The 71,677-nt window shown below is 45.2% G+C and overlaps 4 protein-coding genes across 11 annotated transcripts in view; 3 read left to right on the forward strand and 1 right to left on the reverse strand.

Moving 5' to 3' along the window:
- LOC133118524 (zinc transporter 6-like) overlaps positions 1–14,638 on the reverse strand; it is a 38,281-nt gene extending 23,643 nt beyond the window's left edge. Inside the window, exons 1-4 of the mRNA XM_061228598.1 lie at positions 14,454–14,638; positions 13,217–13,263; positions 9,187–9,273; positions 5,247–5,331 (exon numbers count right to left, since the gene is read on the reverse strand). Coding sequence (XP_061084582.1) covers positions 5,247–5,331; positions 9,187–9,273; positions 13,217–13,263; positions 14,454–14,637 — 403 coding nt within the window. The 5' untranslated portion in view covers position 14,638. The remainder of the gene's footprint in view (positions 1–5,246; positions 5,332–9,186; positions 9,274–13,216; positions 13,264–14,453) is intronic.
- A 2,894-nt stretch (positions 14,639–17,532) lies between these two features.
- LOC133118525 (sulfotransferase 6B1-like) lies at positions 17,533–25,265 on the forward strand. The gene is made up of 7 exons (XM_061228601.1): positions 17,533–17,747; positions 20,682–20,791; positions 21,270–21,359; positions 21,756–21,882; positions 22,251–22,345; positions 22,798–22,954; positions 24,153–25,265. Exons 1-7 carry the CDS (start codon positions 17,552–17,554, stop codon positions 24,278–24,280), a joined length of 903 nt encoding a protein of 300 aa, XP_061084585.1. The 5' UTR covers positions 17,533–17,551; the 3' UTR covers positions 24,281–25,265.
- A 929-nt stretch (positions 25,266–26,194) lies between these two features.
- On the forward strand, positions 26,195–36,005 carry LOC133118417 (sulfotransferase 6B1-like). 8 transcript variants are annotated; one of them, XR_009706398.1, is made up of 10 exons: positions 26,197–26,221; positions 26,405–26,449; positions 27,724–27,979; positions 29,799–29,908; positions 30,495–30,584; positions 31,687–31,813; positions 32,920–33,014; positions 34,759–34,918; positions 35,639–35,851; positions 35,882–36,005. XR_009706398.1 is itself a non-coding variant. In XM_061228422.1 (9 exons), exons 3-9 carry the CDS (start codon positions 27,784–27,786, stop codon positions 35,764–35,766), a joined length of 906 nt encoding a protein of 301 aa, XP_061084406.1. In that variant the 5' UTR covers positions 26,197–26,221; positions 26,405–26,449; positions 27,724–27,783; the 3' UTR covers positions 35,767–36,005. The 8 variants fall into 8 exon arrangements, 6 of the variants coding, with proteins under 6 accessions (XP_061084408.1, XP_061084407.1, XP_061084406.1 ...); XR_009706399.1 differs by having other exon boundaries at positions 35,639–35,821; XM_061228422.1 differs by having other exon boundaries at positions 35,639–36,005.
- Positions 36,006–40,796: 4,791 nt separating this feature from the next.
- On the forward strand, positions 40,797–52,356 carry LOC133118513 (sulfotransferase 6B1-like). Its single transcript, XM_061228586.1, has 7 exons — positions 40,797–41,227; positions 42,999–43,108; positions 43,388–43,477; positions 43,838–43,964; positions 45,916–46,010; positions 49,361–49,517; positions 50,669–52,356. Exons 1-7 carry the CDS (start codon positions 41,032–41,034, stop codon positions 50,794–50,796), a joined length of 903 nt encoding a protein of 300 aa, XP_061084570.1. The 5' UTR covers positions 40,797–41,031; the 3' UTR covers positions 50,797–52,356.
- The last annotated feature ends 19,321 nt before the right edge of the window (positions 52,357–71,677 follow it).

Here is a 71,677-nt window from a genome sequence, read left to right on the forward strand (position 1 = left end):
TCCTGCGGCAGGGACATTTCCAGGAATTCCTCTGGGATACGAAAGGGGCTTAAGAAAAGCCCTTTATAGTTATGACAGGAATATAATCTGTACACGCCTCAATATCTCTGATATGGTAAACAAACTGTTAGGGGCGGCCTGTAGCGTGGTGGTTAAGGTGCATGACTGGGATCCGCAGGGTTGGTGGTTCCACTATAGCCACTATAAGATCTGCACAGCCGTTGGGCCCTTGAGCAAGGCCCTTAACCCTGCATTGCTCCAGGGGAGGACTGTCTCCTGCTTTGTCTAATCAACTGTACGTCACTCTGGATAAGAGCGTCAGCCAAATGCCATTAATGTAATGTAAGGTAATGTAAAACGTGGAGGCATAGCTCTTGGAAGACGGACATCGAACAAAGAAGTCCAGGAAACGGCCCACAGTTTCAGCAGCAGGTGTAAAGACATGGCCGTGTCTCTGTGTTTTAATATCCAGTGTGCCAACGCTGTGTTCTTCTGAATGGGCGGTGTGATTGGGTGAGAGCAGGGCGACGTATCGATTCTGCGAGAGGAAGTGTTGATGAGAGAGAAATGCGCATATCGAGTTAAAGCTCCTACATCTGCACCGGCGGGCAACGCAATACCATCGCCCGCTGCAAAATTTGATCTCGCCGCGCTGACAGCACCAAACCCAATCCTGTGGACTCATCCATTTTAGATTTTCACCGGCCACAGAACACCGGCAGGAGGCCCGGCCCGGCCCGGCCCGGTCCGAGATCCAGCGCTCGCTTTCTGCTGAATGTTTTATCTCTTCAGCCGCCCGCATTGATACGCTTCGCTAAAATGACACGCTACAAAAAAAACAAACGATCGGGTTATCCGACACAAACCCGGAGGACGGGAGGAGCGGCCATTTTGTGCAGCGTCACTCAGACGGAAAGCCCCTCGATAACGCTCTTAAGGGGGCGGGGAGCGTGCGCAGATCGGCCCTGATAACGGCTGCACCGCACAATGGGCCCTCTTCATGGTTCAGCGCAAGGTCACCTGCTTCTGTTCGCCCGCTGTGTCAACAGCAACGCCCAGGAGCAGGCTCACACACTCAGGTTCAACACACACTCAGGTTCAACACACACTCAGGTTCAACACACACTCAGGTTTAACACACACTCAGGTTTAACACACACTCAGGTTTAACACACACTCAGGTTCAACACACACTCAGGTTCAACACACACTCAGGTTTAACACACACTCACACTCAGGTTTATCTCACACACACACACACACACACACACACACACACACTCAGGTTCAACACACACTCAGGTTCAACACACACTCAGGTTCAACACACACTCAGGTTCAACACACACACAGGTTTAACACACACACAGGTTTAACACACTCAGGTTTAACACACACACAGGTTTATCACACACACACACACACACACACACACACTCAGGTTTAACACACACTCAGGTTCAACACACACTCAGGTTCAACACACACTCAGGTTTAACACACACTCAGGTTCAACACACACTCAGGTTTAACACACACACAGGTTTAACACACACACAGGTTTATCACACACTCACACTCAGGTTTATCACACACACACACACACACACACACACACACTCAGGTTCAACACACACACACTCAGGTTCAACACACACTCAGGTTTAACACACACTCAGGTTTAACACACACACACACACACAGGTTTATCACAGACACAGGTTTAACACACACTCAGGTTTAACACACACTCACACTCAGGTTTATCTCACACACACACACACACACACACACACACTCAGGTTCAACACACACTCAGGTTTATCACACACACAGGTTTAAGACACACACAGGTTTAACACACACACTCAGGTTCAACACACACACACACACACAGGTTTATCACAGACACAGGTTTAACACACACTCACACTCAGGTTTATCTCACACACACACACACACACACACACACACACACTCAGGTTCAACACACACTCAGGTTCAACACACACTCAGGTTTATCACACACTCAGGTTTATCACACACTCAGGTTTATCTCACACAAGAGTTCACTGATTGGATATTCCAACTGTAGCGGCCTGTGGTGTAGTGGTTAAGGTAAATGCCTGGGACCCACAAGGTCGGTGGTTCTAATCCCGGTGTTGCCACAATAAGATCCGCACAGCCGCTGGGCCCTTGAGCAAGGTCCTTAACCCTGCAGTCCTCCTGCTTAGTCTAATCAACTGCAAGTCATTTTGGATGAAAATGTCAGATAAATTATTATCATTATTATTATTATTACCACCAGCTCCTCCCCCTTGCAGGCTCAAATGCACAAGGCGAGATTATTAGAGACAGTGAGGTATGATGTAAATGTAGAAGCTGGGGCTTAATACACACACGAATGTTTGTTATGTACACCAAGGATTATTCTCATGTGTAATGGGCAGAGTATGGCTGTGCTTGGGTAATTCATAATCATCGTGTTTCTGGCTAGCCTCAGTGGAGGGACAGCAGAAACGGTGTTGTTTCTGCACCAATGAGAAACGCTGCACAGCGTCATGTTCCAGTAACACAGCACAGCGTCATGTTCCAGTAACGCAGCACAGGGTCATGTTCCAGTAACGCAGCACAGGGTCAGGTTCCAGTAACGCTGCACAGCGTCATGCTCCAGTAACGCAGCACAGCGTCATGTTCCAGTAACGCAGCACAGCGTCATGTTCCAGTAACGCAGCACAGCGTCATGTTCCAGTAACGCAGCACAGGGTCATGTTCCAGTAACGCAGCACAGGGTCATGTTCCAGCAACGCTGCACAGCGTCATGTTCCAGTAACACAGCACAGCGTCATGTTCCAGTAACACAGCACAGGGTCATGTTCCAGTAACGCAGCACAGCGTCATGTTCCAGTAAGGCAGCACAGCATCATGTTCCAGTAAGGCAGCACAGCATCATGTTCCAGTAAGGCAGCACAGCATCATGTTCCAGTAAGGCAGCACAGGGTCATGTTCCAGTAACACAGCACAGGGTCATGTTCCAGTAAGGCAGCACAGCGTCATGTTCCAGTAACGCAGCACAGCATCATGTTCCAGTAAGGCAGCACAGCATCATGTTCCAGTAACGCAGCACAGCTTCATGTTCCAGTAACACAGCACAGCGTCATGTTCCAGTAACACAGCACAGCTTCATGTTCCAGTAACACAGCACAGCGTCATGTTCCAGTAACACAGCACAGCTTCATGTTCCAGTAACACAGCACAGCTTCATGTTCCAGTAACACAGCACAGCTTCATGTTCCAGTAAGGCAGCACAGCATCATGTTCCAGTAACGCAGCACAGCATCATGTTCCAGTAACACAGCACAGCGTCATGTTCCAGTAACACAGCACAGCTTCATGTTCCAGTAACACAGCACAGCTTCATGTTCCAGTAACACAGCACAGCGTCATGTTCCAGTAACACAGCACAGCTTCATGTTCCAGTAACACAGCACAGCGTCATGTTCCAGTAACACAGCACAGCGTCATGTTCCAGTAAGGCAGCACAGCATCATGTTCCAGTAAGGCAGCACAGCATCATGTTCCAGTAACGCAGCACAGCATCATGTTCCAGTAAGGCAGCACAGCATCATGTTCCAGTAACGCAGCACAGCATCATGTTCCAGTAACACAGCACAGCGTCATGTTCCAGTAACACAGCACAGCTTCATGTTCCAGTAACACAGCACAGCTTCATGTTCCAGTAACACAGCACAGCGTCATGTTCCAGTAACACAGCACAGCGTCATGTTCCAGTAACACAGCACAGCTTCATGTTCCAGTAACACAGCACAGCGTCATGTTCCAGTAACGCAGCACAGCATCATGTTCCAGTAACACAGCACAGCTTCATGTTCCAGTAACACAGCACAGCGTCATGTTCCAGTAACACAGCACAGCGTCATGTTCCAGTAAGGCAGCACAGCGTCATGTTCCAGTAACACAGCACAGCGTCATGTTCCAGTAAGGCAGCACAGCATCATGTTCCAGTAAGGCAGCACAGCATCATGTTCCAGTAACGCAGCACAGCATCATGTTCCAGTAAGGCAGCACAGCATCATGTTCCAGTAACGCAGCACAGCATCATGTTCCAGTAACACAGCACAGCGTCATGTTCCAGTAACACAGCACAGCTTCATGTTCCAGTAACACAGCACAGCTTCATGTTCCAGTAACACAGCACAGCGTCATGTTCCAGTAACACAGCACAGCGTCATGTTCCAGTAACGCAGCACAGCATCATGTTCCAGTAACACAGCACAGCTTCATGTTCCAGTAACACAGCACAGCGTCATGTTCCAGTAACACAGCACAGCGTCATGTTCCAGTAAGGCAGCACAGCTTCATGTTCCAGTAACACAGCACAGCGTCATGTTCCAGTAACACAGCACAGCGTCATGTTCCAGTAAGGCAGCACAGGGTCATGTTCCAGTAACACAGCACAGCATCATGTTCCAGTAAGGCAGCACAGGGTCCAGTAACGGTGGCAGCGTCCCGGCGGATTGGCTGACGGGAGGAGCTCAGGGGGTGTGGCCTTCAGCTGAGGGCGAGAGACCCAGAGGGGGGGGGGGTTGGGGGGGAGTATCCTCTTTCCCTCCCCATCGGTGTGTTGCTAAACAGCGGGCGGGGGGGGTCTGCGGGGGCGCTCGTATCGACCCCCGCGTCCGCCCTGCATCCGTGCGGTGGATTCTCTTTCCTGCCCGGACAGACCCGCGAACAGCGGATTCCCGCGGTGAGCTGATTTTCACAGGATTAGCGGTAAAAGGATTTAACGTGGCGGTCGGGCGTTCGGTCATTAGACTAAACAATCAACCTGTGCTTAACCTGCGCTTGATGCCGCTGTGAGAGGAGGGTCAGCCGTATACTCTGCATGTCTGATGACCAGCTGCCCTACACACACAGAGCAGCACACTGCAGTTAACTTCATAAAGTCAAACTATGATTTTACCAGAGAAATGTCCGGTCAGAGAGGAAATGTGTGGAAGTGTGTTTACAGAACAGTTTAGCCCCCTGTGCATCCCCACTGCTGCCCAATGGAGCACGTCTTCATACGGTGTAAGAATTAATCCCCACTCACTCAGCCCGGGGTTGATCACCACAGAGACAGGCACTAACCCCAGAGACAGGCACTAACCCCAGAGACAGGCACTAACCCCAGAGACGGACACTCACCACAGAGACAGGCACTCACCCCGGGGATCGATACTCACCCATGCTGTTGGTGGCCTTGCCCCACATTACGAGGCAGCCGATGCAGATGATGTTGAGGCCTCCAAAGAGCAGGATCTTCCAGGACTGGAACCCCCCACACACACACACAGACACACAAAGCCATGTTTAAATCAGGGCTGTTACTGACATTCATTAGGGGAGCTGACACCCTTTAGCCTAGCATTTTCTTCAATGCTTGTGAAATTCCAAGTGAAAATAATTTCTTGAAATGGCCAAATGGCAGGTGACCTACTGAGGGTCTGACGACATTAACCCATAAAGAGACACAGCTAGCCTCGCCTAGCCTAGCCTAGCCTAGAACACCTCCACTGTGGCCCCACAGTGCTCAGAGTAAGTAAAGAACCAGACCTGGCCAAACGCATAACTGTTTTGGATTCAAATACTTTTCTGTGCTCGAGTGAACTTGCCTGGTACAACTAAGCCACCTTTTCAGAGAATTTCACAGGTTCCAATACACCAGACCAGCTCAGTAAAGTGCAAAAAAGGACCTGAATCCAAAGCAATGACGTATGAGACACAAACGCCTGCCCTGAACTGCACAGGCTTTTCCGGTCTTTCCTGTCGAAGCGCCCGGAAGCGGTGGAGTCTGGCTGAGGTTCACGTGATGGTGTACATGCGTGTGGCCCCCCCCTCCCGTGATGGTGTACATGCGTGTGGCCCCCCCCCCAGCTGAGGTCATGCCCCGTTCCACACTGATGCCCCCGGGCCATTATCGACTGCGCCTGGGGGGGGGGGGCTGTTCTCACTGCCTGTGTGAGCACGGCCTTGGACCGCCGTTTCCCCTGACTGGCTCTGCTCTGAGGCAGCCCCGCGGGGGGGCGGGGGGGCGGGGGGGTATCAGAGCGAGTCCAGTGGGGGAGGTCCCGGCACCCTGAGGCGAGGGCAGCGGGGGATTGTGGGATACGGCGGCCGACTTTCGGCCTTCCCGCCGGCTCCTCCCGCCGGGAGCTGGCGCACGGGCGGACGGGAGGTTCCGGAAGCGCACAGCGCCACACGAGCACCAATAACAACGCGCGCCCTTTCCAAAGAGCTCTCACCAGGGCCCGTTTGTGGCCCACGTTTGGTGGTGTGCCAGTTTTCATTACATCATCTCACTGCAGGTGAGGACGTACAGGCTTACCACACGGGCTCACAGCCATTTAGCACGTTAGCCTCCATCGGTTGACACTGACAGTTTTCTGGCACACAAACGCAAGGACTTCGAGGCTTCTTGAGATTTCATATTTTTTATGGCAGGTTTTCCACATGGGCTCTCAGTCAGATATTTGGCACGTTAGCCCCCATTAGTGAACAGCCCCCATTAGTGAACAGCCCCCATTAGTGAACAGCCCCCATTAGTGAACAATAACCAGAGTGGGATTTCTGTGCGGTGGTGTTTGACGCTGATTTAGCGGACGGTCTGGCGGTCTCAGCCCACTGCTCCCCCTCCTCTGCGCTGACCCCGGCAGTGTCACGCCACGCCCTGGCGGCCAGCGGATGCTTCCGGAAGCCTGCGGGCTGCGGAGCGAATCCACAAACAGGCCTGAAGACAGGCACTCTGCTCAGCGCTCAGGGTCTCATTCGCTACACTTGTGATGATGACCTGTGTGTGCGGCCTGTAGCGTAGTGGTTAAGGTAAATGACTGGGACACGCAAGGTCGGTGGTTCTAATCCCGGTGTATCCACAATAAGATCCGCACAGCTGTTGGGCCCTTGAGCAAGGCCCTTAACCCTGCATTGCTCCAGGGGAGGATTGTCTCCTGCTTAGTCTAATCAACTGTCCGTCGCTCTGGATAAGAGCGTCTGCCAAATGCCAATAATGTAATGTGTGCAACTGGAACCAAACAGCATTTCTTTCACGGATGAAGGTGATATGGTGATAACCCCTTAGCTTATTCCTTACTAAAAAACAAGAGCTTGTTTTACTAACACACCACAGAACACAGGAATGAAAACTGAAATGCAGGAGACTGGAAAACACTGGGTACAGAAGTGACTCAGTCCTGTGTGATGTTCATAACCCACAATAAAAAAACACACCCATTCTTAGAATCTGAACCTTTATTGATTGGACTTGTATGCATACATTATAAATGACCTTATTTCTGAAACAGGATCTTCTCATTTTGTAGCAATTATCCTCAAGTTACCATGTTTAAGTGTACGCCAATAACAAATAATCAAACCCAAGGCAATCAAAACCTCAATAGAACACGCCCCCCATATCAGCTTCCTAAATGATTTCCTTTAGAGTGACTCGCTATCTTTCAAACACTTTAAAATCAAAGCTGTTTACTGTCCCACTTTTTATCCTTAGCAACAGTCATCCCCCGTCACTGAAATTCCATAATAAAGTATCGTGTTTTTATTTATCAATGAGAACTGGGACTCCAGCTCATGTTTTTGCAGGTGAAACGGAACAGAACTTAATGTCTAAATTCTATAAAAACACACAAAAAAAACAACAACAAAGCAGGGTTATTTTTCCTGTTCTGCTGGTGTACGTTGGGAGCAAATGCATTTTCTTTTTCAATCAGCGTGTGCCCTTGAGTTTCCCCTGCTCTTTAATCTCGCGCTGTAATCCCATCCTGGGCTGTGTGTCCGAGCAGGACCCTGGTGTGGGCCCAAAGTGGATTACACACCACCCTACATGCATGTGTGACTCCGTAATCCCCCACACCCACGTCTCAGACCACACCCTGCCCCAACTCCACTACAACACCAACCTGCATCTCAGACCACACCCTGCCCCAACTCCACTACAACACCAACCAGACCACACCCTGCCCCAACTCCACTACAACACCAACCAGACCACACCCTGCACCAAATCCACTACAACACCAACCAGACCACACCCTGCACCAACTCCACTACAACACCAACCAGACCACACCCTGCCCCAAATCCACTACAACACCAACCAGACCACACCCTGCCCCAAATCCACTACAACACCAACCTGCATCTCAGACCACACCCTGCCCCAACTCCACTACAACACCAACCAGACCACACCCTGCACCAACTCCACTACAACACCAACCAGACCACACCCTGCCCCAAATCCACTACAACACCAACCTGCATCTCAGACCACACCCTGCCCCAACTCCACTACAACACCAACCAGACCACACCCTGCCCCAACTCCACTACAACACCTGCATCTCAGACTACACCCTGCACCAACTCCACTACAACACCAACCAGACCACACCCTGCCCCAACTCCACTACAACACCAACCCGCATCTCAGACCACACCCTGCACCAACTCCACTACAACACCTGCATCTCAGACTACACCCTGCACCAACTCCACTACAACACCAACCTGCATCTCAGACCACACCCTGCACCAACTCCACTACAACACCAACCAGACCACACCCTGCACCAACTCCACTACAACACCTGCATCTCAGACCACACCCTGCACCAACTCCACTACAACACCAACCTGCATCTCAGACCACACCCTGCACCAACTCCACTACAACACCAACCTGCATCTCAGACCACACCCTGCACCAACTCCACTACAACACCCACATCTCAGACCACACCGTGTGCCAACTCCATTTATTTACCAACATGACCAGAGAGCCTTCTAGGAACCTGGCCTGAGATGAAAGATTAAACGGGACGCTGTGTTTTGCTGCTCTACGGCAGGAGATGAGTAGACCGTTTAATCTTTAAACCAATTAATAAATGTCATTATGAGAATGTCCCCAAAACATGAAAGCCGTCTGACTTTAAAGCGGTCGGTAATCCCCCATCAGACCGACCTGCAACGGGCAGAGAGCCTTCTCAGACGGGACGGGTGGGGGTGGGGGTGGGGGTTGGGGGTGGGGGGATTATGGTGTTAGGTGCCATGGCAACGCACGCCGTATCCCTTTGTCAATTTCGAGCTTTGGATTTTCCGAGGTGGACTTACCCGTCTGTCCGAGGCCACCAGGAGGAATTCCTGAGCAAATTTCCCAAAGACCGACCGCTGGGTTTTCCGGAACGGCCGAATGGTACCCTGAAAAAATAAACATGGTGATAAACGCACCGGCCAGTGGAGTGAAATAAAAGTCTTAGGCGACGTAACAGGACAATAGTAAAATGATAAACAAACCCTAACCCTCCTCAAATTCTAAAGAGAGAGGGCTCTCACCAGCCCTGCTCGCTGTCCAGGCCCTACAGTAATGGTTTATTTTATAATGGCGATGGTGAAGTGACAACTGCATCCATACAGTCATACGATAACCCAGTTTTTCTCTGCTGTTTGCTGGTGGAAAACAATATCTGTATGAAAATCGCCATGTTGATGCAAGGTTACCAAATTCTAACAGGAGCTCATGCCAGCACTATAACTGAACTATTAAAGGGTTTATTGCGCGGGGTCTTCTGTGATCTGACTCTGCCCCGCCCTCTCTCCGCTCACTCCCCGCTCTCTTTCTGCTCTCCACCCGCTCTCTCCCCGCTCTCTTTCTGCTCTCCACCCGCTCTCTCCCCGCTCTCTTTCTGCTCTCCACCCGCTCTCTCTCCGCTCTCTCTCCGCTCTCTCCCCGCTCTCTCCCCGCTCTTTCCCCGCTCTCTCTCTCCGCTCTCTCCCCGCTCTCTCCCCGCTCTCTCTCCGCTCTCTCCCCGCTCTCTCTCCCCGCTCTCTCTCCGCTCTCTCTCCGCTCTCTCTCCCCGCTCTCTCTCCCCGCACTCTCTCCCCGCACTCTCTCCCCGCTCTCTCTCCCCGCACTCTCTCCCCGCTCTCTCTCCCCGCACTCTCTCCCCGCACTCTCTCCCCGCTCCCGCTCTCTCTCCGCTCTTTCCCTGCCTGCGGGGTTCAGCAGGCGATTGATTGCGTGAGCTACACAGCAGCATCATCTTACACCTCCCTTCCACAGACGCGCGGCCGTGTTCAATACGCTCCGTATCGCATGGACAACACTGATACCTACAGGAGGCCTGGCATGGCTGCTGCAGGGTAGCATATCTGAAGATCCATCAGCTTAAATCGATGGCCTGGAGGAACTCCTCCATGACCGACCTGCGTGCAGCACCAGCCTGCACAGAGACCCCTTCAGCAGAGACCCACCCGTCTCTCACAGCCTCATTACATTACATTACATTATTGGCATTTGGCAGATGCTTTTATCCAGAGCGACGTACAGTTTATTAGACTAAGCAGGAGACAATCCTCCCCTGGAGCGATGCAGGGTTAAGGGCCTTGCTCGAGGGCCCAACAGCTGTGCGGATCTTATTGTGGCTACACCGGGATTAGAACCACCAACCTTGTGTGTCCAGGTAATTCACCTTAACCACTACGCTACAGTCATGTAACAGAACACAGGACCTAAACCCAGCAGAACACAGGGTACCTACACCCAGCAGAACACAGGGTACCTACACCCAGCAGAACACAGGGTACCTACACCCAGCAGAACACAGGACACAGGACACCTACACCCAGCAGAACACAGGACCTTAACCCAGCAGAACACAGGGTACCTAAACGCAGCAGAACACAGGACCTAAACGCAGCAGAACACAGGGTACCTAAACCCAGCAGAACACAGGGTACCCAAACCCAGCAGAACACAGGACCTAAACGCAGCAGAACACAGGGTACCTAAACCCAGCAGAACACAGGGTACCTACACCCAGCAGAACACAGGGTACCTACACCCAGCAGAACACAGGACACCTACACCCAGCAGAACACAGGGTACCCAAACCCAGCAGAACACAGGACCTAAACCCAGCAGAACACAGGGTACCTAAACCCAGCAGAACACAGGGTACCTACACCCAGCAGAACACAGGACCCAAACCCAGCAGAACACAGGACCTAAACCCAGCAGAACACAGGACCCAAACCCAGCAGAACTGTGAGGGGACTGGGCCAGGGCGGGGTGACGGGAGGATCATCAGGCAGAGGTCTCTAACTCCAGGGCTGTGTTTCAGGTTTCCATTCCAACCAGTTAATGCTGCCTTTATTGACTCCAGTTATTCATTCAGACTGCATTAAAGCACAGCTTACAGGCAACAGGCCTGCTTTAGAAACACAAATAACACGCGTGCAAAGCGGCAGCCTTAATTGGTCACACAACGTGAGGAGTGATCTAATGAAGACGTGAGGCTGGAGCAGAAAGCAGCGCAGACAGGGCCTCCAGGGAGCGGGAGTTTGAGAGCCCTGCTGAAAGGCTTTGTGACTGGAGCGCGATGAGCTCACTGCTATAGGCTGCGTCTCCCGCGAGCTCTGTGTGCACCATGAGTTAATGAGCCCACTCAGAGCAATGTAGAACACACGTGCGTTTAAACATTAACACAGAGAGAGGCTACACCACTCTGCCACATACAGGGCACAGGATTGGCCACCCCTGTGTTTGAAATGTCCACCAAAAAAAAAAGAAAAAACAAAAGTGTATTCACGTGAGGAAGTGTCTCAAATTCCCAGGTGAAGAAAATGTCTAAATATTTTCCGGTAGGACGTTGTGACACGGGGGCAGTATGAAACAGACCACTGCTTTCAAGCCGGAGTCTGGCTCCAGAAAGCAGGTCTGTGTTCTTGTTGGGCGCGTACAGCATTCACCGTGATGGGCTTACAGCTAGCCCTGATGGTTAATCCAATCAAAGGCAATCACAGATCTCATTTAAATAACTTTAAACAACAACAGCAACAACAACAGCAGCTGGGCCGTCATGACCAGCCCATTGTGCCAGACCGGACAGGGTGGGTAAGAGACCGCTCCCTGCGTTCAGCTGAGTACCCGCCTGTTAACGGCCTCTCCCATCAACGCAAGAGCCGGGCTGACACTCCACGCCCGTCCGCACCGACATGCAGTGGAGCTGTATGGAGACGGCCATGAGATTCAAAGACAACTTCTGTGTAGTTGTAGTTATGCACTCTGTCCCGGGGGGACGTACAGTAAGTGGGGCGGCCTGTAGTGTAGTGGTTAAGGTACGCGACTGGGACCCGGAAGGTTGGTGGCTCAAGCCCCGGTGTAGGCGTTGGGCCGCACAGCCGTTGGGCCCTTGAGCAAGGCCCTTAACCCCACATTGCTCCAGGGGGGATGGTCCCCAGCTTAGTCTAATCAACTGTAAGTCGCTTTGGATAAAAGCGTCAGGTAAGTAAGAAATTATTATTATTATTGTAAATACTGAATTTTAATTGAAATGTAATTTAACATTTATTTATACAGGGTAGATTGACTAAGCATTCTCCATGCTCAAGAGTCCAATGCTTGATTTGATTAAATCATATGAGAAGTCCTCTCTCATCCTCTTTAATTCATGTCTTCCAGTTCATGTTTTAGAAATCAGTGGATACACAACTCAGGGTCTGTGTCAGGTTGTATTCATCATGAGCAGTTTATTTCATGTTTTATTTACACAGGCAGGTCAATGGAGAACGCAGTTTTCTGTCGCCCTGTCAACCGAGGCAGGGGGTGGGGAATGCGAGGAGGTTCTTTTCTGCCAATTTATACAATACCGCCATCTAGTGGTGAAATGTCAAATAAACAATACTGTGCTATATTCATCCGTTTCATGCAGCAGATCACAATTCTTAAATTTCAGAGTGATTATATTATGAGTTTGGATAATAACAGCTAAAGCTGGCAGATCACATCGGGTGTTTGTTCTATATTTTCAGCTTGCTGTGCGGTGCAGATAAGAGTGTATAGACATTAATTTCTTCTAGAAAAAAGTGCTGGGGACATATGATCTGATGGTAATCATAATTATTACCCTGTCTTATTTAGTTAAAGCACGGAAAGAGTGTACCTTGTGACTCTAGTGTGTGAGTAAAACAGCAGGAGTTTCAATAAACAGCTAAAATCTTGATGAACAGTTTTCCGTTTTGGGTTTCGACCAGAAAATAACCAAAAATGCAGCAGAACTGTTGACTAAATGACATAACCGCAGAGCAAGCACGCTTTAATAAGATTAATTCATAAACTGAAAATCACCCAAGCACAGCTTACCAGTACGTAGGTGTCCGTATCCTGTTTTTTCCGGTGCACTGGAAAATCTGCAGAAGTTACAAGACATTTTTCACACAACAGTGACTTTGCATCAGTCAGAAACAAGATAGATGAAGAACTTCTATATTACACAATATGATCCGCATTGTCATTGTCATTGGTCAATGCCCTGATCCTTATCTTTGTTGTGCAGGTAGCAGTTGAAATTGTACTTCCCTCTAGGGTCTTTCAGCGCACTTATCCCTGGTTATGGGTATGCACTTTGTTGTACGTCGCTCTGGATAAGAGCGTCTTCCAAATGCCATTAATGTTATACATTTTGTCTTAATGTCTTTTCTTTCTTTTTTTAATGGTGCTTTAATATAATATTGCCTTCCCATGTTATTAGTTGGTTCGGGATGTTTCACATATTTTGTTGTTGCAGTCACTGCTTTCTAAATGCACTGCAGCAACACAAAAGAGCACCCAAGTCATGATGCTTAGGTTTCAATGGGTAAGACTGAGTAATTGTAATTCAGCAGTTAACAGCGCTAGTTCCATTTCTAGTCTGGCAGACATATGTTTGACTCATGGCAGACAGGTAGCCTAACATCCCTGGTGTAAAATCCAGTTATGACCAGCTTGAAAATCCAGCTACCAACTGTTTCAAAACATATCTTGAGCTGGTTAAACCATGTTGAGTACAGAGCTGGTCTAACTGGTAAACCAGCTACCAGCTGTTTCAAAATCTAGCTTGAGCTGTTTTTTTTTTTCCCCAGCAGGGATTTTCGAGAAAACACACAGTAAAATGGCCATTAACTGATTACATAAACACCCATCGCTGTTTTATCATTACATTACATTTCATTACATTACATTATTGGCATTTGGCAGACGCTCTTATCCAGAGCGACGTACAACAAGTGCATACCCATAACCAGGGATAAGTTCGCTGAAAGACCCTAGAGGGAAGTACAATTTCAACTGCTACCTTATCAAATACCTACACATATGCAGCTATCCAGTTAATGACCTTTTATGGAACTGGTTTAGATGGCTCCGCTGCGGTACAATACGTAACCGACTTGTAACTATTTGGTCTGTGACTTTTCTGATTTTGGTTTAACATGTAGACGTTTCTCGGAGTTTACTGCTGACTGGTCGACTAGATAGCGAACTCTTGACAACTTCGCTAAGAGTTCCCCCAACATCTTGGGTCCACAGAAGGTGCCTGTGTGTCTGCACTGTTTTCTCTTACCTGGCTCCTTCAGGCTAATTACGTCCACCACCACCATGTCAGGTTTATCTAAGAAGCTGCTTTTCCTCTCCGTTATCCCGGACGGAACCACGTCGGGTTTTGGACCGAGTTTTCTCGGGTAATAATCGCCAACATTTTGATAGTGCAGTCCTGGCGGAGACGTGGATGAACTGTCCATCGCCATTTTGAATCCTTCCAGCAAAACATCGCCGGCGACGGGAAGTAGCGAGGGCCAAAAAAAGAGCCTGGGAAAACGTGGGAAAAGGAAATAGCTGAAAGCGAACTCAGAACGTAGGCTAGTTCTTTCATCGATTGAATTTAAATTTTGTGTGTTTTTGTTTATTTGTTTTTTGTTTTGTGCCAGTTTTGCGAAATTATTTGTTGTGGAATATGTGATATATTCATATACCTTTTTTTTTGTTTCATTAAATATATGAAGTTGGTATTTTTACAGAGGCCTGTATTTTGTATTTGTTCAAAAACTGTTGAGACACTTCTTGCCTCCATGTTGTTTTTGTTCAAAAAGTTTCGTAATCAATAAATATTTTTAAAGCAGGGTTCAACAACTACCCAGGTCAAGTTAAACACAGAAGAAAACAACAGAAATGTGTTCAAATATTTTTGGACTGCACTGTACATATGGTTCGGTTTTTTATTCTTACAATTTACAGCGTATGTATTCCCAAAATTATGTTTGGCTAAACAGCATATGCATAAAAGGCTGTGTGTTTATGCATGACAAGGGGGATTGTCCCCTGCTTAGTCTGATCAACTGTAAGTTGTATTGGATCAAAGCATCAGCTAAATAATGGTAATGTAATGTCATTAACTGGCCGACCTCTTCTTGATGGTATAGGGACACTTCCAGGAGGTTTTCAGCAGTGGGTAGTAGCTCACCTGGGGGCGGGTTCTATAGACTGGGTGGTTCTGTGGGCTGGGTGGAGTGGTTCTGTGGGCTGGGTGGGCCGGTTGTATCGGCTGGGTGGGCCGGTTCTATGGGCGGGGTGGGGTGATTCTGCGGGCTGGGTGGGGTGGTTCTGTGGGCTGGGTGGGCTGGTTCTGTGGGCTGGGTGGGCCGGTTCTGTGGGCTGGGTGGGCTGGTTCTGTGGGCTGGGTGGGCTGGTTCTGTGGGCTGGGTGGGCCGGTTCTATTGGCTGGGCTGTGTGGTTCTGTGGGCTGGGCAGGGTGGTACTGTGGGCTGGTTCTATGGGCTGGTTCTATGAGCACTGCTGTGCTCCTTGTGCTACTGCTACACGCTCCCGTACTAGTGACGTGATGTCATCGATCCTGGCTCAAATGATGGGGGAGCCCCCCAAATACACCAAAAAGGGAAGTATCTGAGAGGCAAAGGGAACAAAAGGAACTGTAAATGTCCACCTATCGCTATGTGTGGAGATGCAGACGTGCCTCTGGCCTGTATAGCCCAGCAATGATACACTTGTGTGTCTTGTGACGGCACTAGAGTATCGGCAAGTGACTATGAGGTATCTTCTGTGATCTATGTCTTTTAGGACTGCTGAGTGTGCAGTGGTACAAGTCAAGCGGTTAACAATGTGCAATGCAGAAATAGAATGTGGAAATGTCGAACCATTCAACGTTTCCCTCTCTTTACCCAGGGTTTACAGGAAATCATCAAATAAAGACCGAAGTCCAAAGACGGTGGTAACAACAATCGTCTTGCTGATGTTATCTCTGAATGGCGATGTGTTAACCTTTGTAGCAAAGCTGGATGCTGACTTGCAGGTAGCTTGTAGTACCTGTGGTTTATTTCTAAATGGTATTTCAAGATCTTTACACCGCCAATGACACCAAACTATTTCCCACAACATTAGCTGTCTAACCCATGAACTATACAGTACTATTTCAACTCAACAGTTCTGGGAGCATTCCACCGAGGTGGCAGAATTGCACAGAGGCAGCGCAGTGATGGGAGCAATAGTCCTGTATTGGCACACAGTCGGTTTTCTTCTGGCGGTCAGCTCCGGCTGCCAAGTCGCAATCTGCCTGTAAAACTCCTGCTGAGAGTGGGTAGAGTGTGTCGCAGTCCTGGGGCCACGTGTGACCATAGACCCACCCAGCCCAGGGCTCCAACCCCCTTAATGCGGCCCTTATCGCTCATTCATTCATACTTGCCAATACAGGACGGGGGCGACATGGCTCAGGCAGTAAGAGCAGTCGTCTGGCAGTCGGAGGGTTGCTGGTTCGATCCCCCGCCCAGGCTGTGTCGAAGTGTCCCTGAGCAAGACACCTAACCCCCAAATTTTCCTGACGAGCTGGTCGGGGCTGTTGGGAGACTTGTGTGAGATTTGTGTATTACAAAAACTTCACATATGCATGTTAATGTCCGCAGGAAGCTTCCATTGTTTTATAGACAACCAATAAAACACAGCCGTAGAAATTGCAGCCTTTTTGTGTGTGAGTGTGTGTGTGTGTATGAATGGGTGAATGGAGAAGCATCAATTGTACAGCGCTTTGGCTAAAAGCGCTATATAAATGCCTATCATTTACCATTTACACCTGTTTCTCATTACCTGTTCTCTGCACTCGTACCTGTCTCTCATTTCAATTTTGTCTGTGTATTTATACCCTTCTGTTTGCCTTGGCTCTTTGCCAGATTGCGATGTGTTCACCCCATTCCTCCTGGTGCGTTTCTGCCTGTGTTCCGACTTCCTTTGTGCCCCCAACCTCTTTATTGGATTATTCTTCTGTTCTGTTTTGATTCTCTCATTACCGGATCTTGCTTTGTCTGTTGGCTTTCGATTCTTGGATCATGGTCTGTACCTTTGTCTGCTAGATTTGTATTACCCTTATTACCCTTATTATACCTGTTTGCCCCGTGATTGAACTTTTTGCGTGTGACTCCTACAAACTACAAAATTGTTTACCTCTGCCACACCATTGCCTGCCACACCCTGGATTTACCCTCACATTTCCAGCAATCAGACACCAGATACGCACATCTCAGGCCAGTCAGGAAACTGCTACTTTTAGAACAAAGTACTATCCTAATGGGAGGAGTCTCCCTCCACACAGAAAGATAAAATAGGCAGCATCTGTGAGAGACCAACCGTGCAGAAGAGAAGCAGCCATATTTCACTATGAGCTCCAATCCAGAGCAGATGAAAATACAGGCCAAGATGGCAAAGGGCCAGGACATGAAGGATGAGGACAAGCTCTTCAGGTATAAGGGGGTGCTGTACCCCACCATCATGTGCCCTCTGGAGAACCTGAAAGCCATGGAGCACCTGGAAGCACGGCATGATGATGTCATGCTAGTAGCCTACCCAAAATCTGGTGAGTGGAACACTTTACCCTTTTCCGCCTTTCCCTTTTCGTGGTCAAACTGCAATTGTACAGTGCTTTGGATAAAGGCGCTACATAAATGCCAACCATTTACCATTTACCATTAAAGGGTATTTTTGTACATATTGATTTCACCATGTAGTAATTACAGTACTTTTTAAACATAGCATTTCAATGTTTGAGACAAATTAACATAATGTCAAATAAAATAGTCATATTTTGTATTTGGTTGCATATTGTTTACATGCCATGACTTCCTTAAGTCTGTGACCCATCAACGTCACCTGAGTGGTCACATTTTCACTGCATCACAGGGAAAAACATTTTTTACACTGAAACTCTGTGTCTTTGGGAAAACACAGACTTTTACACCTCGACTCTTTGTCAAAGGGAAAACACACTTTTACACTCAGGGAACCCCTCTCATGATCGTTCTCATGAGGAAGGTTGTGATGATGATGCTGGGTGGGGACGTGATCTACTCAGATACGCCGCGCTCACATAAATCATCAAGAACTATCAGCCACTTGGCGAGCTCTCATATTGTTTCCATATCTAAGGGGGCATCATGTGTTAGTGTGCAGCGACAACAAGACAGCGGAAGCATATGTCAAGATGAGAGAACTTTAGGTTACATTACATGTTATTTAGCTGACGCTTTTATCCAAAGCAACGTGCAGTTGATTAGACTAAACAGCCCCAGTCATGTACCTTACCCACTAGGCTACAGGCTGCCCCAGCCATGTACCTTAGCCACTAGGCTACAGGCTGCCCCAGTCATGTACCTTAGCCACTAGGCTACAGGCTGCCCCAGTCATGTACCTTAGCCACTAGGCTACAGGCTGCCCAGGGTTACCATTACAACCCCAGATCAGGAGAGATCCGTCAACACTGCCCTGCTTGTCGTGCACCAGAAGCGGAAATGTTCACTGAGGCAGTAGCATTGCGGTGCTCCATGCTCTTACAGGAGGGCGGGTGCCTCCTGTAGAGTTAGACGCGCTACGGTCTGTCGAATCCAGACTACAGAGGTTATGAAGGGTGTCATTCCCCATAGGTGGATCTCTCCATGCTGTTTCAGTGAATCGGGGTTACAACGGTAACCTAGTTACCTCTCAGTTCCCCAGAAGGCTATAACCGCAGTACGCAGGGTTCCAGACTAACTTTTCCACTGGTAGCACTGGTGCTACCAACTTTCTCAGTTGGTCGCACCAGCATATGATTTGGTTGCACCTTTTTTCTTTGTACTGCATGGTATTAATCAATGACCTTGATGAATAGTTGCATACCCTAGTTTTGCATTGATGTAAAGATTGACAGTGACTCCAGACTTGTTATTTGCAAAATATTTTAATCTGAACATAACAAAACATAACAAACATAAAAGCAAAGCATAACAGCTTTGCTTAGCATAACAGTAGGGAGGGCAAAGTGGAGCTGGGTCAATGACATGACGTGCAAATTTCTGTGTCCGAGTGCATTATTTCCTTGTAAAATAATTAGATAAATTCATGACATATATCACGTCCTTCTATAAAACATATTTAGTCTGAATACATATTGAGTACATTCAAATAATTTTATTATTTTTTATTATTTATTATAAAATAACTTTATTTATGATTATTTTTTTCATGTTTTGGCATCTCAAACAATCTCAAAGTTTTACTTAAAATAAATAGCACGTGAGCTCGCCAATAGATTTCTCACACAAAACGTAATTTGTCCACTTTTTTACTTCACAGTAGAGGTGATCAAACTTACAATAACTAAGTGCTAGTGTGTTCTAAGCCTTTACTGGTCCCTGTACGATGTTAGCATGATGTTGCTAGCATACGCGAATAGCACAAAGCCATACAATTTGCTTTTTAACGGCACTTGGTCATTCGAACGATATAAATAAAAGCATTCGATTAAGTTCGACGGCACTGGAATTTTCTGTCGTACCGTCCATAAATGGCAAAAGTCCCACCATAGGATTTATTTAAATCTTTAAAAGTTATACATTTTCTGAATCGTCATTAATTAATCTTGTTTCTATCAGTGATTCGGCGTGATCGGACAGTTCTGTAGCTATGTAAATGACGTAAGAAGGATACAGCACTGTTATTTGCTACCTAAACTTTGGCGTACGCTCGAGAGCGTTAACATGATTGAAGTCTGACATGTCTATTGTCAAAATCCATTGAAACTATGAAAAAGTAACCAGGGACTTTGGACTTACAAGGCCGGACATACCGAGTACCCAGCAAAAATATTAACCTGGCTACAGTCACACTTTCGACAGTTCGAACTGCCATCAACTGCCATGTATGAGCGCGTGAAGTAAACCAGCAAAAGCTATTGTTGCATCACGATTTTCGAGCTCCATATACGTAAAGAATGGAATGGCAGTGAAATCTGCCTGTTTTTCGGTGCCGTCGGGGTCCAGCATTTAACATTGATGGAATGCTGGTAAAATGAGCGCTTAAAAGTCACAAAAACAGTCATTTTGTCACATTAAAATTCAACCTAAGCAGAATTATTGTCCAGCACACGTTAATTTAAGGTTAAACTGAGATAATAATCATAATATTCATGTTGATTTCCGGAAATAAATTTTTCGGTTGTCCTCCCTATAAAACGGCATAACTTATTAGCTGCAGCATTCATACGTGAACTGAACACTGCCAAACATTGAATGTTTTGGACCCACAAGATTAATGAACAGTTTTTATCCCAAGGCCATCACCACACTGAACTCTGAATTTTGTGGTATTCCAATAAAGGAAATCTGAATCTAAATTCACCAAAACACCGGTGATCATCATGCACTCGCGCTAATGCGACCACGTGAAATTGTAGCTCGCACACTCTCAAAAAATGGTCGCAGTCTAGAACCCTGGCAGTACGGTGGATATCCATCTTTCCCGTCTCTTTCTCCCCCAGGGTTCAACTGGATGACAGCAGTGGTGCGGAAGATCATGGCTGTTTCCACAGGAGGAGAAGTTCGCTGGGGGCACCCACATATAGAGTTCTTCGACCCTGAGGCTCAGCAGGTGGGTTTGGGGGGAAGGGGAACAGATAGGCATGCTAGAGGAGCTCATACGCTTGTAAGACTCCAAGTTTGACAACACGAGTCCAGGTTATCCAGCAGTTTCCCCCATAGGTGAAATGCATTTTTAATTTTAGGATTAAGATTTTTTTTCCCCTCAGAGTGTGCATATTGGAGTACCTGTCACTTATGGATGTGCTTAGTTTAGCCTTTTAGATTAGTTTTTTGACACAACTCTCTCTACTTCAGAATCATGCCTTGAACAGGACAACAACTGTTGTTGGCTGGACACTTTTTGGAAGAAAGAGGGCAATATCTTCAGGGTTAATCTGTTTTGCTGTCAAACATCCAGGTTTTATGAGATGTTATCAATGGGAAACTGCTTTCAGTCATGCAACATTAGGAATGCAGAAATATTCTAAAAACATTCCTGTCACCAACAGCTGAACCCCAACCCTTGTTTTGTGCTTTTTGCCTTCTAGCTTTTGAGTCAAGCACCATCTCCAAGATGTATGGGAACACACATGCGCCCAGAAAACATGCCTCCTTCCTTTGCTGCCAAAAAAACAAAGGTCTGCATTTATAGCCTTTTAATAAAAACAAGTACATGGAGACCCTGGCCTGTCAGATAACTTATCACCACTTCACCTCCATGTACACAGTTTGGTTTTTAAAAATGGCTTCCTTTACATTAATTCAGACTTAGTCTTATCCATAGTAAAAATGTAATGTAAATGCCTGGAAGAGAATGTGTTCTGTTGTCTATTAAGCTTAAATATGGGATAGATAGACTGATAGATTAAATAAGCCTGCCATGGCTTTTCCGCATTACACTGAGAGCTGGGAATTCAGACCACTAATCCACACCTGCGGAATAACTGCAAGAGGAACATTGTGCTTGCTTGTTTTCCCCTTTAAGTAGTGAAGCCTCTCACGTTGATGAGCTGTGCATGGGTACGTTTCTGCAGATGCTGGTCGTTGTCAGAAATCCCAAAGACACAGCAGTTTCCTTCTATCACTTCTGCAAAAACATCCCGGTGCTGCCCACGCCCGAGTCCTGGGACACGTTTTACACACAGTACATGAGTGGAGACGGTAAGAGGGGAGCACAGCCCTGTGGCAGCTGGGACCGCCTGTGTCTCAGCCACAAGCAGCTCATCTGTATGGCCCTTTATTGCATTGTACGCTGGGCCGTTTTCACCTAATACAACGAGGGCTGAGAAGTGAGAGTTTTCTTATCTAACTGTACATGAGGGTTTCATGAGGGTTTCACGCTACTACGTTCACATCAGGACATCCACGGATGTGAAATAAATTGTGTTATTTTGTTGTGAATGTGTTTTGTGTTTATTATCAGATTCTCTTAGTCAAATATTGACACTATTCAAAATTTAAAAGCTTTACTTTTCCCTGTGTAATTACCTCTGGCTAATGGGCATTTCTGCCTGTGTCTCTTCTTTCAGTGCCTTGGGGTTCCTACTTTGACCACGCTCTGGCCTGGGAGAAGTGCATAGACGACCCCAATGTGATGATTGTAACTTACGAGGAAATGAAGGAAGTAATTCTGACCCTTTAAGTATCGCCCCCATTTCAAAACACAAACTTGAAAATGATGTGCCCAAAAGAAGATGGTTACTCTTCTTGAACCCTTTTGACTACAGGCACAATCCCTGGTCTTTTCTGAAAGGTAACCCCTGAAGGTTTATTGTACAAGCGGCAGAATTACTTGAAAACTTTGAAGCTGAAACGGAAGTGGAAGATTTTTTTTTCCTCACCAAAAAGATTTTTATGTATTCGAGTGAATACAGATGGACAAACACCCTTTCAAATTTGATGACAATATCATCAAAAATGAGCATTCAGCATTGTTTTTTCTAAGCCATGTGTAGGCGGGTTTTCATCAGGTTTGCTTTTGTTCTGACTGAAAGCTTGACCCAATTATGCTAAACTTGACTGTGATTGGTCAGCTGCTTATATTTCCCATGGTGCACTTCTTCCACGTTCCTGCAGGACCTGAGTAAAGGAGTGCAGCAGATCTCCCAGTTCTTCGGCTTCCCCCTGAGCAAGGAGCAGATCCAGACCATCGCTGAGGACAGCACCTTCTCCTCCATGAAGGAGAACTCACAGGTGTCACACGGGATATTGGCCAGCTCCATCTTCAGGAAGGGTGAGCCCCCGACAGCACCCCTCCTTCCCCATCACCCCAGGTTTCAGGTTTGGGTAAAATACAAAACAATCAATTTTCTCTGTGCTTGATTCATCTTGCCTGGGGCAATCTCAGATTAATACAGTGTGGCCTTTACTAAAGAGTCTCTCAGGAGCAAAAACCCTACTGGTACATGGGGCTCATCTCTCCAGTGGTGGGGTGGGTTTATGGTGCGTTCCATTTGCACTGGGAAGTCGGAATTTCCGAGTTCCCAGTCGGACATTTCAACTGGAACGCCCCCTGAGGTGGGATTTCCGACTGGGAAAGTCGGAAGGACCGAGTAACCCCGAGTTAGAAATGGCTGCTCCGTGCGTCAACGGTTAATAAAATCTCTCGTAATGTATTATTTAGCACTTCTGTTTTGTTTTTGTGTAATTAAATAAGTGGTATACGTAGTACTGTCCAAAGTCTATCTGTGGACATGTTACTACGGTGTTTGTATGTATAGAATACCGTGTAATGTGGTGTTTTCAACTGGTATTGCTAACAATGGCTACAACGATAGCAACAATAGCACTGGAGGCGTCCATCTTGGTTATCCAAGTTGTTTACTCGGGTGTGACGTCATTCCCAGCTCCGACTTCCGACTTCCGAGGTAAATGGAACGCGCCATTATATCAGGGATGCACTGATACCAATACTGGTACAGGTATGGGGCCAATGCCGTATTAAATATTAGGCATCCCCAGTCTCAACTAGCCTCTGACACACTCGCTAGCTCCTTCCAGCAGTGCACTGGGAGCCCAAGTCATCGGCCTTCAGTGGCACACCTCTCCCCTGTCGTGCGTTCACAGTGGTGTAGAAACCAATGGCCTGAAGGTGTGCAGAATAGCAGCTGACTCACGGCTGCTGACTTGATTCTCAGTGATTCCAGATTTCTTCTGAGAGAAAAAAACCCCAATAAAAACCAATGTCCTTAAAAAATGGATAGACAAAAGTCTTGTTAAAAAAAAGTAAGGGCTGAGTTGCAAATTGTACGTTATTGGAAGTGGGAATGAATGAAGGCAGGGAATAGATACTTTGCTTTCCAGAACATTCAAAGAACAAGAATAGCTCAAAACGTGTAAATGAGAAGAAAATTGAGCTGTTCTCTGCGTCAGGTGTGCAGAGGTATAGTAAGAAAACAAATGAAGGAGTGAGTGAATGTGTCTCTGTGCAGGTGAGGTGGGTGACTGGAAAAACCACTTCAGCGAGGCTCAGAGCCGGATGATGGACGCAGAGTTTGAGAAGCGCTTGGCTGGAACTAAGCTGGGCGCGAAGCTGAAGTACGACCTGTACTGCAAGTAGAGCTGCCTGAGAGGAAGGCCACCAGCGGCAGCCAAATACCTGGACCGGATTCACTACAAGCCACAAGCCCTGGACCGGATTCACTACAAGCCACAAGCCCTGGACCGGATTCACAACAAGCCACAAGCCCTGGACTGGATTCACTACAAGCCACAAGCCCTGGACCGGATTGACTACAAGCCACAAGCCCTGGACCGGATTGACTACAAGCCACAAGCCCGGACCGGATTCACTACAAGCCACAAGCCCTGGACCAGATTCACACCAAGCCAACCAGCCAGGAGAGTTCAAGGACAATGTGACCCACACAAACAACAACAAAAAAATTATGCTTCTTTAAAATAAAAAATAATTTCTCAATTCTCTCGTTATCACTATATATTGATTACACTGTATTTTACAACATTCATTAGTTTCAAGATGTTCAGGTGGTTAATATCGTACCTTAAAATAGCACCACATTTCTTCCAAGCATGTACTAAAACATCCTGCAGACAAATGTGATGGGTCAGTGATGTTTTTGGGCCGTTTTAATTGTAGAGGTCAAGGGGCACTGGTTAAGAGGGGTATAAATATACAGGTAAATTAACTAAAATGACAAACAGGTGAAATGAAAGAATGAATGAGGGCTATGTCAGGAGATGACAAAAGACAGAAATACAGTGTATGAAATAGAAACACCAAAACAGAAAACCGCAGAGTATGACACGCTGAAATTTGGCTTTAATTTTCCAGCAAGATGATGACGAGAGCATACCTCAAAATCCGCACAGAAACTGTGGTGCCAGACATCAATCCAAACTAAAACCTGTGGGCTGAACTGAAGAGGACAGCTGATGAGCACAAACCCAAGAATCTGAACGATCTTCACAGAGGAATGGTCCAAAGTCCCGATAAATGTCTTCCTCAAGCATTACAGGAAGACTCCATTCTTGCCAGAAGTGGATGCACTAAATACTAAGCCTGGGCTAAGGGTTATAATGAAACATTTTGGTAAATTTTTTTATTAAGGATATATGTACAGGACAGGCACGTGCACAGATTTCTGACTCTGCTCTTTTGCCAAGTCAAAAAGTACCCTTTTTTGATTTTTTGTGTACTTAATTATATTTTATTTTTCCTTGGTCATTGAAATTCTATTAAATATCGATCCGTTTTTCAGGCGTATGCATAGATATAACAAATATATGAGTGTGTTTAAGTAGTGTGTGTGTGTGTGTGTGTGTGTGTAAATGTGTGAGTGTATGGGTGCGCATGTGTCTTTAAATATAATAATATGGTTTCTTTTCCTCTCGGTGTGATGCTCAAAAGCATGTTACTCAAATCAAATTGTAGTTAATTTATAAAATATAAGCAGTTGTAGCAAGATGATTGTTAGGGTGCACCGAGGGTGGAAGACACGAAGGACGAGGGACTGAGATGATGAGGTGCTGAAGGTGTATTTTATTTACAGTGATGAACCAAATAATAATAAACTAAGAAGGAGGATTTTAGAACAAACAAAAGAAAATGGTAATGAAAATGGCGTGTACTCTGGCTATGCCTCAAAAAGTAGGCCCATTACACAGCACACCCACTCCATGTCTCAAACAAAAAAGGGAGCCCCCTCAGCTCTCTCCTGGAGCTATAAATGGGCATAGCCCCTCCCACCTGGCACCTTCCATGCACAAAAAAATAAATATAATCAATTAACAAAATAAAACAAGAAATGATCAAATAGATCATAACACACATGGCCATAACAAGAATAACAAACAGCTAAACACACAAGAATAACAAGGGGGTACTAAACAGAAATTAAAACAATCATTCATGTACTATTCAAATTCCCCCCTTGTCTAAATTAAACAGGTGGTAGTTCCCACTATTCACCCTTCATAAATATCACCTGGTCCCCTTCACTTCCTGTTTGGTTGTGAGACCAGGATTGAACAGACCCAGGTAAACCCTTTGTTTTATGTGGTGAATCATTTTTAAACGCACCCGCTGTGCGTTGTTTACTCCCGCTCAGTGTAAAATGTAAAGCGTGTTGTGTTGCGGTTGCATGTCCGTAACAGTGTTAGTCTCGCCGCGGCGCTAGTCCGTGACAATGATAAAGAACATGAAAACAGTGAGTGATTGCAGATGGCGGTGGTGTGGCAACATCAGGGTGGAAATAGTGTCAGTGAGGTGAGCGCCTTTTGTTTTTAATTATTGCTTGAGCCCCTGCCCCCCAAACGTCTGTGCATGGCCCTGGTACAGGATATACATACAGTGGTGTGAAAAAGTGTTTGCCCCCCTTCCTGATTATTATTATTATTATTTTTTTTTTTTTGCATGTTTGTCACACTTAAATGTTTCAGATCATCAATAATAATAAAAACCTTCATTTAAAAACTGCATTTTGTGTTTACTTGTGTTGTCTTTGACTAATATTTAAATTTGTTTGATCTGAAACATTTAAGTGTGACAAACATGCAAAAATAAATAAATAAAAAAATAAAAAAATCAGGAAGGGGCAAACACTTTTTCACACCACTGTACGTGTAGTATATTACACACACAACTGTGTCTTCTGATTTCTTATGCATTTGGTACAAAATGTGAAATTTAGTTAGCTAATGGAGCCTATGAGGCTTAACTGGGGCAGTGCAGTTAATTCACGAGTTGAATGCAAGGTGTTACCGCAGTACTCTTTCAAGCCAAGCCTCTCCCAACTGTGTCCTGACTCCTGTGTCCAGCCAAAACATAGCCTACGCCATCTCTGTGTATATGGATACAATCCTCAACAGTGCAAGCGCATCCAATAGTACCCAGCAACTCGGAATACCAAGCAAAGACGGGCACACACAAAGTAGCCCACTTGCCAAGCAAATGGTTGTAGTCTTTGTATTTTAATCAGGCTATACTTAAAATAACATTCAGGTGCCCAGTCTAAATGTGCAATGTGCTGTGAGCAGTCGTTGAATATCATTCCCTGAATGCCATTCCTTTTCATGAGTAAATTATACTCTGTGACCCATTTAAATTTGATGATTTATAAGCATGAGCAGTTTACAATACATTATTCTTGCGAATTATTCATTCTATCTTATTCAGGTCTAATCTGTGGCTTATTCAGGTCTAATCTGTGGCTTATTTACTGGAGGTGAGTTGGAGTGATGTTTATGTGAACAGATTGTGCAATGAATGTGTTGAATTTTGTTAAACATGATAAAGTCATGCAAGACAAGTCATGCTTTGTGCAGCACATTTAGACACAGGGAAACTCACACGAGAAATAAAACCGATATAAGCTTACACATAAAAATATACACATGAAAAAATAACTAAAGAACGAACTAAAATAAATAAAATAAAATAAGAGACCGAAAAGTCCCTTCCTTGGCTTGTACCCAAATGACCTTGGCTCAGTCAAATATGTATTCAAATCTTAATCACACCAATAACCTTCTACTCAGCAGCCCAGGGTCCTGTGAAAACTGGATGAATAGGTTCACCCAGTTATCAATAGCCGTTTCACCATGAGCTCCAATCCAGAGCAGATGAGAATGCAGGCTAGGATGGCCAAGGGGCAGGCCATGAAGGAGGAGGACAAGCTCTTCAGGTATAAGGGGGTGCTGTACCCCACCATCATGTCCCCTCTGGAGAACCTGAAAGCCATGGAGCACCTGGGAGCACGGCATGATGATGTCATGCTTGCAGCCTACCCAAAATCTGGTGAGTGCAACTCTCCTGACTTTTCACCCCACAGCACTGCGGTCACTTCCACTTCAACCGCAGTGGACCAGCTTCCATTTAACAGTCTTTTCAGCGTTTTTTACTAAAGAGGAATTCAACTGACCTGAAGCTAATGCCTGATCCAGTTGCCACTTGTTGCATTTTGCAAGGCTAACACTCGCACGAAAACGCCCACTGTCATTTTCTTCTTGCTACGGGACAAGAACACGCCTCTCGGCGTGGACGCACCAGCCCACCTACAGCCTGATGTGCTTCGGGATGCGTTTCCCCCCTCCTCACACTAGCCACTCTCGAGCTCGACAGATCTTAAAAGCACCCAGGAGGCTGAAAGCACCACGGCTAGTGGAGGTGATCCCTCTCCTCTATGCACAGCTCTGCACAGTTCTGTTTTGAACGGACCTCTTGTCCCCCGGCAAATGGGGGAATACACCAGCCCACCCCAGAGCAAGTAGCTCTTTGTGCTTGGCCTGCGAAAGGCATGATTTGAATAAATTACGGGTTCCCCCTCGTGTTCCAGTGCAAGAGAGCGCCTTCTACGAAGATGGTGTGCCCCCTGTCGGTCAATGCCTCACCAGTTACTGATGCGCTCTGTGACCGATGTGCTGTGCTTCTTAGAGAACCTGACGGAAGAAGGGAAATACGTTTTTGCAAGTAAGGTCCACCTGGCAGCTATCGCCGCTTGTCATGTCAAGGACTGGTCAAGGGCAATGCTGTGGGGCAGCACCCCATCATGCACAGATTCATGAAGGGGGCTCATCGTTCTCTGCTAGTTGTTATAAAGCTTGCAATTCATCTCCGGTGCTGGAGTCTCCGTCTCTAAGTGCATTTGAGCTGATAAGGGAGATTAAATTTCCGTCCCTCAAGACCTCGTTGCTGCTCGCACTAGTGTCAGTCAGTGCACCCCATGTGCCCAATATTCGCCCCTGATACGGATAAGGTTTTTCTTAAACCTAATCTAGCCTTTATGACCAAAAGCTTCCCTGCTTTAACATGCAAGGTGTTGGAGCTTGCCGCTTTCCACCCACCACCTTTCTTCTCTGCGGAAGAGCAAAGGCTGCATACGCGGGGTCCTGTGCACGTTCTCCACGTGTATATAGCAAGGTCCAAGGCTTCAGAAAGAGCAACCAGCTATTTGTGCCTAGGGCCCCGCCTACAAAAGGTAAACTATCGCTAAGCAGTGCCTGTCCCATTGGCTGGTGGAAGCTTTTGAGATAACTAACAAGACAAAGATCATAATGCCTTGGGCCTAAAGGCTCATTCCATGAGGGGAATGGCTGCATCAAGGGCTTTATTCCATGGGGTTTCCGTGCAGGAGGTCAGTTCAGCCTCAGTTTGGAGTTCTCCATATACCTGTGCGAGGTTCTACCACCGGGACGGTACCAGGACACTGGTAGCCCACTCAGTTCTGGGGTCAAGCTCTGGGCACATCTCCCCTCGCTCTGAGCTGCAGGACCTCACACTGTTCCCAGACGCTGTCTGGGCAGTGGACTGTGTTTAGTACTTCCGCACACTGGGTAGGCCAGGTGCCAGGCATACCGTTGCGGTGTCCTATGCTCTTACAGAAGGGCGGCTGCCTCCCGTAGAGCCAGACGCACTACGCTCTGTCAAAGCCAGACTTGCTGCAATTGGATGCTTCTACTGAGGATATGAAGGGTGTCATTCCCCATAGGTGGACCTCTCCACATGATGTTTCAGAGAACCGGGGATACAACGGTAACCTAGTTACCTCTCAGCTCCCCAGAAGGGCTATAGCCGCAGTACGGTGGATATCCATCTTTTCTGTCTGTTTCTCCCCCAGGGTTCAACTGGATGACAGCAGTGGTGCAGAAGATCATGGCTGTTTCCACAGGAGGAGAAGTTCGCTGGGGGCACCCACATATAGAGTTCTTCGACCCTGAGGCTCAGCAGGTGGGTTTGGGGGGAAGGGGAAAAGACTCCACATTTGACACGAGTCCAGGCTATCCAGCAGCCTGTTTCCCCCATAATTGAAAATATGTTTTTCCCCCTCAGAGTGTGCCATCCATATTGGTGTACCTGTCACTTATTGGATGTGCTTAGTTTAGCCTTTCATATTTGTTTTTTGACACATGGAACATCTCTCCAAAGAGCACTTTCCCTAATTAAAAAGGTCCAATCTCAAAAGATTCATAATCAATATGTTTCAAGAAGAGAAGACGCATTACTTATTTCAGGTCTAGGACTGACTAAGTACTAGGCCTTTCAGGTGCTTGCTACTTCAGAAACATGTCATGAACAGGACAAAAAGTGTTTTTGGTGGGCCACTTTTTGGAAGAAAGGGCAATATGTGGAGGAAGAGATTCTTCAGGGTTGATGGGTTTTGCTATCAAACACCCATGTCTTCAATGGCAAACACCACAATGCGGAATGTGTTTCAGTCATGCAAAAGGAGTACATTAGGATTACATTAGGGAAACATTAGGAATACAGGAATACACTAAATACCCAACCCTGGTTTGATGCTTTTGCCTTCCAGCTTTTGAGTCAAGTACCATCTCCAAGATTTCTGGGAACACACATGCACCCGGATAACATGCCTCCTTCCTTTGCTGCCAAAAAAACTAAGGTTTGCATTTATAGCCTTTTAATAAAAACAAGTACGTGGAGGTTAAGTGGTGAGAAGCACCACTGGTTCTTTAAACCTATTTTTGTTTTTAACCAACTTCCTGTTTCCAATGATGCTGTGTCCAAATCTGGTATTTAACATTTCCTGGACCTAATAAATGAACAGAAATTAGGCAGAAAATCTAGTTGAAAAGAACACAGTAATATAGAATAATGTAATGTTACACTGCATAACCTTACATTACATTCATTTAGACTTAATCTTATCCATTGTTAAAATATAATGGGGTGACATGGCTCAGGCAGTAAGAGCAGTCGTCTGGCAGTCGGAGGGTTGCCGGTTCGATTCCCCGCCCGGGCTGTGTCGAAGTGTCCCTGAGCAAGACCCCTAACCTCCAAATGCTCCTGACGAGCTGGTTGGCGCCTAACATAACAGCCAATCGCCGTTGGTGTGTGAGTGTGTGTATGAATGGGTGAATGAGAAGCATCAATTGTACAGCGCTTTGGATAAAGGCGCTATATGCCAACCATTTACCATTTATATAATGTAAATGTTGGGAAGAGTGTTGTGTTCTGCTGTTTCCATCCATCCATTATCTGAACCCGCTTATCCTGATCAGGGTCGCAGGGGGGCTGGAGCCTATCCCAGCATACATTGGGCGAAAGGCAGGAATACACCCTGGACAGGTCGCCAGTCCATCGCAGGGCACACACACCATTCACTCACACACTCATACCTACGGGCAATTTAGACTCTCCAATCAGCCTAACGTGCATGTCTTTGGACTGTGGGAGGAAACCGGAGTACCCGGAGGAAACCCACGCAGACACGGGGAGAACATGCAAACTCCGCACAGAGAGGCCCCGGCCGACGGGGATTCGAACCCAGGACCTCCTTGCTGTGAGGCGGTTCTGCTGTTTATTAAGCTTAAATATGGGATGGATCTAAGCAGCATTTTCCCATAACATTGAAAGCTGGTAATTCAGACCACTAATCCACACCTGCGGATTAACCGCAAGAGGAACATTGTGCTTGCTTGTTTTCCCCTTTAAGTGGTGAAGCCTCTCACGTTGATGAGCTGTGCACGGGTGCGTTTCTGCAGATGCTGGTCATCATCAGGAACCCCAAAGACACAGCCGTTTCCTTCTATCACTTCTCCGTGAAAGACCCGGTGCTGCCCACGCCCGAGTCCTGGGACGTGTTTTTCTCAGGCTTCATGAGCGGAGACGGTAAGAGCGAAGCGCAGGGACGTGGTCCTGTGCCCTCCGTGAGACGTCCTGCATCTCAGCCATCAGCCCTTTGTCCTGAGTAAGGAGCTATGCTCTTAGCTCACCAATCGTGTTGCTTAATACCGTACACCTGAAATGTCATGAATTTGCTAATTGACCAGCAAATATTATTACACTTACACTTGCGGTTACCTGCGTATCATTCGGTTGAAATGAAGGAAGCTGTAAGCGTCTTTCTGTCTCAAATTCATAGAATCCTGTTTAAAAACGAAATGACAAAAAAATGACAGCAGTAAAAAGAAAATGGAAAAAATATCTTGCTGCTTGATAAGTATTTGAGTTTCATTTACCAAAGTCTATGAACCCTGATAATGCCCACTGGCTAAAAAGTGACATTTAAATGGAAATGGCACATCAATGGTGCCTCACATTTTCAAATATGCTTTGCTGCCTGTGCACACAATTTAAAATACAGTACTCACTGTGACTGCATAAAATGCACATGATATTTATTTCTACAATTTGTTTTGTTTTTTCGATGAGCAGAGATAGCTAGGTAGCGATTTGCCTAACCTAGGTGGTAGCCAACTAAGCTAACATTACCCATTTTAACTGAGAAAGCTATACCTACCCAGGTAACAGAGAATCCAAACTAGCAAACGAGAGAAGATAACAATTACCTAAGGCTATATTCAATGATTTCTCAGATAAAACCTAATATGCAAGCTAGCCAAAGTTTGCAACACCAAGGGCAATAGCTAGCAAATATTTCTGTATTATCTCTTAACCGAGCAACCAGTGGGCTAACTGAAAAACTGCCAGCTATTCATAAAGAGAAGTGTTGTATAGTACTTGCGGTGATAACTTGAATTAACTTAATGTACAGTGCTCAGTGTACAGCAGGACTTGAAGTGAAATAAATGAAATAATTTTAAAATTTAGTTTTTTGTTTAGCAAGTTTCCTTTTGTCCAATATCGCATTTTGAATCCTGAATGATCTGAAACCAATCAAAGTTAGTTGCACAGTTACTTTTCCCGTTTATGTTTGCCCATACTGGAGTGTAATGTGACCTAATGGGCATTTCTGCCTGTGTCTCTTCTTCCAGTGCCTTGGGGTTCCTACTTTGACCACGCTCTGGCCTGGGAGAAGCGCATAGAGGACCCCAATGTGATGATTGTAACCTACGCGGAAATGAAAGAGGTCATTTAAGTTCACTTGTACTGGCTTTTGTGTATTATTTTTTGTTTGTTCCACTTCAATCCAGGTCAGACTGATTCGTGTTTTCTTTGATGCACTTCCAAGTAAAATATACAGATCATTTTAGTACTATTTAGTATTTATTTAATGTGCATATTCACATCCTGGCTATGTTCATAATCTTGCATGAGAGATTTAATGTAATCTTATTGATTGGTGAGCCGCTCAAGGTTTGCTCTGTTTGACTTGAGCTCTGATAGTTCTGCTTATAAACTTAGCAGAGTATAATTGTCCTTTCTCCCCCCATTTTGAGGTACCGCTATTGCACAGGCAGAACCTTTGTCCGCCATTTTAATTTACTAAGGTTACCCTTTAAATGAAATTTTTTAAACTGTTAGAATACTGCAAGATCTCTTCGCTAATTGACGCTTTTGCAATTGTTCACTTACATTCACAACAGAAGGATATGCTCGCCCGATAATTTCCCGGATAACAGTTACTTTTCATAATTATACACGTTCAGAATTTTAACAAAGAATGTTTAAATTCGAAAGTTCCTTTGAAATTCGCATCCAATTTTCTTGTTCGCAACCGTACACGCCATTTCATGAAGCCAAAGTTAGCATTGCTAGTCCGCTGGCCAGCAAACTGATTCTGACGAGCAGGTTGCTTTTACTTCGCTACACCCGTGGCTTTCTGTTAGCTTTCGTTTGTTCCAATAAGCCAGCTGAGACTCCTCACGTTTTCTTTGACGCACGTCCATGTTTTTAGTTCAGTTCTGGGACAAAACTGATAAATTACTCACGGTCCTGGATTCGACAGCAACAGTCATTCGGTAGCTAGTTATCTAGCTAGCCAGCTAGCTAACTAGCCTCTAGCTAGCTTTCATAACAGCAGCTATCTCAGAAGTCTTGGAAAGTCTGCCAAGATAATACTAATGTAGACAACTGCAAATAAGTAGGAATTATATCTAAATAAGATGACAAAATAAAATGATATATGTGTGTGAAAAGTGTTCAAAAAACAAATTGCTCCCAGCCTGGCTAGCTAGTTAGTTCGTGTAGCTTGTAGTTTTCCTCAATGATCCATCAATGGCTTCCTTTAGCTAATAGGTAAAACATGTCCACCAGGGGAAGCTTTAACATTAAGTCTGGAGCTCCAGGTACCAATTAAAAAATGCATTTGGCTATTGTGCTCCACAAAATACCGTCACGGGTATTTTTAATACAGTCGCAGAACTTAATAAAATCATAAAATATCTTCAGCATCTAAGTATATTCTTGGGTTTTATTTGTGGTTTATTTGCTTATCAGATTATTTTACACTGCTTCTGCTATGAGTTATTGCTAACGTTCCTGGTATTTATGTCATTATCCCTTATCTTACTGAGTTCCATTAAGACTTGCATCTCTTTTTCAAGGGAGTCCTGGCCAAGAGATGCAAGCAGTTTGTTTATTAAAATTATTTGGCAACACAAAATTTTCAGAAAATATTAATGTTATTGCTGTGATTGGTGTAGAACTTCTTAAACACTTCATTGATTCGGACTTCTCTTAACAACTTAGCACAAAAAGCATGCAAAAAGTAGTGTTCCATTCCATTAACAGCATTCCTTTTCTTGGAAATGTGTAAATGAATTTAAGCACTTAAAAGCATTAGTAATTTACAATGCATTATTCTTGCAAATATGCGTCTAACAGCCAGCTGCTTATTTTTCCCATGGTGCACTTCTTCCACGTTCATGCAGGACCTGAGTAAAGGAGTGCAGCAGATCTCCCAGTTCTTCGGCTTCCCCCTGAGCAAGGAGCAGATCCAGACCATCGCTGAGGACAGCACCTTCTCCTCCATGAAGGAGAAATCACAGGTGTCACACGGGATATTGGCCAGCAGCATCATCTTCAGGAAGGGTGAGCCTCCGACAGCACCCCAGGTTTCAGGTTTGGGTAAAATACAAAACAATCAATTTTCTCTGTGCTTGATTCATCTTGCCTGGGGCAATCTCAGATTAATACAGTGTGGCCTTTAATAAAGAGTCTCAGGAGCATGGGGCTCATCTCTCCAGTGGTGGGGTGGGTTTATATTAGGGATGCACTGATACCGACACCGGTATCAGATATGGGGCCAATGCCATATCGGATATCAGGCATCCCCAGTCTCAACTAGCCTCTGACACACTCGCTAGCTCCTTCCAGCAGTGCACTGGGAGCCCAAGTCATCGGTCTTCAGTGAGTGGCACACCTCTCCCCTGTCGTGCGCTCCCAGTGGTGTAGAAACCAATGGCCTGAAGGTGTGCAGAATAGCAGCTGACTCACGGCTGCGGACTTGATTCTCAGTGATTCCAGATTTCTTCTGAGAGAAAAAAACCCCAATAAAAACCAATGTCCTTAAAAAATGGATAGACAAAAGTCTTGTTAAAAAAAAGTAAGGGCTGAGTTGCAAATTGTACGTTATTGGAAGTGGGAATGAATGAAGGCAGGGAATAGATACTTTGCTTTCCAGAACATTCAAAGAACAAGAATAGCTCAAAACGTGTAAATGAGAAGAAAATTGAGCTGTTCTCTGCGTCAGGTGTGCAGAGGTATAGTAAGAAAACAAATGAAGGAGTGAGTGAATGTGTCTCTGTGCAGGTGAGGTGGGTGACTGGAAAAACCACTTCAGCGAGGCTCAGAGCCGGATGATGGACGCAGAGTTTGAGAAGCGCTTGGCTGGAACTAAGCTGGGCGCGAAGCTGAAGTACGACCTGTACTGCAAGTAGAGCTGCCTGAGAGGAAGGCCACCAGCGGCAGCCAAATACCTGGACCGGATTCACTACAAGCCACAAGCCCTGGACCGGATTCACTACAAGCCACAAGCCCTGGACCGGATTCACAACAAGCCACAAGCCCTGGACCGGATTCACACCAAGCCAACCAGCCAGGAGAGTTCAAGGACAATGTGACCCACACAAACAACAACAAAAGAATATGCTTCTTGTAAATAAAATTTAAAAAAACATTTATTTCTCAGTTCTCTCGTTATCAATATATATTGATTACACTGTACAACATTCATTGGTTTCAAGATGTTCAGGTGGTTCATATCGTACCTTAAAATAACACCAAATCTCTTCCAAGCATGTTCTAAAACATCCTGCAGCAGTTATCTGATCAAAGCAGGTACACTTTTGGCTAGCGAGAGCTTGGCATGAAATATTATATATATATATATATATATATATATATATTTTACAATCAACTGATATGTGAAATGGGTTTCAAAGGGTGTGTTATTGTTTCCTCATGAGGCTTTTCTTGGTGGGAATCACCATCGTTTCCAGCCAGCTGGGTGGGTCTGTAACACTATACGGCACGCTTTAGAACAAGATTCTGATGATGGGTTCATAAAGTTCTACATCACATCTTAAAATGACTTGCCTGCCATCGAGGAGAAAAGAATGTGCTTTATGAAAATCATACCATTGACATAACATCAAACATGAACATAATAAAACTCTTTAACCTGTGCGTTGTGGCTGCTTAACTGAAATTGCACTACAACTTGACCGATTCATGAAATGGTGATGCTGCTCCACCATATCATTAAAAAAAGAAGGTTCCACGCATTCTCCAATTCTCTGATTGGGCCAAACAAACACATTCAGGATTAAGAGCTATTCGTATACAGTCTATGGTTCAGCGAGAGCGTCCAGGTGATGTACAGTACCCTGCGTGTTCCAGAGTAGCAGGTCTAGTTACACACAACTGTCAACTTATACAATACTGCTATCTAGTGGTCAGTTCGGAAATAAACAAAATTGCGCTTTTAAATTTCATTTTGAGTCATTAGGCTATATTCATATATCAATGGTGCTTTAATATAATATTGCCTTCCCATGTTATCACTCCATATTACAACACATGTAAAATGGAAGGATTCTGGAAGTTCCGTTTCCATTTGACATATTATCATGTTGCTAAATCCGATCACAAAACCAGTAACACAAAATCAAGAGCAACCAAGCCACGATGCCTAGGTTTCAACGGGAAAGAGGAATTATTTGATTTTTCAGCCGTTATTCGCCGTCATCTGACCACCCATGCTAGCTATTGTGCAACAAAACTTTTAACAATGTCAGTTCCATTTCTAGGCTTGTAAGTTACTAGTTAAGACTTAGGCAACCAGGCAGCCTAACTGACTTGCAATATGTAGTTGTAAGTTAGCGAACTGTTTTTGACTGTGACCGTTCTGGTTTTGGTTTTGGTTTTGGTTTAAAATGCAGGTGTTTCTCAGAGTTTAGCATAACTACTGTTGATTAGATGGTGAACTCTGCCGACTTCGCTGAGACTGAGAGTTGAAAGCATCTGAGCGTTTGAGCCCACAGGAGCACTCTCTGTACTGTACTCTCTGTACTCTCTGTACTGGTCTCTCATACCTGGCTGATTGAGGCTAATTACGTCCACCGGCACCATGTCAGGAGGCTAATCCGCAACAATTTGATACTGCAGTCCTGACGGAGACGTGGATGAACTGTCCATCGCCGTTTTGAATCCTTCCAGCAAAACGGGAAGTTTTCCAAAAAAGAGCCTTGGAAATTGTGGGTAAATTAAAACACTGTAACGAAGTGAGAAAGTATGCTTGTTCTTTTATTTAGTCGGTTGTTTTGGATTGTCAGCTTTGGGGAATTATTTCTTGTGGTAAATGTGATACAGAGCAGCACAAGAACCCGTTGTCCATCCTATGTGAGAATCAGAATCAGTTTTTATTGTCACTTCCATAATACACGCGTGACATACATGAGAGCAAAATACCGTTATCCATAGATCTTGGTGTTTGGCACATTTAAAAAACAGACACATATTTTAATAAAAGACAAGGGCACAGTGCGATCATAAAAAGAGCAGCGGTTCACATTTAAAGTGCCGGTGCATTTATACATCATCCCATGGTATTGGCGGGAGGGGTAGGGGGCAGCATTCGGAGAGTGTTCAGAGTTCTGATGGCTTAGGAGAAGAAACTATTGCACAGCCTGGTAGATCTTGTACGGATGCTCTGGAGCCTCCTCCCAGATGGCAGGCGTGCAAAGAGGGGGTGGTGGGGCTATGTTTATTTATATTTAAAGATGCTTTTAAAACAATGAATCCATTTGGGAGAGTAGGTATTCAGTTTGGGACAGTCACTTTACATGTCAAAACACTTTTACAAAAGTGAAGTCACTTCATAAAAACAACCGTAGGTAACCGTAGGTAAAGGAGTGGCAGTTTGACTGCTGATACACCGTGGGGCAGTTGCCTATCAGATTTTAATCAGCCTAGCATTTCAAGCTCCATATGCTTGTACCGAGTCTTCTGGGCTAGAAGCACAATTTGCATTCAGTCTGTACGAGGGGATTCTGCATGGGTGTTTGTGTGCCAAATTAAAGTCCAAGGCTGGCACTGTGAGAGACTTTATCCTTCACGGTGAGCAGTGCTCAGAGCCACCTGGGCTCTATATCTGTTGTCAGGGGAAACGGGGTCATGGATTTCAGCCAATCCCCGGATGGATTTCTGGCCACTCCTTTTGGGCTGACGGACAGGCTACTTTTACAAGGGCAACTTTTCATTGCAGAAATAATATATTTCCAAAGAAACTCCCCTGTCTATATACATATGCTTTCTTTGTATTATTACGGCGTATGTATTCCCAAAATTATGTTAAACTGATTTAGCAGATGCAGCGGACTTGCGGTTGCAGTTCGCTACAGTTGCACACCAGGGACCGGGGTTCGATTCCTGGTCCGGCCAAAAGCCATATTTGGCCGGCTCACGTGGAGCATAATTGGCTCGCTGCTCCAGGGGGAGGGACCTGGCAGGGTTAGATCGCCGCACAATAAAGCACCTCGGGCGCCTCAGAATCACGGTCACAAGCATGAGACCAGACGGCTTGAAGAAGGCGTGTCGCTCTCCTTCGGGCCGCTGAGGGACAGGGTGTGGGGGGTGTATCTTATACTAGCTCTAATTGAATCAGACGGGGTACAATTGGCTACCAAATTGGGAGAAAAAGAAATAAATGTATATAAACTGATTTAGCACACAGGTAAAAGGCTGGGTGTTTATGCCAGATAAGAGAAAGTTTGTTAATTTAGTTTTGTAAGAATCCTCTCGGTTCCACTGAACAGTGGACGTATCGGTGTGGCAAGGGAATGCGTGTAGTCCTATCATGCACTACTGGAACAGGGCTCATTTCATGTTCTTGATTATCTGATTATATTTTAAGCTCTCCTCTGTGCTAACGGTCATGCATAAGACACTGCAAACATCCGGCAGTAGTGTGGCTCTATACGGTACACACAAGTATCTTGTAACGGCACTGAGATAAGATATTATTTTATTGATGCCCTGGGGAGAAGTTGAGGGGACACAGCAGCACGGCAGTAAGTTCAAGTCACACAATAAATATAGTTTGGCCAAGTGCAGGGATCATCACCTCTGGCCCTCGAATCCAAGTCCAGTCCTGGTTTTCTTTTCTCCTGATTAATGAGTGCTGCTGATTGGCCAGACTGTCTTCACACCTGACACCCAGGTAAAGGGAGGGTGAACACACCTGACACCCAGGTAAAGGGAGGGTGAACACACCTGACCAGGTAAAGGGAGGGTGAACACACCTGACTCCCAGGTGAAGGGCGGGTGATCACACCTGAGACCCAGGTAAATTGGCGGGTGGAAAACCAGCCACTCAGCCCTTGAGGACTGTGAGTAGCTGACCCCTGGTCTAGCGTATCAAACAGTACAGTGTTCAATGATAACAATATACAAAGGAGCAGAATTTAAGTGGCTTCACATGACTGGTGCAGAGGAGGTCATATCAATGAGTCCGCCCAAACCTATCCCACCTTTCCCCTTATATAATCACAGATCAAAGAACAATTCAGAATGATCAAATAAAGACACACCCACGACATGGCAGGGAAAGCAATCTGTTATCTGCTCCTGCTATCTCTGTATGTCTAACAAACCCAGTTAACCTTTGTCCCACAGGGGGGGGAAAATGCCATATTTCAGATATATTATTTCAAACACATGGCAGTGTATATGAGAATATTTATGAGAATAGTAACAAACCACTCTAAAGTTTTTCTCTCACTCTCTCGTGTGCTTGAGATACGAGTAAAACATAAATTCTGCTTGGCCTGACGGCTGCAGGCTGGATGCTGCACAGGTTCCCTTTGCCACATTCAGAGTTAATGATGTTACAGAAAGCCCATTAATCAGCCCACCCGTGGGGTGACTGCGTTCGGCTTGTGTCCAGAATGGAGGAAACCAACTGGATCCTGATGAATGTACTGGGACATTGTGAAGATATCCAGAAGTAACGTAATTAAGCTTAAAATGTGCAGTGTACACTTTCTCTTTCTCTGGCAGCCAGAGGGCTGACTGTTACAGTGTAAGAAAAAAGAAAATTCCAGTGACCTCTTTCTCTTGCCTAAGATCTATTCAACTAAAGTAAAAAAAAAATCTGAAAAAGTAGTGAAACGGGGAAGTGGCTGAGAAACCAGAGTAACAGGAATTTCAGAAATGTAGATCCGTCCCCTTTTCTGCTGCTCTCATTCACAACACGGGGCTGGAGGAGTGATTTCTGGCATCTGGTCCAAACGGCTGCTGTGCATGTCACCCCACTCCCTCACTGGATCTCCCACCCCCTGGATATCCACGGAAGAACCCTCACATTTCCGGCAATACGTCGCCACATCTCAGGCCAGTCAGGAAACTCCAGCGAAGCTTTATCGTAGTGGGAGGAGTCTCATTCCACAGGCTCACACGCACAGACACGGAACACACTCTCTCACACACACACACACACCCTCCAGGCACGCAACACACACACGCTCACACGCACACACACCCTCCAGGCACGCAACACACACACACGCTCACACGCACACACACACCCTCCAGGCACGCAACACACACACACTGCGGTGACTCAGCTAGATAAATAAGCAGTGCCTGCTTCCGAAGCGAGACTTTGAACCGACCACACAGAGGAAACACTGCCACACTTCACCATGAGCTCCAACCCGGGGATGGCGAATCTGCAGTCCAGGATGACAGACGCCCAGGACATGAAGGATGAGGACAAGCTCTTCAGGCACGACGGGGTGCTGTACCCCACCATCATGTCCCCTCTGGAGAACCTGAAGGCCATGGAGCACCTGGAAGCACGGCATGATGATGTCATGCTCGCAGCCTACCCAAAATGTGGTGAGTGTCACTCTCTTGTCTTTTCACCCCGCAGCACTGCGGTCACCCTAACGGGCACAGTGAGAGAGCAGCGCTCACCAGCAGCTCGCCAGGACCACCCTGCGTCTGCTACGGAACTGGCGCCCTGGAACATCTTCCATTCCAGAGTTCTGTCCCCTCAGCCCTGACATGCCGAAGTATACCATTTCATATCCTTAAAGTGCTCACACCTTACAACAAGGGCACATGAATTCACCATGTACAAATGTGTTAATTGCACATTAAATTAACATTTCAAAAGTTAATGCCAACATACATGAATTGCTTGATTACGATTAAGTCTCTTTCATTGCAATATGATTTGGCATTAACTAATGTAGTGAACATGAATGAATGATGTACAAATACAGTACCAAAAGTTTGTAAAAAAGTTTAAAAAATTACTACATGGTGCAACCAAAATGTATAAAAACATGGTTTAATAAAATATAAGAATCTACACTTTGACCACACAAGAATTGCTTGATTGCAAACAGTGGAAATTAAACACTAATAAAAAAATCCAGAAAAGGGCAAGGTGTGTCCAAATGTTTGACTGGTACTGTACATTACTGTAAATGCCAACCATTTACCATGTACATTAACAAAGCTATAGATATGAACTTTGTCGTTACTTAACTAGTACATGCGATGCCAATTCATAATGTGACCTCATTGTGTTACCATTAAATTACAATTGTGACAGCTTCAATGAAACATGGCTTGATGTGCGTATGCCTGCGAGTGTTTGATTTCTTGCGTGTTCCTGGTATACACAAACTCTTTCAGCAGAGCGGGAACGATCGGACCAGCAGCCCGACTTTGGTCCTGGGGCTCCCTCTGCAGAGTTCCATTATTAATCCTGACCTGCAGGCTTTAAAGTGTTCATCAAACAATTACAATGAGTTTGTTTCATTTGATAATACGCAGAAAATTTGTTTAGATAACGCATGCAACACATACCAAAGTGTGTCAGGGATTAATCCTAGTCCTAGACTAATTTCAATCTGGTTTGGAGCAGAGATTCTCCCTACAAAACTCCATTTAGCCAAGGACTAACCTTACTCAGTGTCTGTGAAGCTGGCCCTTTAAGTTTAAGTTAAAACTTGGCCTCACTTATTTTAGAGTGACATATATATTATCCGCCCATTTCATCTCCAGATCCTAGAGAAATAGCACAAATAAATCTTACTACAATTGGCACATTTCTGTTTCTATTTTGGGTACAAATCTCAGCAAGCATTCCACAGCTTGTGAGAATGAAAGAACGGCCCACCAGGGATGAGGGACCCATTCATCTTCTGTGGCTTCTTCTGTAGCCCAATAGATCCAACTTCTTAAAAAGCAACAACAAAGCAGTTTCATTTTATCTTCAACTGAGTTTTGCATTATTGCAAGATGGTAATTAATTATTATACTGATTATTCATTGCTAATATTTGGACGGTGGGGGAATTTTCATGCTCGACTGCCACTAGATATCCGTGTGCGGGGTCTGTGTCCTGTGGTGACAGTCGAAGCCCAGCTCTCAGTCGGCCAGTGTTCATCGCATCTTAGGAAACGAGACGCATAACTAGGCCGCAAGGCCTCTGAGCTGAAGACGACCCGTTACATCACATCACATGGACGCGTCGCGAACACACGTTTGACCCTTTGTGTTCGCAATCGTTTCGTCACCTCTCAGTTCCCCCGGAGGCTACAGCCGGCACAGCCGTGCGGTGAATATCCGTCTCTCCCGTCTCTTTCTCCTCCAGGGTTCAACTGGATGGTAGCAGTGGTGCGGAAGGTCATGGCTGCATCCACGGGACATGAAGGCATGAAGGGACCCCCGCTGATCGAGTTCTTCGACCCTAAGGCTCAGCAGGTGGGCAGGGAGACCGGGAAACACCTCACTCGAGATACCTTCATATGGAGAGATACTTTGGTGGAGGACAGAGGAAAATATCTGCAGGAAGATATTCTTCTTCGGGGATAATCGGTTTTGCTTTCAAACATCCATGTCTTGTGAGATGTTATCAGTGTAAACATCACAATGGGGAATGCGCTTTCAGTCATGCAATATTAGGAATACAGGAATACACTATAAACATTCCTGTCACCAACAGCTGATTCCCAACCCTGGTTTGATGGTTTTGTCTTCCAGCTTTTGAGTGAAGTACCATCTCCAAGATTTCTGGGAACACACATGCACCCGGATAACATGCCTTCTTCCTTTGCTGCCAAAAAAACTAAGGTTTGCATTTACAGCCTTTTAGATGGAGGTTAAATTGGTTTACAAGCAGTGATATGAACTGTAGGCCTAATCTGACTTTAAACTGTTGTTTGTTTGAACTGACTTTCTGTTTCCAATGACCCTGTGTCCACATTTGTTATGATATTTCCTGGACCCAAGAAAGAGCACGTCTATATACAATAATGTAATGAAGAGTAACACAACATTACCTAACATTGAGTACGTACGTAATTTTAGTCTTATGGATAGTGTAAATGTAATGTAAATCTTCAGAGAAAAAAACATGTTCTGTTGCTTGTTTTCCCTTTAAGTGGTGAAGCCTTTCACGTTGATGAGCTGTGTACTGGTACGTTTCTGCAGATGCTGGTTGTCATCAGAAACCCCAAAGACACAGCCGTTTCCTTCTATCACTTCTCTGTGAAAAACCCGGTGCTGCCGACGCCCGAGTCCTGGGACACGTTTTACGCGGAGTACATGAGCGGAGACGGTAAGAGCGAAACAAGGGGACACGGTGCTAAGCGTTTAGCTCACACATTGTGTTGCTTTATGGTTACCGTGCACCTGACATGTCATGGATTTTCTAATTGACCAGCAGAAAATAACATCACAAATATACTAGGCGTGTGAACGGTTAAACGTTTAAACGGTTAACCGAAACTGAATTGTGCACGTTTACCAAAAATAGCTGGTAAACCGATTCTGTTTTGCTGACACTGAAATGGTAAGCGCAGTTTCATTTAATGAATGCGCTTTCATCACCAGTGGCAAAACGCACATATTGGTCGGACAATTGAAAGAAAGATTCTGCGTAACAATGTCCTTCAGGATAGTCCTAGCAAGCAGTCTGGCTATTTCAGGGGGTCAAGAACCCCGTGCAAACACCACAGGGAATCGAATGCTGCAGTATTAGTTATCAAATTTTGTGTGTTTTGAATCTGTAGCTGTTGGTTCCACTTATTGTATGGCGTTTGCTTAAGGTTCACAGAGGACTCTTAGAATTTTATTTATTTTGAACTTACTTAGCCTAATAGTGCACTCATTATAGACCACAGAATTATTATTATTATTTTTTTAAATGACATGCGATCGACCAGCATGCCTGGACGTAGCCAACACGGCTGTAACTACAGACGGCCATCTGTGAGCACGATGTCAATGTAAATGTAAATCCTTCATTTGGCAATTGGGCTATTATCCGACTTACAATGTTGACATCTGGCTTAAATGAAACCATTTTAAGGTGGCCCAAAATAAAGTTTGAAAATGCTATTTAATTTTTGTCAGTAGGGAACTCCTAGCGGTCATAAGCAGTATCGGTTACACGGTTAACCGTCTTGAAAATGGGATGGTAACCGTTTACGAAAACTGATGATTTGTCACATCCATAACATAAACTTCACCCCCACGGTCCCCACCCGCCAGTATTTCATGGAGCTTAGAGCTCTCTTCACCTTGGCGTCATCTCGTGGGGGTTTTCCTAAATTACCTAATCCTAGATGGCATAATCTGGAATCCACAGTTTTCACAATATTTGTGAAATAACGTGTGATTCTCTGCAATACTTCCTGTAGTCATTTCATTTCAAAAAGTTAGAATTTTCAGTTTGTACTTTGGAAGTTCTGGTGTTGTTCGTCCTGTGTGACTTTTGGTATTGTGTCATAAGTCAGAGAAGCCCCTCATCCAACTAGAAAGCGCAGTCCAGCTGTAATGTAAACTGATGCTGTGCAGAACCCCAGATTGCTTTACCTACCAATCTGATACACACATATGGTTGTAGGATATTTAATTGCATGTAACCAACACTTCCTGCCATCTCTCAAGTACCTCAGTGAGAAAACACATCATTATGTACCCTTGAGAACTGGCAGGAAAGAAAGGATTTTAATTTGCAGTGCAGTGATAAAGTATTTGCCCCCTTCCAGATATCCTCCACTATCGCATATTTGGCACTCTTGAGACAAAAAAAATAATATTAGACAAAAGTAACTTGAGTAAACAAAACACATTTCTTAAATTAATTATGAAATTAATGAAAATTAATAAACAAATTTTATATCAGTCTTTCACGTCGGTGAGGAGGAATTTTAGCCCACTCTTCTTTGCAGAACTGCAAACATATTAAAACACAGGCACAGGGGTACGGTTTCAACTGCTCACCTGAGTTCCTTCTACAGCAACTCTACTGCACTCACATCAGGACTGTGACATAAAATAAATGAAATAATCACTAAATAATCATAAAAAATATTTTTTGTGTTTATCAGGTTCCCTCCCTTTGTCTAATATCACATTTTGTCTAAAAGATGTGAAATCATTCAGTGCAGTAATAGAGGAAATCATGAAGGGGCTAATACCATACTAGGGAGCATGACAGTTTTCCTGTTTGTGTTCCTGTTCCTCTTCCTAATGGGCATTTCTGCCTGTGTCTCTTATTCCAGTATGTTGGGGTTCCTACTTTGACCACGCTCTCGCCTGGGAGAAGCGCATAGACGACCCCAACATTATGATTGTAACCTACGAGGAAATGAAAGAGGTAATTCTGATTGGCTTTGAGCCGTAAGACACACCTAAAGATAGACTGGTTTTATTGGTTTTATTTAATTTTAATTTTATTTTTACAGCTTTTTACAGGTTGCAATAATCTCATGAAAGGCATGAAATAGTCCAGTTTAATGTCCTTCTGAAGCTTGTTCCAGCACCATCTTTCACCTAATTCTGTGAAAGGGTGAGGCACAGGAAATGCTTTTTAGTTAGAAGAGTTTGTTTCAGGTCAAAAGGCAAGTGTACTGAATAGGGAGTTATAATATATAACGGCCGTACGATAATAATGTGTAAATGAGAGTAGAGAGTAAGAGATTTGGCGTTCGTAATGAGACGCCCAACGGTACACTGTGCGCACTACCTGCAGATGGGAAGCACATGCATGTTTGGAAAGAAAGTCACCATAATCAATCACTGGCAGAAAGGTGTCTGGAACCAATTTCTTTCTTGCTGCAAAGTTGAAGCATTTCTTATTTCTAAAATAAAACCCACATGCAAATGCAGTGCTCACAAGCGCACTGGATAGCTCATGGAAAAGCTTCCTTACTTTGGCCTGGTAGTCGGCTCACACTTGGCACTTATCTTTGTAATGTACTGAGCCATATTAGCAGGGAAAAATATTACATCACCCACCCTTCCCCTTGCAAGAATTACAAGCATCACTAGCAAGAAAACAACAGGCCTCTAGCTTGATGAATCATAACACAACACAACACAACACAACACAACACAACACAACATGCCACTCAACAGGCCACTCAGCCCAGCAATGCTCGCCTTGTAAGCCGTTCAAATGGATTGAACAGTTTTGTTTATTGTACTTTCTTTTTCACTTGGGTTTCATATGGGTCGAATGAGACCTTGGTCCTGAGTTAATGAATATTGGAGAGGAATATCACTGATAATTCCGTACGCAATATTTTAATATATGTATGGCCTTGTGGCTGTGCTTGTACAAAGGGGGAGTTAAAGGTACAATAAGTAATTTCGGACTTCTAACAGTAAAGACAGCAACTAATACAATTGCAGCAACAAACTTGCTCAAACCACAACACTGTTTATCCCACCCCTTTTCTGTAAATGCACTGACCTTTAAACACCATTGGCAATTAGAACCAATTTTCAACCAATGACCTTGAATTATTGTACAGCTACATGCTGTTTTGGTACAGAGTGCCGGCCCGTCAACTGCATATTTTGAAACCCAAATTTAAGGACTATAAACACAGGCAGAGGGTGAGTCAACATGTCAGTGAGCCTTTTCCAGTGATAGGAAGGGATTTATTATGGTCTTGTAACAATGTTTTAACACAAAAAGTTAACCTATTCTAACTGTAAGGTTTGCCAAGCAAAATTATTTATGAATAAAAACATTCAGTGAGAATATTTAAGTAGAAAAAGTCCTATCGGTGCATCCGTAGTTTGTACTGGCCAGGGTTCCTCTGACACACTCGCTAGCTCCTTCCAGCAGGGCACTGGGAGCCCAAGTCATCGGCCTACAGTGAGTGACACACCTCTCCCCTGTCGTGCACTCACAGTGGTGTAGAAACCAACGGCCTAAAGGTGTGCAGTAAAGCAGCTGACTCACGGTGAACATGCTGCAGACCTGAACAAGCTTCAGTTGCAGCACAGTTTGCACAGGCTACAATGCGAGACACATTCCCATACATGCACACACACACACACACACACACACACACACACACACATTTACACATACAGAAAAAGGGTTTCTTGATGTGTACCTCAGCCATTTCCAGTTTTTGTCATAAGTAGTTGTAATTTGAGATGGTGATTCTAGAACACCTAGAACCCAGTTTAGCCCAAAGAGAGTCCAAGAGTGCAAATCTACATCCAAATAACAAACTAATAAAAATGGGTAAAATTAGGAAATTACAAATAACAATACAACAAATTTGTTGAGCGCATCTTTAAACTGAAATTATGACCTGTTGAATCTTGGTGGCCACACCTGATCTCACCATTATGCCATATTTTCTGTCTATATATTGGCAGCATATTGGCTCTATTGTATGTGTCTTCAATTACAATTACCGTTATGAAATGGGTAGCTGTTCAACATGGCAATATATTTATTTTCTTGGATTTCTTGATAAGTGACAAAATTTTTGTATGTTTCATGGAATGGTTTCTTATTTCATATAAATTCATAAATATTTAATATTTCATATATGTTATCGGTACGTGTTAAAAGTTTAACCCATAAAGCCAACCATTGTCAAAGGAAAGTGAAAGAAGGCGGCAATATATTGGCCATCCATTATATCTTTGTGTGCGTAAAGATTAATTAGTCATATAGATATGGCAGCCAGCCCAGTCCATTTGTACAAGAAAGCAAAATAAAGATTATTTTTCTTTGGATGAAACCAGGGACATTTAATCAACGCAGAAAGATGTAATTTATGAGTTTGCAGAGAAAACAATATGTTGGTGTTGTTCTAGGCAATGAGTGCTAGGATCGGGGGGTACAGAAAGCAGACGGAGCTGAACTCATAAGTCATTGAGAATCCAGCCATGACAACAGGACAAAGTCCTTCTGGAACTTTCCGTGGAGCTGCTTATCTGAAAGAAAATACGCTGTGCAGCTGAATTACAGTTTGATTTAGGGGAGCGTTTAGTCGTATCCGGATACTCTGCAGAAGGATTTTGGTGATCAATCATAACTGTAGGAATAATATATATATATATAAATATATAATAATATATTTCACAGGAACAAAATCCCTCCACATTGTCGAATGTGTGTGCTGCTACTCATGTTTATTTAAGTAACGTATACCTTTTTTCACTTGCTTTAAATGGAATGTTTTTAGAATTCCGTCATGGTCTGCTTGCCCTTTTGGGTTTTCTCCTATATCTCGGTTATAACAGACAGACTCTGCAATGACCTATAGGAGCCAGAGGCCAAATGTGCACACCACTGTCTTTTACAAGATACAGTTTTAAAGATCATCATGTTGACACATGGGCTTGCTCGACTGACAGACCACAAGTACGTATGATTGGTTTTTAAACACGAATGCCAATGTACATAAACAGTGCAGTCCGTATGAACAGAGATTGCACCAACTGTCCAAATACATATGTACTGCACTGTACTTTATACCACAGGAGCAGAGTTGCGTTTGCTTTATCGTTGGGAGCGTTGTGTCTAACCTTTAGTGCACAGACACATTACATGGGTAATTATATTTCAAGTTAAATATTTCCTCAATCTAAAGGTTTGCTTTTGGGACTGAAAGCTTGACCCACAAACTTTGAGCATTGAGATTGGTCAGCTGCTTATTTTTCCCATGGTGCACTTCTTCCACGTTCATGCAGGACCTGAGTAAAGGAGTGCAGCAGATCTCCCAGTTCTTCGGCTTCCCCCTGAGCAAGGAGCAGATCCAGACCATCGCTGAGGACAGCACCTTCTCCTCCATGAAGGAGAACTCCAAGGACTCGCACGGCAAATTGGCCGGTGTCTTCTTCAGGAAGGGTGAGCCTCCGACAGCTTCAGGAAAACTCCAGACAATCCCAGGCCAGGCCTAGGTCAAATACAGAACTGTTATGGATTAAAATACTTCTCCGTGTTTGCTTGATCTTGCCGGGGGAATTGAGCCAAACAAGAGGACCACAAGCACTTTGTGAGAGTATTTCATAGGTTCCAGCACACAAGACAAACTCAGTAAAGAATAGCATGAATGCAAAACAATGACAGTTACGTACAAGTATTTCAGGGTGCGAGTATGACGTGTTCGTTAATTTGATGAAGAGCCATTTGGCTTGAAATGTTACTTTCTGGTGTTAATAAACCCATATTACGGGAGCATATAGAGTGTATTGACTCTTCCTCACTGATATTTCTTTTTTCCACTGCTGATAAAGATTTGCACTCCGAATCTTTAAGTGGGAAAAAGTCCTATCGGTGCATCCGTAGTTTGTACTGGCCAGGGTTCCTCTGACACACTCGCTAGCTCCTTCCAGCAGTGCACTGGGAGCCCAAGTCATCGGTCTTCAGTGAGTGACACACCTCTCCCCTGTCGTGCACTCACAGTGGTGTAGAAACCAATGGCCTGAAGGTGTGCAGTATAGCAGCTGACTCACGGTGAACGTGCTGCAGACCTGAACATGTTTTATAGCTGGGGGTTGGTAAAAGAGCCACAGCAGAAGATCGATGTCGGGGTGGGGTTTTTAAAGGGCAATTACACTCTAGATCGTTTTCTTTCTTTCTTTTTTTTTTGGGCTGTAAATGTGTTTGTATGCCTACTTGACAGTGAAACATTTTAATCCATACCATTATTTCAACATTCATGAAATATCATTTTGGCATAAAAAAAAATTACAAACTTGTAGAAAAAGGTTTTCAGCAGTCCACCTAAACTTGATGTTTGGGGCAGCACCTGTCAATCACATCATATAACTGTCAATCAGATATCCAGTGTGAAAAGGGAAGCTCTACATCCTATAACTGTCAATCAGATATCCAGTGTGAAAAGGGCAGCTCCACATCCTATAACTGTCAATCAGATATCCAGTGTGAAAATTCTTAATGTCCACAATTTAGAATACTTTATGAAAACGAGATAGACACGCCTACTCGACCCACCCCAGAACGCAATTTTAAAGTATGAATGTGTCTCTGTGCAGGTGAGGTGGGTGACTGGAAAAACCACTTCAGCGAGGCTCAGAGCCGGATGATGGACGCAGAGTTTGAGAAGCGCTTGGCTGGAACTAAGCTGGGCGCGAAGCTGAAGTACGACCTGTACTGCAAGTAGAGCTGCCTGAGAGGAAGGCCACCAGCGGCAGCCAAATACCTGGACCGGATTCACTACAAGCCACAAGCCCTGGACCGGATTCACTACAAGCCACAAGCCCTGGACCGGATTCACAACAAGCCACAAGCCCTGGACTGGATTCACTACAAGCCACAAGCCCTGGACCAGATTCACAACAAGCCACAAGCCCTGGACCGGATTGACTACAAGCCACAAGCCCTGGACCGGATTGACTACAAGCCACAAGCCCGGACCGGATTCACTACAAGCCACAAGCCCTGGACCGGATTCACAACAAGCCACAAGCCCTGGACCGGATTCACAACAAGCCACAAGCCCTGGACCGGATTCACAACAAGCCACAAGCCAACCTCGCCTGGAGAGTTCAAGGACAATGTGACCCACACACACAGACATGTACCATAGTGGCCAGTGGAACTATTATTACGTATTGGTGCTGTTAATCAGGAACCACTTCAGCAAAATGAGGCTTGCTAGCTACATCGGCCTAGCTTCTTTTTTCCTTTTCTTTTTTTGTCATTTTGAATGCAGACGCTCTGTGATTAGCTTTTTAATACTCACTATTCAATTGCCAATTTTATACAATTCTCATGTAGATTTATATACAAAATTTGTATAGCTACATTTCCCTTTACAGTATAAAGTGTATGATGATAAAGTTCAAATGACTTGCCCGCTACAGGCCTGAAAGTATTTACATTTACATAACACGAAAGGAGTGTTTAAAGTATTACTTTAAACTTAATCTGCTATATTTCTTTTTCAAGTCACATTTAGAATTATTTTTATATTATTAAAAAACTATGATTGAATCCAATTTTTATCCTACAGTTCCGCGAAGAACACAGCGTAGGCTACAAAACTTAATATTAGAGGGATATTTCATTTTGGTATATGCTAACACTGCTAAATATGTGGGGGTTACGCCGTTTTATTTGCGTAGTGAACAGCAGCTGTTCCTGCCGACCGTCAGCCACATCGTCGTATTTCCCAGTTTGCCCGGCTACCACACTCCAGATTAATTTTTGTGTTCGTGAAATTAATAGTTTTATAGTAGCTACTCACTGACTACGGAGGACAATAGCTTGATAAAAGAGAGTACCTGCGTCAAATAGTTTTGTTTTTAAGGGGGTTTTCGGGTTTAGGTTAAGAACTATTTTCAGATTGGGAACTGCATAGAAATACAGCAAACCGTAGTTTGGTCATTTTTATGCACGCGCCCATGTGGATGTGTTACCATGCGCAAGAATACATCACTTAAAACTTTTGTCCAGGCAATAACACGACGAAAATGTATCGGATGTTAAAGAAAGACAGACTATTTGAAGTCAGTACTCTCTTTTTATCGAGCTATTATCCTGTGTAGTTAGTATGTGCTTTAATAAAACTATTCAAATGTGAAGATATGTCCATACCATTAACGGTCGTCAGGGAAAGCTGATGTTGCTAATATTCAGTCTATGCAAACAAAATGGAGGTAAGCACCACAACATTACTTGTGAAACATCCCTATAAATCGGTGTATTCCGCTTACTGCTACAGATGTGTTTATTTTTTAGTCTTGTGCTGCCATCTAGTGTTTCAGTCAGTTGCATGAAATGACAAAGGAATGACAAACCACACTGAGTAAAAAAGGTACTAAAATGAATCTATAGGGCATTCCTCTTGAGAATGAGAATGTTAATAATCTTGTTTCAATTACACACATCATTTCATAAACGATTGTTAATACACTAACACATTTGTTAGTGAACGCAGACATTAAATGATAAATTATTGTGCAACAGGCACAATCAGGCCCTCAGATTGGACTACTCATACTCACTGCAGCAGGTATAAACCTGGCCTACTGCATACTCGCTGCCCAGCAGGTATAAACCTGGCCTACTGCATACTCACTGCAGCAGGTATAAACTTGGCATACTGCATACTCACTGCAGCAAGTATAAACCTGACCGACTGCATACTCACTGCAACAGGTATAAACCTGGCATACTGCATACTTACTTCCAAGCAGGTATAAACCTGGCCTACTGCATACTCACTGCAACAGGTATAAACCTGGAATACTGCATACTCACTTCCCAGCAGGTATAAACCTGGCCTACTGCATACTCATTGAAACGGGTATAAACCTAGCATACTGCATACTCACTGCAACAGGTATAAACCTGGCATACTGCATACTCACTGCAGCAGGTATAAACCTGGCATACTGCATACTCACTGCAGCAGGTATAAACCTGGCCTACTGCATACTCACTGCCCAGGAATGCCAAAGGAAAGCAGATTTCATACCTATCCAGAACTGCATCTTTGATTCAACAATGGCATTTGGATACCATTTTACATCCATGCCATTAACATATTGATAAACATTTATGCAATGCCTGCATTGTGTCTTTCATTTCACAGATGACAGCGAGACCCTGTCAAAAGCCACATGAAATCTGTCTTTCACAGGTAACGTGCTAAAAATCAAGCCCCACATGCTGGTGTTTTTCCACCCAGAGCTGCAGCCCACTGTTTCTTGAAGAGAGGGCAGAGTGTAAGTGATTAAATCGCACATATAGGCAGGTGGATCAGTGGAGTCTAAAATGCGTGAAAGTGTGGACACATCCAGACACTGAAACTAAAAACCGTTTGACAGACAAATCATGAGGAAAACAAACGGTAATGAGCCAAATATGCGTCACGTTAATATCACTTCACTCTCACGAATTAAGGTACAGTAGGGGTGCATTCCTGTTTGCTGGGATGGCACCTGCTTTAGATTAAAACTTCACTCTATTTTGTACTCGGTGCTCTTAGGGGATTTGCCTTTGGCAACAAAAAAAATGCACAATTACAAAGAACAAAATGTTTCTTTCCATTCGTGCTACAGAAGCCACCTCGCAGTCAGGATGCAGGGCGGGGGGGGGCGGGGGGTAAGGGGTGTCAGATGGAAGGCCTGATAACACACAGATTGCATCAGCGGAGAGGAAGTGAGTTCTCTTGCGTGCGGCTCTTCTGCAGAGAAAGGGGATTCTGGGGATGCCATTCGTCCAGCCGCAGAGACGAGCCACCCCCACCCCGCCACCCACGCACTCTCACCCCCGCCTCTGCCACGGAAACTTCGCCGAGAGAGAGGCGCCACGGCGTGGAAACATCGTCGAGAGCCCCGCTTTGAAGAACGGGCGGTAAACAGCCCGCTCAGGGTTTGACATCATTTGAACTCTAATTGTGTTTACTCCTTACTTCGATTTTTTTTTTTTTTGTTCCATTTCATTCACCAAAGTTATTGACGGCAGCCGAAACGGAGGGGACAGTATACTGGTGAGAGCCAATGATTTATAGATCTTCATATTTCAGTCTTTCACATATTGCCGCCATTACATTACATTACATTACATTACATTACATGATTGGCATTTGGCAGACGCTCTTATCCAGAGCGACGTACAACAAAGTGCATCCCCATAACCAGGGATAAGTGCGCTGAAAGACCCTAGAGGGAAGTACAATTTCAATTGCTACCCGTACAACAAAGATAAAGACCAGGGCCTATATATTTTTTTTTTAACAACAAATAAACAAACAAACAACAAAGCAAAAGTGACCAAACTTAACTATCCAAATACTGCTTACCTAGCCAAAAAATACCGATACACAACGTAAATCACACATCGGACAAGACAACAATTAAGGTTCACAGGGAGGTAGGGAGGGATGGGGAGAGGTGCTGCTTGAAGAGGTGCGTCTTGTTTGCGCTTGAAGGTGGGGAGAGATTCTACAGTTCTGACCTCAACGGGGAGTTCGTTCCACCACTGTGGAGCCAGAACAGACAGTAGTTGTGAGCATGAGGTGGAGGTTCGGAGAGGGGGAGGTGCCAAGCGGCCTGTGGAGGCTGAACGAAGAGGTCTGGCAGGGGTGTAGGGTCTGATGATTGTTTGTAGATAAGCTGGGGAAGACCCCTTAACTGCTTGGAAGGGTAGCACCAATGTTTTGAATTTGATGCAAGCCATGACAGGCAGCCAGTGGAGGGAAGTAAGCAGGGGGGTGACGTGTGAGTATTTGGGAAGGTTGAAGACCAGACGAGCTGCTGCATTCTGGATAAGTTGGAGGGGTCTGATGGCAGACGCTGGGAGGCCAGCCAAGAGGAAATTGCAGTAGTCCAGGCGGGCCACCTCACGGGGGCGACATGGCTCAGGCAGTAAGAGCAGTCGTCTGGCAGTCGGAGGGTTGCCGGTTTGATCCCCCGCCCGGGCTGTGTCGAAGTGTCCCTGAGCAAGACACCTAACCCCCAAATGCTCCTGACTAGCTGGTCGGCACCTTGCATGGCAGCCAATCGCCGTCGGTGTGTGAGTGTGTATGAATGGGTGAATGAGAAGCGTCAATTGTACAGCGCTTTGGATAAAGGCGCTATATAAATGCCAACCATTTACCATGAGTCAACACACAGGATTGTAGGATTCCTGCAATCTCATTGGTCACATTGAATCCTACATGAGCTCACCCCACACAGGGCTGGAGGGTAAAGGTCTGTCATCAGAGTGAAAGGTTTGGCTGGTTTCTTAATTTTTGTTTTTGAAATTGAAACACTTTAAAAAGTGCACAGAGAACAGCCGTATTGGCAGATTATGCCGAGTATTGGCCCGTTCCGCAGACACAGACCAGGTTTCCTATGGAGAATCTCCATTCAAAATGTCATTTAGTCGAGGACTGCGCTTAATCTGGGTCTGCAAAACGGGCCCCATATGCTTGATGTGACTGTCTATTCACAGTAAAACCTTTGGACTTCAACTGGAGGTCCCCTTGATTTACATAAACATGCAGTGATTCATTACCACCATTCAATGATTAGCACCCACAGCACTCTCTTAGTTAAACTCTCTAGCCAATGATTTAATAATTCATGTGAAGCTTCTGCAGGTACAGCCTCTGTCTGCACTCCATGGCCCCAAAGCCCCGACCAGGATGTTTTTCACCAGCACACACACACACACACACACACTCACACACACACACACACACACACACACACACACACACACACACACACACACACACAGATATGCTTCATGCTTCAAACAAAATATTCCTTTGGTGATATTTCTTTGTTATCTTGTCCTTTTAAATGGCTTAATCTGTAGCTCACCATTTATTTACACACACTGAGGTAACAGATATGTACCTTGCAACTCAAGGGTAATACAGAAAAGACAAGGTGCCAGACTGAAACCAATTACAATCTTTACAGCCTTTCCCATGTCACACTGTCTCTTTCAGTACTTTTTAAAAGAAAACCTCCTCTTCTCACTTTTAATTTAACCTTAATTAATTTATTTATTGACTGAGCACACACGTAAATTCATAGCATCGCTCAGTTAATTCCTCCAGTAGCCTAGCCTGCATGTCTTCAAGTTTTCAGAAGTTTCACTCAAAATACCCAACGTTTTACACGCGTTTAAAATACCTATTTGCCGTTTGAAAACGTTGTATTTGTGCGTGTGTTCTGATAAATGGCATCTACACAGGATCATTACCACCGTCCGCCGTCCACAAAGGCCATCAGATAGTCTACAAAGCGTTAGCTCCCTAGATGCTTATCCGTAGCGCTGCGCAAGGGTGAGCTGGATAAAAAAGAAAAAAAAGAAAAAGGGAAATATATTTTTAGACGGCTACGTTACCGTTTCAACGCTTTATATCAACATTCCATTTACTTCGCCACCAACGCCTTTTTAAAACAAGTGGACGCGACTTAGGTCATTGCTAGCTGTGATTTAAAAAAAGGTAATGGCAAATATAAAATGTATTAAAGTGCATTACAACAGCCTAATTATTGTCAACTTACGTCTTCATCGTCAGCAGCCATTTTTGTTTGCCACGCACTGCATTTTCAAACCTTTAGCTAGGCTAATTAATATTAGCATGTTCATGGCAAACAGACAAAACGTTTGAATGCAGTCTTGAACTCAGATCTGTTCTGCTGCAAAGTAGAGTGTTGTAATACCCCTCCAAAGGGATGTGAAAGAAATTATAGGAAGCATTTGGTTGCACATACTACTGCTAGACATGGTGCAACCAGTAAATAAGTTTAAGGCGGTGGCTACTTTTTCACAGGGGTGATATGGATGTTTGACAACTTTCTTCATGAAATAAATGAATCGTAATCTTAAAAAGGTGTTTTGTGTTTACTCAGGTTCCCTTTGTCTCATGTTAAAATTTGTGCAAAGATCTGAAACCATGCGAAAAGATAAAAACAGGAAGGGGGGTGGGGGGGATGGGGATACTTTTTAAGGGCCCTGTACATCAATGGCATTTTCATCACTGCGTATTTGCCTTTCTACCCAAGCTGTCTCTTCCTTATTGCTGACTGTCAGCCTTGGGCCACTGGACTGTCTTGCGGGATAATGTGACAGAGGTGCTTGTAGTTTGTAGGTCGTAGTTTAAAGAACTGTGACCATTTTCAAAACCAGAATAAGAGACCTATGCAGTAAGGCAAATGTGTTACAACCGTCACAACTGTGGGATCATACGCGCACAGTCACTTAAGTTGTTCTCGGCCTCCTGTGTTCTCTTGCCTCCCATAGAAATTATGAGATTTTTCACCCCAATTGCTTTCGTAAACCACACACTAACATTTTCAAGTGACCCTACCTTTGCATTACATTACAGTCATTTGTATATTTTATCCAAAGCAAGCGACTTACAGTTGATTAGACTAAGCAGGGGAGAATCCCCCCTGGAGCAACGTGGGGTTAAGGGCCTTAAAACAAGAGCCCAACGGCTGCATGGATGTTACCATGGCTACACCCCTCCAGGTCCTAGTCATGTACCTTCGCCACAAGGCTACAGACTGGAGTTAAGGCTACAATCCTCCAATGGTAACAGTGAGAGGAAGGAGTGGTGAGGAAACCAGCTGGCACTAGGTAAAGGTCACCAAGGCACTCTCACTCTCTCCCTCACTCTCACTCTCTCTCCCTCCCTCTATCCTCCTCTCCTTCCTTCCCCTTGCTCACCCCTCTCTTTCCTCCAAACCCCGGCAACGTAAACACAACAATGGCACAGCCCACACGTAGCCTCCTGCTCTGCAGCTGTGCAGGGAGCTATCTTTAGAACAGAGACACAGGCCCGCATTGTGCACTTCCACCCTCCGCTCTCCGTCATGTTTTAACCCCTTATCACATGTGCTTTTCCTTGCATGCATCATTTGGCAAGTTAGGCAAATGCAGTGAACTCTCATACTTATTAATAAAAGTCAACATTAAGGACGATTGAATCCAGGCCGTAGATAAGATGCAAACACTTATCCTGCAGTTCTTAATATTTAGGATAAGGAGACAAGTCACCAATCTACAATTGCAGGGCACACACACGATTCACCTACACACTCATACCTACACACACACACACACACTCGCACACACACACACACTCACACACGCACACACACACACACTCACACACACACGATTCACTTACACACTCATACCTACACACACACACACACACACAAATTCACTTACACACTCATTCCTACACACACACACACACACACACACACACACACTCATGCACACACACACGATTCACTCACACACACAATTCGCTCACACTCATACCTACACACATCTTTTTGGATTTCACATCAACTTCAGCTCTTAACCCTTTATAATTAACTCTTTCAGTCCCAAGCCCAGTATCAAGTGACTCCACCTAAATCCCAAGGGGTTTTGGCTTCGGTTGAGAAAGTTGAGAATTTAGTTGGGTTTTAATAGGGGCTCAAAACAATAGTATAGCAGTCATTTTGATTGTTTGAACGGGTATAAGGGCTTGAGTGCCATATGGTACTCTTGGGAGTGAAAGGGTAAATTAATTAATTAGCTCACAAAAATTTCAGCAATACCTTTGCTTAGCTCAGATTTGGCCGAATAACCTGATTAATGACCCTGATAGCTTAAGACTGTTCACCTGTCTCCAAGATGCATTCTACAGTGTAGGTAGCACTCGACCCATTGAAACTGGTAGTCCAACTATTTGGGAAATTTGCTTTTTTGACTACCGTACCCATAGTTAGATAAGACCGATGGAAGTGTCCTGCCTGTGTGTCCGGTATACACGCCAGAACAACATTTAGACCCAAGTGCAGATGACAAGTATTGCCACAAGAAAGTGCTATACCTTCACACGCCACCAGATGTCACTGTGACCTATTTTAGCACGAATGCGGGGACCTGGTCTTCTGCGCAACTTTTGCAATTCACTAGCATATATCAAAGCACACAGTGAGAAATCAGGGCATGGAGCGACTGGGGACAGAGATTGGAGGAAAGCAGAGTTAGCAGTACTGTATTTTACTAGCAGTACTGTAAATGATATTGCAGCTGCTGTAGCATCCTGGGTAAAAACACTGTCATCAATGCCATGGGACTGACTACAATGCTATGTAAGAATATACAACAACTTATGGCTCATGTGCAGTCTCTTCAGTCAGTCTTTCTCTCTGAAACCTATTTTAGCTGACGCTGTGCTATCACCACTTACACCGAGGTCATATTATCCACAATAGAGCATCCATTTACATTTGCATTTAGTCACTTAGCAGATGCTCTTATGCAGAACAACTTAGCAAAAGCACATAGCAAAATGCAAGCAGTCGATAGCAGCCATCAGTGCATAGACCTACAGCAGCAGTTAGCATTGTTGTCATGTTGAGCTCTAGTAGGCTCAGGATGGAGCTCAAGGACATTAAGAAGCCTGTCTCTGACGGCACAGCGCTACAAGCATGTGGCAGACGCTCTTATCTAATGCGACTTACACCTTCTCATTTTTTATATTGTATCCATTTATACAGCGGGATAAGCATATCACTTAAGCTATGCAGGTTAAGCACCTTGCAATGGTTAAGGATGCAATGGTAGTGTGCTACCTGGGAATCAGACCTACAACCTTCAGGCTATAAGCCCAGTTCCTACAGTAACCATTACAGCACATTGCAACCCATCAGGCCAGGAACAGCATCAGCAGGAGTGTTCAGCCTGGAATTAGCTCTGAGATCAGGGCTGTTTCAGCAAGACGCAGACAGAACAGCTGAGCTTCCTCTTAGGAACACAAACTTCTGATCGTCATGACGAGGCGGAAAATCAGCTGTGATACTGTACCAGGAAAACAAGGCCCAGACACGACTGTACCCTGATAAGATAAAGACTCGACATCCCTCTGGAGCTCCTGAAAGAGCTTGGCCTTGAATACGATATGGGGACAAATGGCCATTCCACTGTATGATCACGGAGCTCTGTGTGAGAGAGTGTGTGTGTGAGTGAGAGTGTGTGTGTGTGTGTGAGTGTGTGAGAGTGTGTGTGTGTGTGTGAGTGTGTGTGTGTGTGTGTGTGTGTGAGAGAGTGTGTGTGTGTGTGAGTGTGTGTGTGTGTGTGTGTGTGTGTGTGTGTGTGAGAGTGTGTGTGTGTGTGAGTGTGTGTGTGTGTGTGTGTGTGAGAGAGTGTGTGTGTGTGTGTGTGTGTGTGAGTGTGTGTGTGTGAGAGTGTGTGTGTGTGTGTGTGTGAGTGTGTGTGTGTGTGTGAGAGAGTGTGTGTGTGTGTGTGTGTGTGTGAGAGAGAGAGACAGAGTATGAGGGAGTGAGAGGAGAGAGAGTGAGAGTGTGTGTGTGTGAGTGAGAGAGTGTGAGTGTGTGAGAGAGAGAAAGTATGAGGGAGTGAGAGAGGAGAGAGAGCTGGAGACTACTGCTACAGGCCACTGGCAGCCCAGTGTGTGAGTGAAACAATGGTGTGCATTTATATAATTTGTGCTCCTCATTAACATTTAAACAGGCATTCTATTTTGTTTCTTAAGAAATAATGTGTGTTTTTTATGTTCTTAAAGATGGGGTGAATATTTATGGAGATGAGGTATACAGTTTTTTTTGGTGGAGGGTGTGATGTTATTAGTGGCACTTTGCATTGTCATGCAAATAAAGCATTATTTTAATTTGAACGCAAGACGGAAAGAGTGCTACCCGGAACACTCATCACTTGCTATTCTCCAATGGCAGTAACAGTGGAGAAGGAAGAGGCGTGCTCCGCCAGGTTAAGCAGTGAGGGGGAGGGTTCAGGTCCCCTGTGGAATCGCGTCTGTACTCAGGAGAGACCGATAAAGACCCGACCCAGCCGGGAAACTCCGGGAGGCCTGGGTCTCACAGGGCAACGTCACAGAGAACAGCGCACTGAACTCAACCAATAACAGAAAGCCCCGTTCTCTCCAAAATCAGCTGTTCAAATAGGAGCGAAGGTTTCAGTTCCCTAAATATACTCACCAATCAAATTCAATTTTTCTGCTTTTCTGCCCACCAGTCTCTCCCTCTCGGTGCTTTGTGGCGGGAGAACCACAGCCCACTGTCTGTCTGAAATATGAATATGAATCATAATGATAAGAGCATCCTGCCTGACACTTTCCTTTTCTTCTAACAAAAAACCAACACGCCGTGTGTTAAAGTTAAAGGGGTGGGGGGGGGGGTTCGCGTGGGATGGGCAGTGAGATTGAATCAAGTCCAGACGGGGTGGGGGGGCAGATTCAGGCTGTGCTGCAGCAGGGGCGGAAGGGGGGTTAGGAGTGTGAGGCAGAGTGTGAGGCAGAGTGTGGCCTCCTCCAGTGAGAGTGGGAGAGGAAACCGCAGGCCGGGGGGGCGGCACAGACCGGCCCTGCCTCTGAATGTCAAACCACCCTCCACCCTTTCACAGCATCGAGCTGAAACGCATCCTTCCTCCCCGCAAACCTCACCTCTATCGCTCCTCTCTTCACAGGGTGTTCAGCCTCGTCAAGGGCTCTGACTCGCCTAAAACGCTCCGCATCAAAAGCACTAACGTCAGACTTCAACCCCCAAATAGCGCCAGGTAAAGAGCACATTCAAACAGACTAACGTTAAAATGCTCTGTATCAAGCGCCTTCAAACAAACTGACATAAGACTTGAATCCCCAAATAGCACCAGGTGAAGAGGAGTTACCTGGCACTGTTGACCTGTACAACAGTTGGGACCCAAATGCCAGCCAGAAAGTTTTTGGGATCCTATCTTCATGCTGCAGGTCAAGCGACAAAAACCACAGAGAACCAATTCAGCTCCTCAACTGAAGAACAAACAAATACTTCAGTCTGAAGTGTGCTTTTCGGACTCCGGAAACTCCGGTACAGGGAATAAACAAAGGCGACCAGCCGGTCAGCAATGACAGGTCACAGCCCTTTGTCCTCATCACTTCCTTTGCATTTGAAAACAAGACTCAAATTCCCTCAGAGCCAAGCCTTTAATTTCATTAAACCATGTTTGCCTGAGAGTGATGAACATTAAATGCTTACGCATTTATGTGACGATGGCCATTCAGTGTTGGCGTGTTTACACATATCTGCCTTTCATTTTGTTTATTGAGTTTGAGCACTAATTCGTCTGGAACGAGGAGCCCTTCTGTCACTAGACAACAGACACTTAGTTGGAAAGACTGTTTTTCCGTAACTTGAAGTCATAATGGAAAGCTATGCTTTGGGAATTTCCACACGGACTGAGCGCTTTAGCCCACAGCAGTGGGACAGGAGAGGAACGACTGTAAGATCGATGATCGATGATCCTGCTTTAATTAGACAGAGTGAGGTTCATGAAGGATAACCACGGATGGAAAACAAGGCTTTGTGCTTCTTACAAAAAAGACTTCTTACAAAGACTGCTTCCAGTTCCATTATCTAAAAAAACACAACTGTTTACTGGGTTGTGTAACCATCTGCCTAAAATGGCTGCACTATTAACAACCACTCACAAGCACTATTAACAAACCCTCACAGGCACTATTAACAAACAGCCACAAGCACTATTAACAACAGCAAACAGTCACAAGCACTATTAACAAACCCTCACAAGCACTATTAACAACAACAAACAGTCACAAGCACTATTAACAAACCCTCACAAGCACTATTAACAACAACAAACAGTCACACGCACTATTAACAAACCCTCACAAGCACTATTAACAAACCCTCACAAGCACTATTAACAACAACAAACAGTCACAAGCACTATTAACAAACCCTCACAAGCACTATTAACAACAACAAACAGTCACAAGCACTATTAACAAACCCTCACAAGCACTATTAACAACAACAAACAGTCACAAGCACTATTAACAAACCCTCACAAACACTATTAACAACAACAAACAGTCACAAGCACTATTAACAACAACAAACAGCCACAAGCACTATTAACAAACCCTCACAAGCACTATTAACAACAACAAACAGTTACAAGCACTATTAACGACAACAAACAGTCACAAGCACTATTAACAATAACAAACAGTCACAAGCACTATTAACAAACAGTCACAAGCACTATTAACAACAACAAACCCTCACAAGCACTGGAACTATTTTCAGACTCGAAGTGAGCCATAGACGTGTGAAAAACAAAAGCGACAAGATCACTATGGTTCTGAATAATTAAATAGATTGAAAGGTCATTGATTTCGGGAGGTGGTGGAAAGGCCCGGGGGGGTGGCTGCCCAGAGGGACATCAGTGCGCTTTGTTGCGCTGAAAAGATGGTCCCAGGAAATCAATAAAAGCTAAAAGTCTGGGCTGCAGAACAGCTGGGATGTTGCGGATTTTGTGAAGAAAACGCAGGGGGTGTCAGAACCACCGTGGGAAACTGAAGAGGGGGAGAGCATGACAGGCGTTTATCAATCACTCACCTGCAGGGACTGACACGGGAATTACAGTATAAGGCCCCAGCAGACATTACTGGACAAAATTCTTTTGTCAAAAATATGTTGTTTATAGGGCACTAAATACGTGTGTGAGGTTTTACACGCAAATACTGTTTAAAAGTATGAAAAGATGTGTGAAAAAGTATGAAAGTTTGTATCTGCTTGGAGTCCATTCACTTTGGTATCTTTGAAACTCAATATCTCAAAAGCACTCAGAACGCAGACAGAACCTGATAATGCAGACAGAACCTGAGGACGCAGACAGAACCTGAGGGCGCAGACAGAACCTGAGGACGCAGACAGAACCTGATAATGCAGACAGAACCTGATAACACAGACAGAACCTGAGGATACAGACAGAACCTGAGGACACAGACAGAACCTCATAACGCAGACAGAACCTGAGGACGCAGACAGAACCTGAAGGCGCAGACAGAACCTGATAATGCAGACAGAACCTGAGGATGCAGACAGAACCTGAGGACGCAGACAGAACCTGAGGGCGCAGACAGAACCTCATAACGCAGACAGAACCTGAGGACGCAGACAGAACCTGAGGGCGCAGACAGAACCTGATAATGCAGACAGAACCTGAGGACGCAGACAGAACCTGAGGGCGCAGACAGAACCTGATAATGCAGACAGAACCTGATGATGCAGACAGAACCTGCAGCTGTACAGTGCCGCCGCCTACACAGCAGGATATACACTGAGGCGGCGCAGGTCGAGTGCCTCAGTTTCCACCTCCGAATCCAAGCTGCACACTGCAAAAAACAACCAGTGTTTTAGTCTTATATTGAGACTTAACATCTTGTTTATTTTACTTTTTGCTTAATGAGACAAAATATTGCCAATGAGCTATACGAGACAGTTTGACTCATTTCAAGATTTGCCAATGGAATAAGAAAAATGTAATTGTCAAGCAAACATAAACTTATAACAACCTAATATTTCTGACTTCAGAAATATATAAATATAAATATAGATATTTTATATACCCTTGAAGAGTACAAGTACAAGTACAAGAGTATGCTAGTTTGAAAGTTGATTGTACTCTTCAAAGGTTCTGAATTTCTGTATGTTTACACTAGGACTCGGAACTGTACTGTCCTCTCAGGTCCACTTTTGCACTTGTTCTTGTGTTTGATTTGCACTTTGTTGTACGTCGCTCTGGATAAGAGCGTCTGCTAAATGTCACGTAATGTAATGTAATAACATGGCTAAGGCAAGTTTGAGTTAAAATGTTAATTTGACAGAGGCAAATAAATGTGGTATTGAAGAAAGTCCTAGGATTCTGTTCCCTGAAGAGCACATTCTGCTTTCCCTTTCTGTTTCAGAAATGATGCCTATTGGTGGTTCCCATGACTGCACTGTTATTTATTATTGAACTGATACACTATTTTAAACTGAGGTCCTGACCCCTGACTCAAGAAAGATCCCATGACACTTATCACAAAGACGAGGGGGTGACTGTCTGGGGCCTGTTCTGGGCATGACCTGGTCAGGCTCATAGTGCTGTAGGGTTATGAGCAGCCTGGTCAGGCTCATAGTGCTGTAGGGTTATGAGCAGCCTGGTCAGGCTCATAGCGCTGTAGGGTTATGAGCAGCCTGGTCAGGCTCATAGTGCTGTAGGGTTATGAGCAGCCTGGTCAGGCTCATAGTGCTGTAGGGTTATGAGCAGCCTGGTCAGGCTCATAGCGCTGTAGGGTTATGAGCAGCCTGGTCAGGCTCATAGTGCTGTAGGGTTATGAGCAGCCTGGTCAGGCTCATAGCGCTGTAAGGTTATGAGCAGCCTGGTCAGGCTCATAGTGCTGTAGGGTTATGAGCAGCCTGGTCAGGCTCATAGTGCTGTAGGGTTATGAGCAGCCTGGTCAGGCTCATAGTGCTGTAGGGTTATGAGCAGCCTGGTCAGGCTCATAGTGCTGTAGGGTTATGAGCAGCCTGGTCAGGCTCATAGTGCTGTAAGGTTATGAGCAGCCTGGTCAGGCTCATAGCGCTGTAAGGTTATGAGCAGCCTGGTCAGGCTCATAGCGCTGTAAGGTTATGAGCAGCCTGGTCAGGCTCATAGTGCTGTAGGGTTATGAGCAGCCTGGTCAGGCTCATAGTGCTGTAGGGTTATGAGCAGCCTGGTCAGGCTCATAGTGCTGTAGGGTTATGAGCAGCCTGGTCAGGCTCATAGTGCTGTAAGGTTATGAGCAGCCTGGTCAGGCTCATAGCGCTGTAAGGTTATGAGCAGCCTGGTCAGGCTCATAATGCTGTAAGGTTATGAGCAGCCTGGTCAGGCTCATAGTGCTGTAGGGTTATGAGCAGCCTGGTCAGGCTCATAGTGCTGTAGGGTTATGAGCAGCCTGGTCAGGCTCATAGTGCTGTAGGGTTATGAGCAGCCCGGTCAGGCTCATAGCGCTGTAGGGTTATGAGCAGCCTGGTCAAGCTCATAGCACTGTAAGGTTATGAGCAGCCTGGTCAGGCTCATAGTGCTGTAAGCTTATGAGCAGCCTGGTCAGGCTCATAGTGCTGTAAGGTTATGAGCAGCCTGGTCAGGCTCATAGAGCTATAAGGCTATGAGCAGCCTGGTCAGGCTCATAGTGCTGTAAGGTTATGAGCAGCCTGGTCAGGCTCATAGTGCTGTAAGGTTATGAGCAGCCTGGTCAGGCTCATAGAGCTATAAGGCTATGAGCAGCCTGGTCAGGCTCATAGTGCTGTAAGGTTATGAGCAGCCTGGTCAGGCTCATAGCGCTGTAAGGTTATGAGCAGCCTGGTCAGGCTCATAGAGCTATAAGGCTATGAGCAGCCTGGTCATGCTCATAGTGCTGTATGGTTATGAGCAGCCTGGTCAGGCTCATAGTGCTGTAAGGTTATGAGCAGCCTGGTCATGCTCATAGTGCTGTATGGTTATGAGCAGCCTGGTCAGGCTCATAGTGCTATAAGGTTATGAGCAGCCTGGTCAGGCTCATAGTGCTGTAAGGTTATGAGCAGCCTGGTCAGGCTCATAGTGCTGTAAGGTTATGAGCAGCCTGGTCAGACTCATAGTGCTGTAAGGTTATGAGCAGCCTGGTCAGGCTCATAGTGCTGTAAGGTTATGAGCAGCCTGGTCAGGCTCATAGCGCTGTAAGGTTATGAGCGGCCTGGTCAGGCTCATAGTGCTGTAAGGTTATGAGCAGCCTGGTCATGCTCATAGTGCTGTATGGTTATGAGCAGCCTGGTCAGGCTCATAGTGCTATAAGGTTATGAGCAGCCTGGTCAGACTCATAGTGCTGTAAGGTTATGAGCAGCCTGGTCAGGCTCATAGTGCTGTAGGGTTATGAGCAGCCTGGTCAGGCTCATAGTGCTGTAGGGTTATGAGCAGCCTGGTCAAGCTCATAGCGCTGTAAGGTTATGAGCAGCCTGGTCAGGCTCATAGTGCTGTAGGGTTATGAGCAGCCTGGTCAAGCTCATAGCACTGTAAGGTTATGAGCAGCCTGGTCAGGCTCATAGTGCTGTAAGCTTATGAGCAGCCTGGTCAGGCTCATAGTGCTGTAAGGTTATGAGCAGCCTGGTCAGGCTCATAGAGCTATAAGGCTATGAGCAGCCTGGTCAGGCTCATAGTGCTGTAAGGTTATGAGCAGCCTGGTCAGGCTCATAGTGCTGTAAGGTTATGAGCAGCCCGGTCAGGCTCATAGTGCTGTAAGGTTATGAGCAGCCCGGTCAGGCTCATAGCGCTGTAAGGTTATGAGCAGCCTGGTCAGGCTCATAGAGCTATAAGGCTATGAGCAGCCTGGTCAGGCTCATAGAGCTATAAGGCTATGAGCAGCCTGGTCAGGCTCATAGAGCTATAAGGCTATGAGCAGGCTGATATTTTTATTTCAGATTTGGGCCACTTCTATACGTGCTCATAGATGCATATCCAATCTGTGGCCACGGGAATGCAGTGAGAATAGTCACATGAAGCACCACCTGACTGGTGATGTGTCCTGAAGAGCTTACATCGCATTTTATTTAGCAGACGCTTTTATTCGAAGCCACACACAAGACAAGTGCATATTAAGGTCACAGACCAAACAACTGAAACGCGTCAGATAAGGTACAATGAACTACAATGTCTGGAACTACAGTACCAAGACAAATGCAAATTCAAAAGTCCTAGATCAAGGCACAAAATGGCAGGGGTGAACACAGACGTGTGCGCCAATAGACTGGGAGACTGCAGAGGGGTACAGTGTGGAGAGTTGAGTCTCTGGACGGGGGGACAGTGTGGAGAGTTGAGTCTCTGGACGGGGGGGACAGTGGGGGAAATGAGCAGTGAGTGAGCAGTTCTCATGGGTATCAGAAAGTGTGCTTAAAACATGACATAAAAAGAGGTTGTTAAAAACTAGTGATCAGGGATATCATAGGCCTCTGAGATAAAAGAGTTTACCCATTTCACTCCCAAGCATAACTACCGTAAAATCCCAACTGTGCAAAATGGCACTTTCAACCTTACACCTTTTCAACCAATCAAAATGACCGCTACAATATCGCTTCCAGCCCCTATTAAAACCCTACTAAACTTACACAGATACACAGATTTAGCTCACAAATGTTCCATCCCCCGAAAGAAAGTTCTGCATTTAGAGAATCATTTCCAATAATATCCAGCGCATGACTGGCGTGACCTGGATAATGCGTTTTTAGACTTTTTGGAAAGTGATTTCGTTTATTTTTAACTTTGGATTGAATAACTGTGACAAATTATCAGAGGTTATTTTAGCTGGACATGGCAAGACAACTAGTTCTGCCTCAAGGTCTAATGTCAACAACCACTGCCCCAAACACAGCCCAATTCAGTACTGCCCCAAACACAGCCCAATTCAGTACTGCCCCAAACACAGCCCAATTCAGTACTGCCCCAAACACAGCCCAATTCAGTACTGCCCCAAACACAGCCCAATTCAGTACTGCCCCAAATACAGCCCAATTCAGTACTGCCCCAAACACAGCCCAATTCAGTACTGCCCCAAACACAGCCCAATTCAGTACTGCCCCAAACACAGCCCATTTCAGTACTGCCCCAAACACAGCCCAATTCAGTACTGCCCCAAACACAGCCCAATTCAGTACTGCCCCAAACACAGCCCAATTCAGTACTGCCCCAAATACAGCCCAATTCAGTACTGCCCCAAACACAGCCCAATTCAGTACTGCCCCAAACACAGCCCAATTCAGTACTGCCCCAAACACAGCCCAATTCAGTACTGCCCCAAACACAGCCCAATTCAGTACTGCCCCAAACACAGCCCAATTCAGTACTGCCCCAAACACAGCCCAATTCAGTACTGACTCAAACACAGCCCAATTCAGTACTGCCCCAAACACAGCCCAATTCAGTACTGCCCCAAACACAGCCCAATTCAGTACTTCCCCAAACACAGCCCAATTCAGTACTGCCCCAAACACAGCCCAATTCAGTACTGCCCCAAACACAGCATGCGTGTCAGGTTAGGTGTGCTCCTGCCGTTGCCCTTGACCAAGGCACTGCACTGTGGCTGGAGCTGGTCCCCGGGTGCTGCACTGTGGCTGCCCACTGCTCCTACGTAACTAGGATGGGTCAAATGCAGAGGACAAAGTACCCCATGCGGGTTCAATAAAGTATAACTTTAATGTTAATATAGTAATCAAAGGTCAGTTACATAAGACTTATTTATGAACACTGGTGTGAATAGTATTTGCTCAATAACTGATTTCTGACTGACAAAAATCTAACTCACGGGACAAATTAGAACAACAGAGAAGCCAAAATTGCTGTATAAAAACAGAAAGGTTTGTAGGAAGGATGAAACAACATTTTAAATCATTTTCATGCTTCTGTTCTTCTAAATTTGGATTTGCCTGGGGTGTGTGATGATTTTGGGCCCTGTGAAAACGCTCTATTCGGTTATATAACCTTCCAGTCAGAGCTCCTGAAGGCTTTCATTTCAACCCTCAATTAGTTATCAGCTCAATGTCATCTGGAGCTGAATGAGGTGTGCTTTGTTGGGGTTGGAGTGAAAACCTGCAGGATAGTAGATCTCCAGGAACAGGGTTGGGCAGTCCTGCTCTAGCTGTTCAATGAGGTATGCTTTTTTGGGGTTGGAGTGAAAACCTGTAGGATAGTAGATCTCCAGGAACAGGGTTGGGCAGTCCTGCTCTAGCTGTTCAATGAGGTATGCTTTTTTGGGGTTGGAGTGAAAACCTGTAGGATAGTAGATCTCCAGGAACAGGGTTGGGCAGCCCTGCTCTAGCTGTTCAATGAGGTGTGCTTCGTTGGGGTTGGAGTGAAAACCTACAGGACAGTAGATCTCCAGAAACAAGGTTGGGCAGCCCTGGTCTAGCTGTTCAATGAGGTGTGCTTTGTTGGGGTTGGAGTTAAAACCCTGATCCAGCAGCTTAAACCTGAGGTTTAGACTCCAGCCAAGCAGGCGGAAACTGAGACTGGGTTGCCCTGATATATACTCACACCACAGGCCAGCATTCACTTATGAATTATGACATATGCAGAAGAGTGAAACATGCCATAATATGACAGCGCTGCATTAGAGCCATGTATTACACACATGAAAGGAAGCTCACCAAAGAATATAACGTGACACAAAGATATTTTGTATTTTGATGTTGACAGCCAAACGAACTTATGTTACATCGTGTCGGCTTTGACTCAGCTGTTCCTCTGCCTTTGTGTGGGGTTCGTGGAAGCCGATGTGGTTTAACACTCACCAGCATGAAGCCTACAGCAAACCAAGACTGCTCACCAGCATGAAGCCTCCTGCAAATCAAGACTGCCCACCAGCTGGGGCAAAAAGGCTTCTTTCACCACAGCCTGTTCCCTGTCATTCCGCCCGCTTCATAAACTGCGCTGGGTGTGTGTCACTTCCATCTTCAAACAACAAAAACAAAACCATGAAATACCCTTGCATGCTGGGATACAAGGCCTCCACATCCATAGCTGTGAAATACAGTTGAATGCAAAAGTATTCGTTACTTTGGCTGCTTCTCCTCAGTACAAATCGAATTTGTATTCCAAATGAAATGATGACTGAGGTGAATTTCACAACGTCTGTAAGTCAGTGAACTATTTTACAACTGTGCCATTCAATTAATCAAGTCCCCTATTTCAAGTCACCATTATTGTTATACAAATCTTACACAAATGTAATAACCCACAAGGTGAATATTTCCTCGCCTGCCCTTACATGTCATGACGTGTGGAGACGTGTGGAGATGCTTCAGGGACTTCAGGGCCTAATCTGGTGACTAACTTCCACCTTTTCCTCCTGGGAAGATGTGGTTTGCTGCATGTTTTCAGGTTGTCTTCCTGTTTTGTACAGTAATGGACAGTATGTCCATTTAGTAGAGGTTTGGTGGCATTTCCCAGAATATTGGGGGATTATGTTTCATTGTGTGGCTCCAATAAATGGTTACATCATCAATAATGGCACATGAACCAGTTCCAGATGCGGTCATACTGGCCCCAGCCGCCACCCTGCCTCCCCCATGCTGGAGAGATGGAGTAGAGCAGTGCCTCTCTTTCTCCACACTTTCACCTGTCCATCACTCTGGTGAAAGCTGGTCTCATTAAAAACCCCGATAAAGTTTCTCAACTGGGGATTTGGGTGAGGTCACTTGATATTGGGCTTGGGGCTGAGAGGGTTAAAACAATCCATCCGTGCTCCTGGATCTTCCCCAAAGCCGTTCATTCACAGCATTGCGGCCAATCACAGAGCAGCTCTCGGGCCTGCAGCAGTTGAGTTTGAGTTCCCACTTCTAAACGTATTTATAGATTACACCACTCACAGCAGGACGATGCGTGTGACAGATCTCTGAGAATGGCCCTGTCAGTCACACGTTCTTAACGCAGATAACCTTTCCATTCTCTAACACACCACCCACACACGCCAACAGAAAGATGAAAAACTCTGTGGAACAATCTTTCAGAGAAAAGAAAGGGGGGGGGGGGGGGGTCTTAAACGCTTGCAGTAGTCTGCTGCAGCTTGAGCTCCTGCCCTTGCAGGTTTGTTTGGTGTTGCAGTAGTTTTCCTCAAGTGAAATAGTACCACGCACAGTTGTTTGGCCGCTACCAGACCTGCAGCCTTTTCGGTTTACAATGAAACCTACAGTTGCCAAATCAGAAACGTTTGGCTT

This window comes from Conger conger, chromosome 18, assembly GCF_963514075.1.
Source record: "Conger conger chromosome 18, fConCon1.1, whole genome shotgun sequence".
Classification (NCBI taxonomy): domain Eukaryota; kingdom Metazoa; phylum Chordata; class Actinopteri; order Anguilliformes; family Congridae; genus Conger; species Conger conger.

Bases quoted from the DNA above. Each gene is read 5' to 3' on its own strand.
- LOC133118513 (XM_061228586.1), top strand. From the start codon at position 41,032: ATGAGCTCCAACCCGGGGATGGCGAATCTGCAGTCCAGGATGACAGAC. The intron at 41,228-42,998 runs GTGAGTGTCACT...TTTCTCCTCCAG, and splicing joins CGCAGCCTACCCAAAATGTG to GGTTCAACTGGATGGTAGCA. The intron at 49,518-50,668 runs GTGAGCCTCCGA...GTCTCTGTGCAG, and splicing joins CGGTGTCTTCTTCAGGAAGG to GTGAGGTGGGTGACTGGAAA.
- LOC133118525 (XM_061228601.1), top strand. From the start codon at position 17,552: ATGAGCTCCAATCCAGAGCAGATGAAAATACAGGCCAAGATGGCAAAG. The intron at 20,792-21,269 runs GTGGGTTTGGGG...TTTGCCTTCTAG, and splicing joins TCGACCCTGAGGCTCAGCAG to CTTTTGAGTCAAGCACCATC. The intron at 21,360-21,755 runs GTCTGCATTTAT...ACGTTTCTGCAG, and splicing joins TTGCTGCCAAAAAAACAAAG to ATGCTGGTCGTTGTCAGAAA.
- LOC133118417 (XM_061228424.1), top strand. From the start codon at position 27,784: ATGAGCTCCAATCCAGAGCAGATGAGAATGCAGGCTAGGATGGCCAAG. The intron at 27,980-29,798 runs GTGAGTGCAACT...TTTCTCCCCCAG, and splicing joins TGCAGCCTACCCAAAATCTG to GGTTCAACTGGATGACAGCA. The intron at 34,919-35,638 runs GTGAGCCTCCGA...GTCTCTGTGCAG, and splicing joins CAGCATCATCTTCAGGAAGG to GTGAGGTGGGTGACTGGAAA.